The 72,089-nt window shown below is 38.5% G+C and overlaps 3 protein-coding genes and 1 non-coding gene across 8 annotated transcripts; 3 read left to right on the plus strand and 1 right to left on the minus strand.

The window, feature by feature from the left end:
• Positions 1-33,235: 33,235 nt before the first annotated feature.
• LOC18026056 (c-Myc-binding protein homolog) lies at positions 33,236-36,256 on the minus strand. Of its 5 annotated transcripts, XM_024160830.1 has the most exons (7): positions 36,077-36,223; positions 35,931-35,992; positions 34,953-35,074; positions 34,681-34,753; positions 34,484-34,532; positions 33,720-33,843; positions 33,236-33,526 (listed from the first exon to the last, which is right to left on the minus strand). In XM_024160830.1, exons 3-7 carry the CDS (start codon positions 34,968-34,970, stop codon positions 33,419-33,421), a joined length of 372 nt encoding a protein of 123 aa, XP_024016598.1. In that variant the 5' UTR covers positions 34,971-35,074; positions 35,931-35,992; positions 36,077-36,223; the 3' UTR covers positions 33,236-33,418. The 5 variants fall into 5 exon arrangements, with proteins under 5 accessions (XP_024016598.1, XP_024016600.1, XP_024016601.1 ...); XM_024160832.1 differs by lacking the exon at positions 35,931-35,992 and having other exon boundaries at positions 36,077-36,256; XM_024160833.1 differs by lacking the exon at positions 35,931-35,992 and having other exon boundaries at positions 34,953-35,044; positions 36,077-36,228.
• Positions 36,257-36,328: 72 nt separating this feature from the next.
• On the plus strand, positions 36,329-38,931 carry LOC18026057 (3',5'-nucleoside bisphosphate phosphatase). The gene is made up of 5 exons (XM_006409610.2): positions 36,329-36,723; positions 37,166-37,290; positions 37,433-37,744; positions 38,102-38,271; positions 38,362-38,931. Exons 1-5 carry the CDS (start codon positions 36,433-36,435, stop codon positions 38,772-38,774), a joined length of 1,311 nt encoding a protein of 436 aa, XP_006409673.1. The 5' UTR covers positions 36,329-36,432; the 3' UTR covers positions 38,775-38,931.
• An 11,340-nt stretch (positions 38,932-50,271) lies between these two features.
• Positions 50,272-51,736, plus strand: LOC18026058 (non-specific lipid-transfer protein-like protein At2g13820). Its single transcript, XM_006409611.2, has 3 exons — positions 50,272-50,637; positions 50,738-50,773; positions 51,509-51,736. The coding sequence occupies exons 1-3, from the start codon at positions 50,310-50,312 to the stop codon at positions 51,673-51,675; spliced, it is 531 nt and encodes a 176-aa protein (XP_006409674.1). The 5' UTR covers positions 50,272-50,309; the 3' UTR covers positions 51,676-51,736.
• Positions 51,737-71,482: 19,746 nt separating this feature from the next.
• On the plus strand, positions 71,483-71,589 carry LOC112090057. The gene has a single exon (XR_002901416.1). It is a non-coding gene; the product is annotated as a small nucleolar RNA R71 (small nucleolar RNA).
• Positions 71,590-72,089: the final 500 nt, after the last annotated feature.

Here is a 72,089-nt window from a genome sequence, read left to right on the forward strand (position 1 = left end):
AATCTGACAAGAGTATTGAGTTATAAGCTTAGTCTTCTAAGTTTTTCTCCCCTTGAATTTATCACGATGTTCCTCTATTTATACTAGAGGAGATCGTGCCACATTCTTTGACTTGATAACTAAAGATGATAGTAAATCCATAAGCACAAAACTAAGTTATGTTGGAACTCATAATATTAAAGTTGTTCGGCTCTGTTTTTTTATTGGGTCGGAATTTCGGCTCTGTTTTGTTGCAACTTTTGATCATTTAACCATTTACATGTGAAAACGGATGTAAATGTGTAACGGCAAATGAAAGCATCGAGGTATTGTACTAGAAATATTGTATATTGTTTATGTGTTTCATCTGATTTTGATTGAAAATGACTCCAAAAAGCAAACTCTTACAAACCTCTATTAGAGGAAGCAGAAACAGAGCAGAACAGAGATGAAGAAAAGATCAATCACTTCTGACCAATTACATAGAGGTATTTGGTGGATCCGTGATATATCATTGTTTTTATGGTTTTTAACCATGGTATAAATCTTATTTATAGAGTTTTTTAGTGTTTTCCGAGTCTTTTGGAGTCTTTTAGGTCATAGGTACGTTTGGAGCTTAACTGGAGATTTTGGAGCACTTTGGAGCTAAATCAGGATCAAATTCGCGAAGGACAAATCAGGTGCTTTAGTGTCGCTCGACACCATGGAGAGTGACGCTCGACACCGATCGCAGAAATAAGGAAAACGTGATTTTGTTTCCTGTATGGAGAAGGAGTTGGGCCCAGAAGTTTCCAGAGAAGCCTAAGACGTGTTTTAGAGATATAAATAGGATTTTTAGTCTCTTTTGAACTTTACCTTAGATTTTCAAGAGAACACAACTTTTATTTTTCGGCTTTTGCGATCTTGAGAGCTTGGGGAGACAAGTCTGAACTCTGTTCGTTTAGAGAGAAGATTTCGAACCACTTTGTTTATTTTATTCATCTTCTTATTGCAATCTATTCAATCATGTATATTGTTTCAATATCCATGTCTGAGTAGTTAGCTTGTTAGGTTTAGGGTTCTCATTAAGGTTTTCCCCGGATGCTTGATTAATTGATTTAGTTAGGGTTCATAATCTGATTAGTTCTTCACCATAGGTTGTTCTTAAAGCTAATTCTGGACTGATCACCTAGAACTTAGATCTTAGATTGCTTAATTGACACGGAAGTGTAATTGAATGACTGGAAAGAATCTTGGGTGAGCAAAGTAGCTATTCGGAAAGGAATTTGGTTTCGATGCTTTGTGAACATATCAAACTTGTGCATTAAAGCTGGTTTAAATCTGTAGGATTTGCAAAGGAATTTAGAATTCTAGGATTTTAACTTAGATAATTCTCACAACGGAAGTTGGTTAATTATAATTCTGCGTTTCGAGTTCAAGAACCGTGCTTAAACATGAACCGTGACTAATCGATTGATCTGCATTCATTGATTTCCTGAGAAACGCCCTAAGCCTAATCTTCATCCATCTGAACTTTACAAACGTTTTTATTGCATTCGTTTATCTTTATTTGCATTGCTATTCGTTTTTCATTATTCTGCTTAGCGTAATTCGAATTCTATCAGGTTTATTGAGTGATTTCTTGTCTCTGTGGTTCGACCCCTGCAATACTACAACTGCACATTTGTGCTCTTGCATAGTAGATTAGGGATTAAACTTTGAGCATATCAAGTTTTGGCGCCGTTGCCGGGGACTTGATTTCGCCATTAAACCTAGTTTTTGAGTTTCTACTAAGTTTTTCTTAGTGTCAAGCGACACCACTACTGGTGTCGCGCGACACCTTTTGTTTTTATAACCTAATTTACTTATTTCGTTTTATCTCTTTGTCTTTTGTGCTTCAGGTTTATGCATACTCGTGGAACCAGAAGCAACAAAGACATCCCGCTAGTGATTTTGAGCAACGAGGAGCTAGCAGAGTTAGAGCGAACGAACAGAAAGGCAAAGCAACCGGCAGAGATGGAGAACGCAAACGGACTTGTGCGTGATGATGCCGGTATCTGGAGAGACCAAGATGGTCATGTGTGCAATGAGAGAGGCCAAAGACTTTATGGAGATGGTAACATCATTCCACCGGCACCTTTACCAGTGAATGTTGTTAACCAGAATCCACCACCTGCACCGCGTGGTAATGCTGTGATCGTTCCTAACCAGAGGAATGTTCCAGAAGAACAGAACGTGAGGGAACCTGCACCTGCAGCTGCTCGAAGACGAACTCTTGGAGATTACAACAGGCCTGAGAAGTTCTATGCAAATCGATCTGCGATTCGCGCCCCTGCGTTTCAAAGGAACGATTTCGAGCTGAAACCTGTGTACTACACTCTTGTGGGTCAGCATCCCTTTCATGGTCACTCTCATGAGCATCCTATGGATCACATCGAGAGGTTTGAGGACTTGGTCACCAGCATCAAATACAATGGAGTGTCCAATGATTTCCTCTTCTGCAAGATGTTTTCTTACTCTCTTGCTGGAGAAACAGCTAATTGGTTGAAGCAATTGGAGCCTGGTTCGTTGACCACCTGGGAAGAGACCAGGAACGCCTTCCTGCACAATTTCTACGACGATGCCAGGTCTGAGGAGCTGAGACTCAAAATCTCGACATTATCTCAAGGACCTACTGAGGCATTCAAAGCTTCTTGGGTGAGATTCAAATCGTACCAGCGAGACTGCCCACATCATGGCTTTAGCGATGTGCAACTGTTGGGTATTTTCTTCAGAGGTGTTGATTGGAGGTATCAGATGGCTCATGATGCAGCAAGCAATGGAAACTTTAACATCAGATACCCAGACGAAGCTGTTACGCTCATCGAAAACTTGGCATCTAGCAATAGTACCAAGAATGCTGATTATGAGCGGAAGAAGCAAGCTGGGAACATGGATGGATCGTAGATTGCTGAGGTGAAGGCTAAGCTTGACTCTGTGCATAGCCTTCTAGTGGGTAAAAAGTCTGTCAGATTCGCACAGGAAGTGGAGAGTTTCGAACCTGAGGATGAAGCTGAGGAGGAAGATGTCAACTTTGTCAGTGGATCAGGGTTTCAGGGTAAGAGGTTTGGTAATCAGCAAGGTAACCGAAGTTACAGTGGAAACAATCAGAGGAGCACCTTCAACAGTAATCAGAACTTTTCTGGTTACACACCTAAGCCTCAATACCAGAAGCCTTACTCTAACAACAATTTTTCCAGAAACTACAGCACTCCTTCAGCTCAACCTCAAACTCCTGACAATGAGATGAAGTCTATGCTGGAACAAATTCTGGAAGGTAAGCAGAAGCTCACCGTGGACTTCAATGGAAAGATAGATGCTCTCTACCTTGATCTGAATGGGAAAATGGAGGCTTTGAACACCCATGTCAAGCAGCTCGATACGCAGGTTGCTCAAACAGCAGGGTCTGTGAAACGACAAGAAAGTTTTCTTCCTGGAAGGACTGACACCAATCCGAGGCATCACTGCAGTGCCATCACGTTGAGGAGTGGTAAAAATTTGATTTCTGAGCCCAAGAAGACGCCTCCTGCTGCTGATATCGTGGATTTTGAAGATCCTGAAGAAGTTCCTCAAGTTGCAGATCCGGTGTCGAGCGACACCACAACCAGTGTCGCGCGTCACCAATCGCAGAGCGAAGCTGATATTTCTCCAAGTCCGAAATCTGCTGAGGAGAAGATCTACAAACCTAAGGTTCCTTACCCAAGGAGCCCTAGGAAGTCCAAGCAAGAGCTAGATGATGTAAGGTGCAAAGCATTGATGGAAAAGCTTGTGATTGAGATACCTTTGGTTGATGCTGTGAAAATCACTCCTGTTATCAGGCGTTATGTGAAGCGAATGGTGACCAATAATATCAGCCATGAACAGGGAGTGATGATGATTTCTGAGCAAGCCAGTGCTGTGATTCAGAACCGAATTCTTGAGAAGTTGTCTGATCCAGGAAGCTTTGTCTTGGATTGCTCCATCATCACGGAGAGATTCAAGAGATTGCTGTGTGATCTGGGTTCTAGTGTCAATCTCATGCCGTATTCAGTCGCTGTCAATCTCGGTATGACTGACTTCAAGCCGACGAGGATCTCTCTTATCCTAGCTGACCGATCGACAATGACACCTGAAGGAGTGCTGGAAGATGTTCCAATCAAGGTTGGAGATTGCATGATACCAACCGATTTTGTTGTCTTAGAGTATGGAGAGGAACCTAAGGACCCTCTTATCCTTGAGAGACCTTTTCTAGCGACTGCAGGTGCTATCATCGATGTGAGGAAGGGCAGAATTGCTTTGAATGTTGGAGACTTGGTTATGAACTTTGACATGGACAAGCTGATGAAGAAGCTCACCATCGATGGTCAGACCTTCTACGTCGACACTCTCACAGGCTTCGCAGAGGAGATGTTCCAGGAGATGCACCCTGCGGACCCTTTGGAGAGAGCTCTGATCTCGTCTGCATCTGAAGCAGAGCACCTGGACGAAATCACAGCATCATATGTCAAGATGCTTGACGCAAGCGAGCAGGTGATGCAGCTGGTGGCTCAAGAGGAACCGATCGAAGTTCCTGCAAAAGCCAAAAAGATCAGCGATTGGAGTGAAGAGAAAGCCCCTAAGCTTGAACTCAAACAGCTTCCTGCAGGGCTAAGGTACGCATTCTTGGAACCTAATTCCACTTACCCTGTTATTGTCAATGCTTCCTTAAACAATGCATAGCTCACTTTACTGCTAAGCAAGTTGCACAAGTTTTGCAAAGCTCTTGGCTATTCTCTTGATGATATTTCAGGTATCTCTCCGGACCTGAGCATGCATCGGATTCACCTGGAGGATGAGACGAAGTCGTCGATTGAACACCAGAGGAGGCTTAATCCGAACCTGCAGGAAGTGGTGAAGAAGGAGATCATGAAGCTGCTGCAAGCTGGGATCATCTATCCGATTTCAGACAGTGCTTGGGTCAGTCGAGTGCACGTGGTTCCTAAGAAAGGAGGAGTCACAGTTGTGAAGAATGAGAGGAATAAGCTGATTCCGACGCGAACAGTGATTGGACACAGGATGTGTATCGATTACCGGAAACTAAATGCAGCAACCAGGAAAGATCACTTCCTTCTGCGAACAGTGACTGGACATAGGATGTGTATCGATTACCGGATGTGTCCTGTACGCCCTAAGCCTAATCACTTCTGACCACTTACACAGAGGTATTTGGTGGATCCGCTTCAAAAATCTCTAGCAACCACCAAAGAAAGCCAGCCGCAACATAAGATAGACGTCTATCCGCCGACACACTCTATCTCTAGGGGTCTAATTTATAATGACTGTATCTATTATTAGTCTTATATATATATATATATATATATATATATATATATATATATGAATGATGACGCACTCTACCTTGGATTTTCTTTTAATGTTTTCATAAAAATTTATTGGAATTCATTTGAAATGGCTCAATATACAAACATTTTAAAAGTCATTTGGTTTTGAACAACACTGGATTTGAATGAGGTATTTGAAATCTTGCTTGAATGACACCAAACTTTAAGATATATTAAGCATGATTTAGAAATAAAAGATCCGAAATTGGAAAAAGTCAAAGAAGAGGACGAAGATCAAAAGTCGGAAAAAAGAAGATAGAGAACCTGGATAAGATGAATATTATGAAAAAGAAGAAGCCCCCTTTGATGAAAAAATAAGAAAATTAGGAGTAACAAGAAAACTGAACAATAAAGAAAAAGAAGATGAGGAAGAAGAAGAAGAATAAGATAAAGCAGAAGAAGTAAAAGACAAAGAAAACCTGAATAATAGGATGTCGAGAAGACAAAGATAATGAAGAAGGATAAGATAGAAGAAAACAAAGAAAAACTGAAAGAAAAAAAAATGTCGGAGAAGATGGAAACAATGAAAAACAAGTAGGAGAATATGAAGAGGATGAAAAAAGGACGAAGAAGATGAAGATGTTGAAGAAGAACAAGAAAAAGAGAAACGAAGAACATATTATAGGATGTTTTTTATAAATATTTTTAATTGGAGGAGGTATTACAGATAGGATAACATTTTATTTACATATGATAATTATTTTGCTTTTAAAATTAGATATACGATTTAAATAAGTGGTTTCGCGCATGGAAGACAAAAGGAAATAGTAATTGAAACGATGAAGTTGTTTTGACTGCGAAAGTATGTGTGGTTGATATGAAGAAGGAGAAGGAAGAGATGGCCAAGATGCTTGAACGTAAATTAAGAGAACAAAAGAGGAGATGAGAATTTGAAGGATATAAGAAAAGATCGGTACAAGAAGAGGACGAAGAAAAACTGACACTAGAAAATGAAAACAGACCTGAAGAAAAAGAGACACTTACGACAAAAGAGAGTTCTAGCAATGGATAGAAAAAAATACAATGTATGAGTGAATGAAACATTATTCAATATAATCTTGAAAACAATATTATTATTTTGTTTGGATTGGTCAAAAATTTAACATTGCTGTTATATTTGTGTTTGGTTTTTCTATCTGTAACAAAGTTAATAAATTAATGATAGGCTTAGTTTATGAAAAACCAGAAGAGAAAGAAGAAGAAAAAATTGTTGGAGAAGAGAAAGATGATAAAGAAATAAAAAACGATTAAGAAGAAGAAGAAAAAAACAAGGTATAACCGATTAGAAGGAGAGACATTTATGAAAAAATAGAGAGAGAGTTCTAGCAATGGAGAGGTAAACAAAAATTACAATGTATGTGTGAATGAAACAGTAGTATTATTTTCTTTTGATTGGTCCAAAATCTAACATTGCTGTTATATTTGTGTGTGGTTTTTATCCCTAACAAAGTTAATAACTTAATGATAGAATTGGTTTGTGAAACCTTTGTGCCTGCGCAAGGCACAAGCCAAATATCTAGTACTAAATAAAATGGAAAATATCCAAAGTAGAACTATTAGGAACTTTCGTACAATTACTATATTCTGTATAATTATGTTTAATTTTTTGGCACCAAACTCTAAATTTTTCCAAATATTTGGCGCCAAACTCTAAATCTCTTAAAATTTTAGGGGTACAAAACTAATTTTCTACTGTTGTTTCTTTTTATTCCAAACTCATTCTCTCTTTCATTGCGCCAAACTCATTCTTTGTTTTCACTGCGACCACCTCCTTTCACTTTTCTTATTAGAATCTCCTATTTTACCTCTCATTCTCGATTTCTTTCTTCTGAAACACTTCCCTGATTATGGACCCCAGCAACAACGACGATAAGAGGACCAAGAAGCTAATAGACATGCATGAGTTTATGAGCAGTGCAAGAAGATTCGAAGCATGGCACACCATAAGTTTCAGATCAAGCAAATGTGTATGGAACTGAACAACAATGCTGAAGAGATTACAAAGCTGAAGGATTTATTGGCATGTGTTGTGTGTCGAGCAAATATTTAGCTTATCTTTTTTTTTTTTGTAAGACTTTCCCCTTTCCAACGAAGGATTGCAATTCTAATGTTTTACCTCTCTGACTTTGTTTTAATTGCACTGTTCTATGTATTTGTTTCGTAAGCTTTTTCAATCAATGTTCTTCTAATGTTATACCTAAACAAACTTAGTTTTACATAGTAATACCACTTAGTTTTACATAGTAATAATACTAGTAGTACGAATTGATAGACCTAAACAAACTTAGTTTTACATAGTAATACCACTTAGTTTTACATAATAATACCAGTAATACGAATTGATCTACCTAAATAAACTTAGTTTTACATAGTAATACCTGTTAGTTTTACATAATAATACCAGTAGTACAAATTGAAATACAAAACAAACTTAGTTTTACATAGTAATACCAGTAGTACTAATTTAAACAACCATCATAAGAAAAAGATTAACTTTTTTCAATAACCAAAATACTGATGATGTCTCCTACTCTTCATTTCTCCTTGCCTTCTCACCTCCGCTTTCCTTTGTTGGGTAGGTTTTCAATAATCTGCAATCGAATACAGTTTATTAACACAATATGGTTAATAACACAAAACGCATAGTTTAATAACACAATATGGTTACCTTTGACGTCTCTACTTGCTCATTCACATAAGATTCCAACCGTTCAACTCTTACCACCAACTCATCAACCTTATCCTTAATAACATTTAACCGTTCTCCCATATTTGTTTTCATAGTGTTTACGAGCTCTACCAAATTCAGTTACATGCGTGTTTATCGGTCTTTCATTGGCGACATTCTCGATTGAAGGTGTGGCTACGAGTCATACTCGGGAAGCCCCATCTTGGTTGTACATCTCTTCAAATCATATGGTATATCCTTCCTCAAGACGCTACATCCAACTGCAAAACAAAGACATCATGTTTATTACCATCGTCATCTTTTTGGGTGAGTCGAGCCAGAAGATGATTTTCTTCATCTCTAGCTACCAGCATACTTTCAATGTCCTAGGATGGCCGAAATTATTTAAAGCAAATGCTACAAGTATTCGTTTGTGAGCATTGGTTTTAAAAATTGGACCAAAATCTAAGTCGAGGGGAGTCATGGTTGCTGAAATTTTTGAGTTCCCTCTCATTTTTGTTGAATGATATTTTTTAAGATTTGATCTTGTTTTGTTTGACGACAAACAAAGTCTAAGTATGGGGGAGTTGATGACACCGTATTTGTACCTATTTTCACCATTGATTTCAAATGCTTTTTTAAAGGTTTTAGTCAGTTTTAAGAACTTTTATTATGATTTCTATGTATTTGTAGGCTCAAAGCTCTTTTCAGGAAACTTAGGGAAAATTATGACAAAATGGAAGAAATCCATATTTTCAGCTCAGAGTCAGAAGTTCAGCCTTAAATGAAGACTTTCTCACCGTCTGATCCAGCTCAAACATGGAGATAATCAAGAGGAGATAACCAGCTTTCCATAGCACTTTACATCACGAAGATCCAACGGTGCAATCAAAAGATACACAGAGAACAAGTTGACCAAATTCACAAGTCCCAGAAGACTCTCACCCACGGCAAAGTAGCATTTTACCTGTCCTGGAAGACTTTCACCCCCGGTGGATCCATGACGACGAGCCACAAGGCCCAACATTAAAGCCCACTTCGCCATTTCTCTTCAGAGAAGCCCTAAATGAGACCTGAAAGACTTTATGACCTATAAACACATTTCTTAGCAGCCTTAAACGGGTGTGTGCTCCTGTAATGAGATTTAGAGCCACCAAACTTTGTTTTTCTAGGGTTAGGCGATGGAGATGGGGTTTTTTCCTCTGATCCATTGTTCTTTCTCCTTTCTATCTAATTAACTTTTCTGTTTCATCTTTTGCATTCTTTCATGTCTTTTATCATCCATTGCATCATGTAGATCTATCCCAGAGAGTCAAGTTGTTTGCAGAGTTTTCAATAGGCATACATGTCGATTAGGATTTCTAAGTTTCTAGACATATTCAGGATCTCATCTCTTCTAAGTTGTTCATATTGCATGAGAGTAGATTCATGACCTATTCTCTGAGCCTAGGATCAATTAGAGCTAGTGGGCTTGTTAAAAAAACGCAACCCGCGGTCCTAAACACGATATCAATGGGCCAATGGGCTTGTTAAAAAAACGCAACCCTAGGCCCGCACCGCATCAACGTAGTCATACCGCCGAACTATAGCTGTAGAACCCTTAAATTTCGATATTCGTCAATCCCAATCTAAAATCCCTAGTGTTGAACCGATTATGATCCTTGTAGAGTCCCCGAAAGCCCAGCGTTTTTAGTCATAGTTTACAAACCAATCGATATTTACTTGCTTTCTTACATCTGCATTTTATTTTCTTTAGTTCGAATTTCACTTGTTTCATTTGCTTCATTCGATTTTCTACTTGCTTTTTAGGATAGATTCATTTGCTTTCTTTAGTTTTAGTTTAATCCGTGACAAACAACACCCCCTTTAAAATCAATTTAGTCTAGACATAAAATTAGAAACCGTAGAAAAATACTAGGCACACAAATCCCTGTGGATTCAATCCCTAAGTACTACAACTGATTAGCTGTGCACTTGCGGCTTTCATTTGATTTTATTAAGGGTAAAACTTGTTACCTCACCTCGCAGCACATCAATAGACAGAGGCTCAAGTCAATCTACGAGCAAGAACTCATGGCTATCGTGTTTCCAATACAAAAATTGCGCCATTATCTGTTGGGAAGGAGAACTGATCAAAATATCTCACGTTTCAGCTGGAGGAAAAGGAGATTAACTTGGAGTACCTGATGGTGATTTGATGAGTGCTGTCGTGAGGGTTGTCAAGTTTTACCCTAATTGAAATCAATAGCCGCAAGTGCACAACTGATCAATTGTAGTACTTAGGGATCGAATCCACAGGGAAGGAGGATCTTTTCCTGCAAAAAGCCTTTGAAATAAGTTAAAGTAAGGAAGTCTAGAACAAAAACGGTTTAGTGGGGGTTTGGTTGTGTGTTTAAAATGTAAAAACGAAATATTAAAAGAGAATACGGGAATTAAATGACGTAATAACTAAACTTAACGAAAAGGACTAAAAATGATAAAAACGGATATTCTAATTGCTTAAATGAAAATGAACTAAAAAGGAAAGACAGTATTGAACTAGAGCTTAAAGAAAATCGGTGTAAATCAATAAGGAAGAAACCGTTGGGGTTCAGGGAAGTTTTCTCAGGGGTACGAACGATTCAAAACATTGCTAGAGAGGAAATTTTGTAAGATCTTAGCTTAAACTTTTCAAACTGGAGTCATGGACGTATGAATACGCCACTGTCGTGATCATAGATAACTATCTCTCTCAACCCTGACCAGTAGGTTTCCACTCTGGCCCTAGAAGAGAAGAGATGCATTATGGTTAAGACTCGTCCTAATTCACAAATCGCCCATAGGTAGGTTTCCACTCCTATGTTTGTTTTGCTCTCCCAAACTAGATCTGATACCTGATGAACACTTTCGTGTCACCAAGCATCTGGATCAGATTGTAGTTCATGACGCTACCCTCATGCAGTAAAAACGAATTCAGAAGAAAAAGTTCTAAGATTCGGCTCAAAAGCTCATGGAATCCTCATCGAACATATAAATCCCCATCGAAAATCCCTTAATCCCAACAATAAAACTACTCAGACATAATGAACGAAATCAAATACATAATATTAAGAAGTAGAATAGAAACCGAAATTGAAAAAGAAAGAACAAGGGTTCAAGAGAACAAATCTCTCTCTCCCTAAAAGCTAAAGCAAAACAAGTATTCTAAAACAATAAGAAAGATAGAGGATGATCGATTAGGGTTCCTAAGACATGTATTTATAGTGCTCAACACCTCTCTGGATGTCACTTAGGGTTTCTCCAAATGAGGGAATCATTGTGGGCTTCAGAAATGGGCTTCTGGGCTCGGAGTTTGATGGCCGCGGTCGGGAGTGCTGTGACCGCGGGGAATGTATGGTTTGCCGCGGTCGGGATGCTCCTGACCGCGGGGAATGAGTGTTTGGCCGCAGGTGGAAGTGCTTGCCGGCTGGTTTACGGGACATCTTGCTCTTCGCGTATCTTTTGATTGAACCGTTGGATTGCCAAGCTGTAAAGTGCACTGGAAAGCTGATACTTCCATCTTTAAGGTCTCCAAATTTGAGCTGGATCAGACGGTGAGAAGGCCTTCAATCAGGGGTGAACTTCTGACGGTTTGACTCTGAGCTGAAATCTGGTTTTCTATCCATTTTGTTAAGCTTTTCCCTAAGTTACCTGAAAAGAGTCATGGAACTACAAATACTAGAAAAACGTAATAAAAGTACTTAAAAGCAATTAAAAACATAGAAAAAGTATTTCAAAACGATCCATAAAAATGGTCAAAATACGGTGTTATCAACTCCCCCAGACTTAAACATTTGTTTGTCCTCAAACAAAGCAAAAGCCTAAACTGGTTAAGTGAAAACAAAAATAGGGAATGCACAAATCTCATAGACATGAACTCCTAAACTAGGACCAAAGATAGTGCATCAATCCACAACTTAGTCGAGAAAATTCTCACCAAAGCACAAGAGATACTAGTCCACTTTTTCCGCCATGCAAAACTTAAACAAATTAAATCTTGATTTCAGTCAACTATCTCTCTACATTCATTAAGTTCAATAGTGAGTTCTCATTAAAGACATCATCCAGGGTAGACGGCATTTGGCATTAAAGGGCTATTTAAGTGGTGGAGTTAAAGTGTTTCGGGTTACCTGAAGATCTGGAGGATGCAAGATAATATGCAAAACCGCAAGAGAGATACGGACATGTTGATGACCACAGTTTTCAGTTACTTCTTCTTGCCAAATGTTGTTGCATGATCCTTCCTCATTTGTTGTAAACAGCTGTTCCCCCAGACTTAGATTCTTTCCGGGAATCAGAAAACAATCTTCTAAACTCCATAAAATCGAACTCCAGTTGCCTTGGGACTTAAAATTCGACCTCTCTAGACTCTCTAAGGCTTTTATTTCCTTTCTTTTCTTATTTTCGGATTTTTATTTTTATTTTATTTTTTTTGGAAAAGAAATGCCTTTTAAAGAGAGAGAGACTAGAGGACGAGATTGTACCAAAATTTGAGATTTTTCTAAGGCAAACTGAGCTTCCTCTTGTGTTGAATCCTTCCGGGAACTTTTCCGGCAAATCGCAGGTCTCTGTCCTTGGTGGCTGAAAACTGCGTCGTTCCTCTTTCTCTCCAACGTTTTTGCACTTATCTGCATATAAGACAATAGAAAACAAGAGTGCATGTGGTTTGAAAGAGGATTGGTTAAGGTGGGGAACTAGCTAAAGATGAACTAGCCATTCAGGATCAACAGAGAGTGGTAAAAGGATAAAGAAGTCCTGAATGTATGATTCGTTTCCCTGGTCTAATGCTTCAATGAGAAAATTAAGTCCATATTAAGTCAAAATAAAACAGAGCTAGTGTATCCCTTCATCTAAATCGAAATCATTCAAATTCCTCTAGGGTACTTCGTTTCAAATGTGCTTAGCTACCGCCTAGTCTAGTCCTAAATCATGAATGAGCAAGTCACTAGGAACAGACTAAAGCACACAGTCAACTATCATTGATTCATGTTCACCATTCCCTTTAAAACGTATTTTGTTTTGAAAACCGATTTTGAAAAACTTTAAGGAAAATGAAAAAAATGTAGATAATGCAAGACTCATGAAAGAAAGGTGGTTAGAAAGGGATGAAATCCTCCCCCAGACTTAAATCACACTGTCCTCAGTGTGAAACAAGTCGAGATTAGATGAGAAAAATGCATAGATAATCGAATTGGTAAGGACAAAGAGAACTTACCTGGATCCGGGATGCTGGTGGAGATGAACCGGATTCATTCGAAGGGGTTTTGGGAAGGTGATGGGTGGTGATGAAGGTGGTGGAGGGTGATAAATGAGGTGGAGGGTGATTGGTGAGGTGAAATGGGGTGAAGTGGGTGGTTTGGGGTTGGGTTTGATGTCAACGACCAAGTGCCGCGGTCAGGGGCCATACGACCGCGGCGAACCAAGCGCTTGGCCGCGGTCAGGACTACGCGACCGCTGTCGAAGGGGTGTTTCCCGCGGTCCGAACACCTGCGACCGCGGGGGCTTATTTCGCGGCCTCTTCCTGCTTCTCCTTGGTTCCTTATGGGCCGAGCAGTCAGGTACCATCCTTCTTTTTGGTCTTTTCGGGTTTTTTGATTTTTTTTGGCTTTTTTGTTTTATAAGAAACACTTGAAACTAAGAAAAATAAAAAGATCAAAAGAAAAAGAAAGAAAAATCCTAACGAAAACAATACCTAAATGGGTTGCCTCCCATTAAGCGCTTCTGTTTTAAGTCGTTTAGCTCGACTTTTGGTGTTGGACGTGACTTATTCCAATGAAGAAGACCTTGTCCTGAGACAAGTCTTTTTCGACATCTCCTTGCTTTGCTTAGCAGGTTCTTCGTCACTCCAAAGTTCTTCTTCAAACTCTTCTGCTGCAGAACGTTTTCCTGCTTTGCTGTTGTATGGGACAGCTTCTGTGAAGACATCTTTGTCGATATTAGCAAATGAAATCCTCCGGTTTGGCCAGTCCATTATAGCTCCGGAAGTTGCTAGAAAAGACCATCCCAGAATCACTGGATATGTTGCATCTCTCGTCTCGACAATGTAGAAGTCGACGGGCACTATGCAATCTCCTATTCTCAAAGGAATTTCATGAGCTATTCCTTGAGGTGTTGCATTTGAATCATCAGCTAGGCTAATCTTTGCTCTAGTCCTGCGCAGGTGTCTAATACCAAGTCTCAAAGCAATTGCCTTGGGCATCATGTTAAGACAAGCTCCAGAATCACATAGCACGTTTTTAAACATTTCTCCTCTAATAGAACAAGAGATAAGAAACTGACCTGCAGTCTTGACCTTATGGAGAATTCGAACTTGCCTTTCTCTGTAGGTGTTGGCTGGTGTCTCAAACGCAGAATAGGATTCACAAAAGAAAGCTGCAGCATCATATTCAATGATTGAATCAAAGTATGGCATATTTATCTCGCTGCACGTCTGGTCTTCTTGGATTGAAGAGTCAGCTGAATCTTCAACACATTCCTTTGCCATCATACAAGGTAATGATTCCTGCAAATCTGTTTCTTCATCTGAAACTTGGTTTTCTTCTTCTTGAGTTGCTTTTTAAGGTGCTGGAGGCTGAAGTTGAAACAGAAGGTGTATTATTTCCTCTCAAAACCCGGAGGAACATCTGAACGACCAACTCCCGCGGTCAGAGGAGTCGCGACCGCGGGAAAAGTGCTCTTGGCCGCAGTCAGGACGCTTGGACCCGCGGCTCCAGATATGACTTGCTCAAAGTCCGTTTCTTCCTTCTTGTACTTCACACGAACTTCTCCTGCATCTTTATTTGGTAGAATATCATCATATGAACTCATACCAGGGCGTTGTTGTGCATCTTCATCAGGATTTTTGGGAGATTTCTTAGAAAACCTCTCAATTTGCTCAATGTTGGGCATCTGCTCCATTCTTGCATCAATCTCCCGTGCTTTGAGCTCGAGTTTGTTCAGCCTGTGCTCGATCTCTTGCAACTCTTCATCTGTCTTCTCTATACCAGGAGGCGGATTCTCTGACTTCTTTAATCTCCTGTTTTGATTCGACAATATCACTCGAGTTTTGTATGATGTCATACCCTTGTCTTGTCTGCTCTGTTGCGACTTGGTGGATCATCCCAGCTAGTGTTTGTGAGTCCTTGTGGGTTTGCTCTTCCAAAACTCAAACATGATTGGCCATCTCATCGAATTTTTTGTTGAACTCTTCAGAGATTGAATCAATTTTCTTGAGCATGGTGTTTTCTGTGAGAATCTGCTGATCAAAGAATTGGTTTATCATCCCTTCGAGGCGTGCCAAACGTCTGCTGATCCTCAAGTTATCCTCTTGCTGACTAGGGTTCTGAAGTGGAGGATTATAATCGTGTGGCTCGAAGTAGGTTGGAGGAGGGCCATAAGGATCTTCCCGGCGTCGAACAGTCTCTCTGCGCCGGTGGTAAGGATGGTTTGGCTGGCTGTATCGATCCATGTAGCTAAGATTTCGGGCTTGGTGTTCTTCTCTGCGTCTTGTGGCTTGAGGAGTGTTATAGAAACCTTCCTCATAGTGTATATTTCGATTTATAGGATCCATATCTTTTGAAATGGAAACAAAATAACCGAAAAATGGAAAGTTGCAGAAAAGGGGGTTCTAGAGTCGATTTACTAACCTTTCTCGGGGTTTTGCAGAAAAGAAAATGCGTGCCTTCCCCGGCAACGGCGCCAAAAACTTGATGGTGACTTGATGAGTGCTGTCGTGAGGGTTGTCAAGTTTTACCCTAATTGAAATCAATAGCCGCAAGTGCACAGCTGATCAATTGTAGTACTTAGGGATCGAATCTACAGGGAAAGAGGATCTTTTCCTGCAAAAAGCCTTTGAAATAAGTTAAAGTAAGGAAGTCTAGAACAAAAACGGTTTAGTGGGGGTTTGGTAGTGTGTTAAAAATGTAAAAACGAAATATTAAAAGAGAATACGGGAATTAAATGACGTAATAACTAAACTTAACGAAAATGACTAAAAATGATAAAAACGGATATTCTAATTGCTTAAATGAAAATGAACTAAAAAGGAAAGACAATATTGAACTAGAGCTTAAAGAAAATTGGTGTAAATCAATAAGGAAGAAAGCGTTGGGGTTCAGGAAAGTTTTCTCAAGGGTACGAACGATTCAAAACATTGCTAGAGAGGAAATTTTGTAAGATCTTAGCTTAAACTTTTCGAACTGGAGTCACGGACATATGAATACGCCACTGTCGTGATCATAGATAACTATCTCTCTCAACCCTGACCAGTAGGTTTCCACTCTGGCCCTAGAAGAGAAGAGATGCATTATGTTTAAGACTCGTCATAATTCACAAATCGCACATAGGTAGGTTTCCACTCCTATGTTTGTTTTGCTCTCCCAAACTAGATCTGATACCTGATGAACACTTTCGTGTCACCAAGCATCTGGATCAGATTGTAGTTCATGACGCTACCCTCATGCAGTAAAAACGAATTCAGAAGAAAAAGTTCTAAGATTCGGCTCAAAAGCTCATGGAATCCTCATCGAACATATAAATCCCCATCGAAAATCCCTTAATCCCAACAATAAAACTACTCAGACATAATGAACGAAATCAAAGACATAATATTAAGAAGTAGAATAGAAACCGAAATTGAAAAAGAAAGAACAAGGGTTCAAGAGAACAAATCTCTCTCTCCCTAAAAGCTAAAGCAAAAAAAGTATTCTAAAACAATAAGAAAGATAGAGGATGATCGATTAGGGTTCCTAAGACATGTATTTATAGTGCTCAAGACCTCTCTAGATGTCACTTAGGGTTTCTCCAAATGAGGGAATCATTGTGGGCTTCAGAAATGGGCTTTTGGGCTCAGAGTTTGATGGTCGCGGTCGAGAGTGCTGTGACCGCGGGGAATGTATGGTTTGCCGCGGTCGGGATGCTCCTGACCGCGGGGAATGAGTGTTTGGCCGTGGGTGGAAGTGCTTGCCGGCTGGTTTACGGGACATCTTGCTCTTCACGTATCTTTTGATTGAACCGTTGGATTGCCAAGCTGTAAAGTGCACTGGAAAGCTGATACTTCCATCTTTAAGGTCTCCAAATTTGAGCTGGATCAGACGGTGAGAAGGCCTTCAATCAGGGGTGAACTTCAGACGGTTTGACTCTGAGCTGAAATCTGATTTTCTATCCATTTTGTTAAGCTTTTCCCTAAGTTACACCTGAAAAGAGTCTTGGAACTACGAATACTAGAAAAACGTAATAAAAGTACTTAAAAGCAATTAAAAACATAGAAAAAGTATTTCAAAACGATCAATAAAAGTGGTCAAAATACAGTGTTATCAGTACCAAAGGTGGTTTACTAAGTTAATCGAAATTGACTTTGAGATTCAGTACAAGCTGGGACTAGAGAATAAGTTGGCGGATGTTTTAACAAGGAAAGGGGTTACCCCGGAGCTGTGTGTGCTTTGCAGGGCATTATTAGGGATCTCCAAAGTGACCCTCAGTCACGACCCAAGTATTCTCTGGTGCAGGGTAGACTTCTGAGGCAAGGTAAACTTGTGTTGCCAAGGCAATCGCATGTTATGGGGCTGGTCATGAAGGATTTTCATGATGGTAAGATGGGAGGCCATGGAGGTTTGTTGAAGACGCAGAAGAGGATTGGAGAATTGTTTTACTGGGCAGGTGATATATCATTGCAAGTTTAGGATGCATTTTTAGTCAAGAATAGAATCTCATGCATGCACTTCAGATATATTCATTGTGTTTTATCTTTGTTCTAGAGTTTTAGGACTATACATTAGGTCCAAGAGAGTCTTGCATGTTTGGAGTGTAATTCAGGTGCTTTGGAGCTTATTTGGAGTGGAAAAGATGGACCAGTGGAAAAAATGGTGAAAAAAGGTGAAGAAAAGATGAAAATAGGCATTTGGACCTTATCGGCCAAACCATGTACCGCAGGCCAAGCCAAAAACGTTACCACGGGTAGCAGAACTCGGCTAAAACCTGAACCGCAGTACATGATCGTCGGCCAAAATTCCCATGTGCCGATACGCGTCAAAGGTCGCCTTACCGGAACGCTTTCCCCGTCCGCTTCAGCCTCTGGTGTCTTAATCAAAGTTCAAAAGGATCGAATCAGGGTTCCAAAACAATTAGAATCAATGAATTTAGAGCAGAGAGCTGATATATATATATGGCTGACAGAAGATGAACCTGTCTCGCATCCATTCTGGACCGATCTGATATGTTTCACAGATCACCCAGGAAAAACCCCTTTCCTTCCGATCCAGTTTCCGAGGGCTTTATAAAGATTTTATAGAATTGAGTCTAGTTTCCAGAAAACTTTATATTAGTCGATTTGGAGTTATGAACTGGGAGATATTGCAGACGGAAGAAGCACATATCTTGAAGCCGATCAGGACCTATGCAATGCTCCTCAAAGAACCGGTGAGACGGAAGCTTTTCTCTCTCCGGATGCATATGGTCCATTCACCAAAGTTAAAGCTACTTGAGCTAGATTTCTCTTGGAGCTGGAAAATTGAATTCCGGATCATGAGAAGAAGGTTATGGAGGTTTAAGTGTGAAGAGGTCCTTGTCTACACCAAGATGAGCACCGGAAAGATTGTGGTCGGAGTAAGCTATATTCGGAGGGTTTCTTTCTTTGGATATGAAACCGAGATCTACACCGGGGTGTTTCTGCCCGGAGTAAGCCAAACCTTACACAAATCCACTTCAGATCAACACTGACTAAGTTTATCCCGATGCTATGCTCGGTGTAACTCTCAACGATTTTTACACCAGGATGAACATCGCCCAAAAGCACTCTGATGCAATTTCCCTCGGTTCAAGACTCTTCTCCACACCGAGAAACCTCATAGAGATGTGTTCTCTGGTGCAAACTTCAACGCTTTTTACACCGGTGATACGATCCTAGGTGATCAACTCCAAAGAAAAGGCTGCAGAGGCTGTGAGATTATGGACAGAGGGCAACGATGATGCGACGGGGAGGAGATGGTGGCTAAGCGTCGCTGCGATGGAACGATAGTGGTGGTGTTGGATCGGATCGATGGATGGTGATGAAGATATGATCGAGTCGATGGTGATGAGGGCTAGATATCGAGTTTGTGAGATAGAAGAATCTCTTGTAAACAGATTAGTTTTTAAGAGATTCGAATTTCAGAGTTTTCTTGTTCTCAGAAATCAAAAGAGCGAAGAACACAATAAGGTTTTGATAAAATTCTTCACTGATCATGACTTAGGCGATTTTCTCTATTATATAGACTTAGAGAGAAATCGCAGCCCTAAGAAACAAACTACATGAAGTTTGAAATAAAAACAACAAGAAGTTTGATTTAAAAATAAAACAGCGAGGCGTCCCTTCTAAATCCTAAGTGGTGCGCCTAAAATACTAGTGCATAAGTCATTGTGACTTTGCACATTATTACCCATTAGTAACAACTTCTAAGTAACTCGACGTAGCAATGATTTCTGTCTCGTTAAAAACCTTGGAGAAGAATCTCCTTCCTTCCAAAATCCTCACCAAGGAAAAGAGTACAGAATCATCACCTAAGTTATCTAGTCATTGTTACTGGGTTCTTCATTCTTCAAGATAGAGATGTTGAAGATGTGAGCTCCAGCCTCCAGTTGATCGCTGTCCTCTGCGGAAATGAGTGCGTGAGCCTCCTTAGCCATCTCTCTAGCTCTGGAACGAGTGATCCTGCCAGCTACCTCTGGTTCCTCCTCCTCTGAGCTGGTCACGATCATATCATCCTCTCCCTCTTGAAAAGGATTTGTCCTCAAATCTGAATCTGCAACATAAAGAAGCAAGTCAGAAACATTGAAAGCATCAGAAACGTCATACTTACCTTGAAGATCAATCTGATAGGCGTTGTTGTTGATTCTTTTGACGACTGCGAATGGTCCATCAACTCTGGACATTAGCTTGTTCTTTCGTTCAGCTGGAAATCGCTCCTTCCTCAGATGGATCCACACCAGATCTCCTTCTTTGAAAATCAGCTCCCTTCGTCCTTTGTTGGCATGCGTCTCATACTGCTTTGACTTCTTCTCGATGTTCTCCTTAGCCTTAACATGTATTCTTCGGACCTGTTCAGCTTTCTCCTTGCCATTCAAACTGCATTTTCCACTTAAAGGCAAAGGGATCAAGTCTAGAGGTGATTGTGGATTAAACCCATATACAATTTCAAAAGGAGAAAAGAGAGTAGCGGAATGCTTAGCGTGATTGTAAGCAAACTCGACATGAGGCAGGCACTCTTCCCATGTCTTGAGGTTACTTTTCACCAAAGTCCTTAGAAGTGTGGACAACGTTCTATTCACCACCTCGGTCTGTCCATCGGTCTGAGGATGACACGTAGTTGAGAATGAGAGCTTTGTTCCCAGCTTAGCCCAAAGCGTCCGCCAAAAATGTCCTAAGAACTTTGTGTCTCGATCTGAAACGATAACCTGTGGCATTCCATGCAGCCTTACTACTTCCCTGAAAAACAAGTTAGCTACATTCACAGCATCATCTGTCTTGTGGCTAGCGATGAAGTGAGCCATCTTGCTAAACCTGTCAACAACTACAAAAATAGAATCTCTACCATTTCTGGTTCGAGGTAAGCCAACTACGTCCAAGGTTGAGAAGGAATAGGCAAAGGAGTATACAAACCGTGAGGTTGAACTTTTCTCTTAGCCATCTTACATACGACACATCTAGAGCAGATTTTCTCGACGTCTTTCTTCATGTTCGGGCAATAGAAGTGCTCTTGTAGTCCAAGAAGTGTCTTTGTGACACCGAAATGTCCAGCTAATCCACCTCCATGAGCTTCTCGTACCAGTAGCTCTCGGATGGATCTTCGTGGCATGCACAATCGGTTACTGAAGAACAAGTATCCATCCTGTCTATAAAATTTCTCACAGGCAAACTTATGACATTTGGCATAGCTCTCAGAAAATAAAGATCTATAATATGCTCAAATCCAATCAACTTTGACGTTAAGGTAGAAATAAGAGTGTACCTCCGGGATAATGCGTCTGCGACTACATTATCTTTACCTTTATTGTACTTAACAATGTAGGGGAATGTCTCAATGAACTCCATCCATCGCCCATGTCTTTTGTTAAGCTTCTGCTGACCCTTGAGGTGCTTTAAGGACTCGTGATCGGTATGAATGACGAATTTTTTAGGCCATAAGTAATGCTGCCACGTCTGGAGAGCTCGAACCAATGCATATAACTCCTTGTCATACGTGGGATAATTCAGCGTTGATCCTCCTAACTTTTCGCTGAAGTAAGCGACGGGCTTCTTATCCAGCATAAGAACTGCTCCAATACCTACACCAGAAGCATCGCATTCAATCTCAAAAGTCTTAGTAAAGTCAGGAAGTACTAGTAAGGGCGAATTGATAAGCTTCTCTTTAAGGGCTGTAAAAGCCTGTTCTTGCGCCTCTCCCCACTTGAACCTCACGTCTTTCTTGATTACTTCTGTTAAGGGCGCGGCTATGGTGCTGAAATCACGAACAAAACGCCTGTAGAATCCTGCTAAACCATGGAAACTTCGAACTTCCCCAATATTCTTAGGGGTTGGCCACTCCTTGATAGCTTTTATCTTCTCTTCATCTACTTTAACTCCTCCTGCACTTACTACAAAGCCTAAGAAAACAATTTCGTTAGTGCAGAATGAACATTTAGATAAATTAGCAAAGAGAGATTGAGAGCGAAGAACATCAAGAACCAATCTGATGTGATCTAGATGTTCTTCCAAACCTTTACTGTTGATGAGGATATCGTCGAAATAAACCACTACGAACACGCCAATGAATGGTCTCAGGGCATGGTTCATTAGTCTCATGAAGGTGCTGGGAGCATTGATGAGGCCAAACGGCATAACTAGCCACTCGTAGATTACTTGCTTTGTCTTGAATGCCGTCTTCCACTCATCCCCTTCCTTCATTCTGATCTGATGATACCCACTCTTCAAATCTATCTTAGAGAAGATTGTCGATCCACAGAGCTCATCCAGCATATCATCTAGCCTTGGAATCGGATGCCTATACTTCACAGTGATGTTGTTGATAGCTCGGCAGTCTACACACATCCTCCAGGACCCATCTTTCTTTGGCACTAACAGAACTGGAACCGCACATGGACTCAAGCTTTCTCGGATATGTCCTTTGCTCATCATCTCTTCCACTTGCTTCTGCAGCTGCTTAGTCTCTACAGGATTGGTTCGGTAAGCTGGCCTATTAGGTAATGCTGATCCTGGTACCAAGTCTATCTGATGCTCTATCCCGCGAATTGGAGGTAGCCCTGGTGGAATTTCTTCCGGAAAAATGTCCTTATATTCCTGCAAAATCTCAAACATAGCACTAGGAAGCTCCTGTGAAGGGTTAGTACTAACAAGGGATTCCTTGTACACAAACATAAAAGTAGTCATTTCAGGATCAAAGAGTTTAGAAAATTCACTGTGGTTTATGTAGAGGCTGTTGGCGACTTTCTCCTACTCCTTGAGCTTCATCTGAATCTGATCTTGGTAAATCTCGGTAGACGTGAGAGGTAGGAGGGTAATTTTGCGACCTTTGAACTCGAATGAATGCTTGTTGGTATAACCGTCGTGTATCACCCTACGATCTGATTGCCACGGTCTGCCTAGCAACACATGACTCGAACTATGGGAATAAAATCACATAGAATCTCATCTTCATACTTCTTAATAGATAAAGAAACCATAACTTGCTGAGATACGGTCAAGGCTCCACTGTCATTCAACCACTGAAGCTTATATGGTCTTGGATGAGGGATAGTCTTGAGTTGGAGCTTCTTAACCATCTCTTCGCTTGCAGCATTAGTACAACTTCCTCCATCTATGATCAGGCTACAAACTTTCTCTTTAATGAAGCATCTCGTATAAAACGGTTCTCTCGCTGACAAGTCTCTTCAGGTTGACTCTAAACACTCAAAGTCCTTCTGGCAACCAGCATCTCGCCCACGGCAGCAGCTTCTTCCTCTTCCTCTAGTTCATATTCAGCCTCTGATTCCTCTTGAGGAACTATCTCTCCTCCCTTTTGTAACAAGAATACCTTTTTGTCTGGGCAATCTCGAGAGTAATGTCTCATTCCTTGACATTTGAAACACCTCACATTGCTAATAGAAGTACCACTTCTAGGTTTGAACTCAGCTTTAGCTTCTTCTTTAATTCCAGTAGAGGGTGGTTTGATGTCTCTGGAGTAAGCTGGTTTGCTGATCTCCTTAGGCTTAGGCACACTAGGCGTGAATGTGGACTTGATGATTCGCCTCTTGACTTGAGATTCCACCAGTTCAGCCTTATGCACCATCTCTTGTATATCTGCGAAATCCTGAAGTTCCACCTTGTCTTGAATTTCTCGGTTAAGTCCTCCAAGAAATCTCGACATTACCATCTCTTCTCCTTCTCGTAAATCTGCACGAATGAGCAAAGTTTCCAATTCCTGATAGTAATCTCGAACAGATTTTTTACCTTGGACGAGGCGCCTGAGCTTGTTGAGTATCTCGCGCTGATGATGGGCTGGAACGAACCTCTTCCTCGTCTGTATAACAAGCTGATCCCAAGTAGTAATCGGAAGTTCTCTAAGGCGATTTCTGGTGACTCCCAACTACTCCCACCATAGAAGTGCATACCCATGAAATTCTGAAACTGCAATCTTCACCTTGTTGAGCTCGTAAGTTCCTTGGACCAGAAAATTAGACTCCATCTTCCTTTCCCAATCTAGATAAGCTTCGGGATCATTTTTTCCATGGAAAGGAGGATACTGGATTTTGATATGGCGAAGCTGCTGGCGTAGAGGATCATATTCTCGACCATGTCCTCGGCCTCGATCTCTTCTCACAGTTTCTCTACTATGATCAGAAGCTTCGTCCTCCTCATAGTATTCTGGTTCTGATTCCAGGGTAACTCGATGCCCAGCAATATATTCCTCTCTGCGGTGTCGACGATCTACCCTTGGGCCATCTCGATCTGCACCAGTAGGATTCCTTCTCGGATTAAACGTAGTCTCTCTGCCTCCAATTTGGCTTCGGCTAGACTTAGCTTTAGTCCTGGCTTCGGAAGGTGTTGGGTGGCGTGGGAGTTTCCGAGAAGACCCTATGTGCCCTTTACCCTTAGCTAAGTGCATTGCTTCCGACGGAGTTGGAGTTTGTGACGACTCTTCCCCACTTGCACTAAGATCTTTGAGCAGATCGTTCATCTTTGTCTCGAACTTGTCATTAGGTTGTTCGATTTGTTGTGTGATCTGAGTTGCTATGGCTTGATTCGCTTCTTTAATCTGTTGAGACATTGCTCGGTTCAAAGCCTCAGCTGACAGCTCCATGGTACCTAAAAAAATTTAAAAGAACTTGCAGTAACTTGTTCTAGACGAAATCACAAAGACAAAAACATGATTTAACTAAACTCAACATAAAACAAAAAAAAAACAAAAATTATAGAAGTTAGACGCGTACGGAAACTAACACGCCAACAAACCCTAACAATTAAACCCACGAAAAAAATTTCCTAACAAGCCTAAACGAGAAAATCAAAAATACAAAGACCCTTAACAAACCTAAATGCAAACGACAACTCAAAGACTCTTGACGACCTAAACGAAAACGAAAACAATGGATAAACAGACTCGAATTCAGACTCGCGATTTATCAAACAACGAGTTATTAACCCTAACAAAATCGGACACCTAGAAACGACTATCAGACTCGAAACTAAACAACTAACAACGATCGATACTAAGGAATGCGCGATGAAAGAGCAGACGTGATGGTAAAGACTCGAATCCACGAAAACTAATATCAGACCTAACGAAAACGAGATCGACTAAACCCTAGTCGCAAGACAATAAAAACTCGATCTAACAACAAATTCAGGACGAATGAAAGCGGCGATCGACACCAGCTAATCTGGGTATTAGAAAACAAAAATTCAAAGAACAGAGATTAGGGTTAGAGTTTCGCTCAGCCTTTGGTTCAGAGTTGGCTCTGATACCACGTGATACGATCCTAGGTGATCAACTCCAAAGAAAAGGCTGCAGAGGCTGTGAGATTATGGAAAGAGGGCAACGATGATGCGACGGGGAGGAGATGGTGGCTAAGCGTCGCTGCGATGGAACGATAGTGGTGGTGTTGGATCGGAGCGATGGATGGTGATGAAGATATGATCGAGTCGATGGTGATAAGGGCTAGATATCGAGTTTGTGAGATAGAAGAATTTCTTGTAAACAGATTAGTTTTTAAGAGATTCGAATTTCAGAGTTTTCTTGTTCTCAGAAATCAAAAGAGCAAAGAACACAATAATGTTTTGATAAAAATTCTTCAGTGATCATGACTTAGGCGATTTTCTCTATTATATAGACTTAGAGAGAAATCGCAGCCCCAAGAAACAAACTACATGAAGTTTGAAATAAAAACAACAAGAAGTTTGATTTAAAAATAAAACAGTGAGGCGTCCCTTCTAAATCCTAAGTGGTGCGCCTAAAATACTAGTGCACAAGTCATTGTGACTTTGCACATTATTACCCATTAGTAACAACTTCTAAGTAACTCGACGTAGCAATGATTTCTGCCTCGTTAAAAACCTTGGAGAAGAACTTCATTCCTTCCAAAATTCTCACCAAGGAAAAGAGTACAGAATCATCACCTAAGTTACCTAGTCATTGTTACTGGGTTCTTCATTCTTCAAGATAGAGATGTTGAAGATGTGAGCTCCAGCCTCCAGTTGATCGCTGTCCTCTGCGGCAATGAGTGCGTGAGCCTCCTTAGCCATCTCTCTAGCTCTGGAACGAGTGATCCTGCCAGCTACCTCTGGTTCCTCCTCCTCTGAGCTGGTCACGATCATATCAACCGGGCAAACATCAGCCAAATGATGCACAATGCATTCTTTATCGCTAAAACTTGTTTCTTCACTCCAGCTTGGACATCGGCCATATGAACCCTGGTGTCAGCTTACACTTTCAGGACAGCTTCAGGAAATATTCACACTGGGCACAACATCGGCCACAACATCGGCCAAATGATGCTCGATGTAAATGTTTCAGCGTTTTTTTTTAGTGTTTTGTTTCCGGGTCAAACAGCCTCTTTTATGAGAACACTACTGCTGTTCAGGAAATTGAATATCTTCTTTATGGAAAATTCTCTAAAGAGTTAAACTCCAACAATGAGGATGAGGACGCCATTATAGAAGACTCTGAGAACCTGTTCTATGATCTCAATGAGGACATTGAGACGGAAGGTGGGGAGGCAGCCTGTTTTGATCAAAGTTGGAATGATTTTGTTTAGAAATGGAATAATTCTGTGTTTGTTGAAGCAAAAGGACAGCAAGTTGATCAAGCAAAGCCCAAAGATAGAGTCTCTAGCCTTGATTCAACAATGGTGAAGCCCACATCCCTCCCAAAGCTATGTAACCCTGGAAAATTCACTATCTCTTGCTCTCTTGGAGAATTCAAGGTTGAGAATGCTTTGTGTGACTCTGGATCAAGTTTTAGTGTGATGTCTTTAGACATGGTAGAGACATTGGGCATCAATACTCTCAAGCATCACCCTACTTCAATTACCTTTGGAGATTCACACTCAAAGAACCATATGGGATCCTAGAAGACTGTCCACTAAAGGTTGGTGAATGCATAATCCCCATTGATTTTGTAGTCAGGAAGATGAAGAAGACCAAAGAGCTTCTTCTATTGCTTGGAACTTTATTTCTCAACACCACAGGAGCAAGAATTGACGTTGATACTCAAAGAGTGGTGCTCACAAAGGTAGATAAAGAAGTCTCTTCCCCTGTTAAGCCCCCATCAGCTGATTTTTGTGGTACTGTTGTTGAAGAGATTGATGAGTCCAAGAACTATGAGATGAAATATGTGGGAAGCATCGCATTGGTATCATAGGAGAAGCTCAACCCCTTCCAGCTATGGAGAAGAAGAAAGGCCCCCACATCAACCCCATCTATAAGTATGAAGATATTCCAACTACTTAAACATATAGAACAGAGCCGCAAAAACACATAGGAAACAGAGCAACAAGTAGCTTTCACCTTGATTACGATTGGCCTGCTTCAATCTGGACACTTCTCCATGCAACACTAGGAGCTCAGCCTTAACTTCTGCAACTTCGGGATTGGTAAATCTGTTGTCAACCCTTAATGCCAAGTCTGTCAAACGCGTAACCCTCACTACAAGAAAAACATCATTTTACGACGGCCAAAATGGTCGTTATTTCGTCGTAATAAGGCTATTACGACGAACTACCGACGATTACGAAATCGTCGTAAAGTCATCGTCGTAATAGACAAATCGTCGTATAATATACGACGGTTTTGTTTCGTCGTAACATCGAGGGAAACAAAATCGTCGTAAATGCGTCGTACAGTTTACGACTATTTTACATCGAATTGCATCGACTTGGTCTTCGCCTGGACCGTCATTAAGTGGTCGTTAACGGTCGACGTAAGATCGTCGTAAAATGTACGACGCAAAAATCGTCGTAAATCAACCGTAAAGTATTTAATCATTTCGTCGTAAAATCGTCATAAAGCACGGACGTATAATCGTCGTATTTGTGGTCGTACATTTTGGTCGTAAATTCGTCGTAATAGTACGACGAATTTACGATGGTTTAAATAAAGATATTACGACGATTATACGACGTTTAATATAATTGAAAATTAAAAAAAAAATTAATTCGAATTAAAATTTAAATTAAAAAAATAATTTACAATTTAAAATTTATTAAAATTTCAAATTAAAATTTCAAATTAAAATTTTAAATTAAAATTAATTGTAATTTACAAAAAAACCCTACAGCTCTAAATCTAAATCTAAATCTATATCGTCGATCCCGTCACCGGCCTGTTCCCCATCGTCCTGGACGTGTTCCTTGCCGGGTCTTCGGTTTGATGCTTCCGCCGGCGCCTGATCTCCGGCTCTAGGAGGCTCAACCCCGAGAGATCGGAACATCTCCTCGTCCGCAGCTTGTCCAACTGCGCCATGAGCACCGGATTGTCGGCTCCCATGATCTCCAAGAGACCGTAGAGCTGGTCGATCCTCGTCTCGTAACGGGTCCGCTTCTGATCGATCTTCTGGCGGATAACCGGATCCGGGACCCGGACGTGACCAGTCGCCGTAGCTCTCGGGGTATCACGGATGGACCCCATCCTTAATACCCGCCCCTTTTTCTTTGGGGCAACCTACAAATATTTAAAAACATTATGGTTAGAAATTCAATTTAAAACTAAAGTTACATTAATTAAATATAGTAATTAAATTTACCTCTTCGAACATCTGGTCCATCTCCGCCACCGTCAGCGCCGGGGTCGATTGGACCGAGCTACCTCCGGGAGACGTTTGACGCGCCTGCTGAGTCAGCTGCGTCTGTCGCTCCTCGATCGCCGCACAGGCGGCGTTGTAGATCTCCTCCGCCCGAAGATCCGTGAATTCGCCGTTCCGCTTCTTATGCGTCTCGGCAAAAACCTTTGTCATCGGAGGAAGTTCTCCTCCATTATCTTCGACCTACAAAATCAAAATGAAAAAATTAATATCGACAAATAAGGATTAATTATTTGAAAACAAAAAATCAGTAATTTTAATTTACTTACCATCATAAGCCGTCTTCCGGCAAAAGGAATCTGGCTGGAAGTGTGCAGAACGTTTTTCCGATTTCCCGCATCGTCAGTAGCGTTCCTGAAAAATATTTTCATTAGAATATATTATAAGAATTAATGAAAACAAATAATGTAAATATTAATGGAATTAACTACTTACCTAGATCCGGAACACTTGGCGGCCGTAGTCTGGTTGTGCGGATCCAACCAGTACTGGACAAGGCCCCGCCAGACGGAATTGGCCATAGGCGCCGGCTTGGCCTTGTCGCCGTCAACCTCCCACTTCCGTTTTCAGTCGGAAACGGTGTTGTTGAGGCGGAATTTGACCTTCTCCTTGAAGGCCGTCTCCACACGTCCGTGTGCGGATGTTTCCCAATGCCAGTTTTGCTAAGAACAAAAAAAAAGTTAGTAATTATTGTAAAAAGTTAAAATTAAAAATTAAAATTAAACAAAATTGTAAATTACTTACCGCAAAACACTTGAACCAAGTGTCAAGTGTGGCCTGATCCAGCTTCTTCCAGCTAGTATGGGGTTATACGAAAAAACCCTTGATGATATCCGCAACGTTACGACCGACTGCATTGTAATCGTAAACCTAGTCAAATAGAAATATAAAAGTAAATTAATTTCAAATATATAAGAATAAATATTAATTAATTTAAAAATATTGTAGGAAAAAAATTACGTACCTAAATGTTCGCGGGGCTCGATCCGGGTCGAGTTTGTTCATGGTCTCACGACCCGGCTGTGCCAGAAGATCCTGTACCGTAAACTGGGCATACGGTACAGGCAGGATCGGATCAGCTTCAGGATCGGCCGGTGCGGGAGCCGCTGGTTCGGCTGGTGGTGGTGGAGGCGGTGCTGGCTGCGGTACAACGACCGGTTGGGAAACCGTCCGTTGTGTTCCCGAGGACTCCGGGATGGCTGATCCGGTCGCCGAGGTAGACGGGGCCGTACCGTCAGAATCGACCAGCTGTCGGTAGTGAAATCTCTTAGCCCGAGGAGCCATATCAACATAATCTACAAAATTTAAAAAAATTTGTTACTAATTTTTCAAATATTTATTTAAATTTACAAAATCCGGGCCTATCTAAATTCCGAAACCTAAATCTAAATTCCGAACCTAAATCTAAAAGAATATGTAGTGAAATTAATTTTTTTTTAAAAAACTTACAAGTATTGGCTGGGAGAGTAGGGAGAGAGGGAGAGGTTTAGGGTTTAGAGAGAAAGTTTTGTAGAGAGAGAGGGGAGAAGAGAGGAATGAGCGACGAAAGGGGGAAAACTCGCGTCCCTTATATAGATTTTGTGATCGTCGTAAAATCGTCGTAAATTTGCGACGATTTTACGTCGATTCGGTTGTATAACAGTCGGTCCACTGCATGACATGACACGTGTCGTGAGGGTAGCGTTTGACCGTTACGACGGTTTTACGACGATTTTACCCAAAACCGTCGTAAAATCCTCGTAACGTCTAACCATTTATAACCTCGTACCTCGGATCAAGAGCCTATCCGGTGCAAACGTTACGACGGTTCAACGACGGTTTTAGAAAACTTAGACGTAAAACCGTCGTAAAGTTACGATTATATTACGACGGTTTTACGAAGTTTTTTAAAAAAGTGATTAAACCCTAAATCTTATAAATGGGATATTGCATAAAGAACAATGCAAAGGTTATTGTATCCTAACATATAACAAAATGTTTACAACTTTGCATGTATGATGGATTTATGACATGAGATGAGATAGTAAATATTTAGACAAGCCTTCTCTACATCCTTCGTAGAATTGCTGATTAGCATTGTCTAACAAATCATAAAATCGTTTGGTATCTACATTAGGTTCCTCAACAGCATTACCAGTATGCGTTTCATGAAATGCATCAGTCACCATTTCGTGCATCCTATCATGATCTACACTTTGATCATATTGATACTGATTAGGCTGATGACCATAATTCGATTCATCAAAATCAACATGACTTTGATAATTACTACTACTACCAGCATTCCCATGAGTATTACTGCCATATCCTTCTCCATGTAGATACCAAACAAAATACTGCGGCATAAACCCTCTATTTAATAAATGCGTCCACACGGTTTTGGTTAGTGTATACCTCGTATTCTTGCATTTCAAACAAGGACAAAACATCTTCCCACTATCTTTCGTTCTCTCCATATTTGTAGCCTGAAACATAAATATTTCTAACCCGTTATTGAACTCTTCTGTCAACGCCCCATCTGAATCTTTACGCATATACATCCAACTTCTTAGCTCGTATATAGACATCTTGAAAATAAACTCAAAATACTATCTCTTTTTATTGATTAGACAATTGTGTCACGTCTAGCCACGTGAATGGAGTAAATTAACCTTATAATATTATTACTTTTTTTCAAAGTAATATAACTCTTAGTTCGGGTTTCCAGCAATGGACAACCCAATATATAAGGATTTACAACACTATACTAAAATTTAAGAGACCTACAATGGGTCTCAAAGATGAAGATGCTCTTATGTTTGAATGATGATATGTTGTGATTGAAAGAAGGAATGAAGATCTATTTATAGGAAAATTTCTGACTTTACAACGCTTTTACGACAACATTTTACGACGAATTTACATTCAAAAATAATATTACGACGAGTTTACGACGATTATGCGATAAAATATTTCCCCTGCAATTGTTAGGTAAACATGTTTTAAATGTTTTCCACCTAACTTCTTTTCGACGTAAAATCGTCGTAATATGTACATCGAAATGCAGTCCTCGTATATTCGTCGTAATTTTACATCGAATTTACGACGATTTTACATTTACTAGCAAATCTCTCGTTATCGATGTATAATCGTCGTAATTCGTTGTAAATTGTACGTCGAGTTTACGACGATTTTTTTATACGACGGTGTTACGACGGTTTTAAAATTAGACGTAAGATCGTCATAAAATCGTTGTAAGCTTGCGACGATTTGAAAACCGTCGTAATGGACCATTGGAAAACGATTGTTTTCTTGTAGTGCCTATCCATTTGCTCTTGAATCCTTAACGCAATTCTCTCGAACTTCTCTGTCACAGCCTCATCCCACCATTTGAAAATATGTTCTTCACTCCCTTATAACAAAACTCATTGTTAGATAAAAAAAAAAATTGCTAACAAACAAAACAAAACAAACTCCATTTTAAATTGTTTAACTCACCTCGTCTAACCAGGCGGGACAGAAGTAGTACTTGCGTCCATGATTCAATTCACCTGTACAAGCTTCAAGGTTCATCTCTAAACCGCAGAAGCATCTCGCCGGAATGCCGTAATTAGCATTCGCATATATAAGTATCTCGCCGGAATGCTCATGTCGGACATTGCTTCATCCTCAGATGAGGGCTCGCTGTAGCTGATGGGCATGGCTAACCTCGCAACCACAACAGAAGAGAAGACATTTAAACAAAAATCAACGAACATGAGTCTTCAACCAAAAGTCACACATATGGGTTCAGGTAAGTTCAACGAGAAAGACATAGATCATTATACAAACATATATAGTACGGTTGAATCAAAGAAAGAACCTAATCGACATGAAACCCCTCATTAAAATCAACCCGAAAAACAAAAACAATTTTCAGAGCAATACATGAATTGATTAAATAAACAGCCACTGAGTCGCAGACAGATCATAGCCGACACAAAAATCCCTAACTAAAATCAACCGGAAGAACCCTAATTTTTCATAAAATTGCATAACCCTAATTTCAGAGAAATACATGAATCGACTATATCAACAGCCATTCAATCGTAGATAGATCATAATCGACAGAAATACCCCTAATTAAAATCAATCCGATGAACCCTAATTTTTCCGCAATTGATATAACCCTAATTTCGATCCAAATAACCGAACAAATGAAAAAATAAACATATAAACGGGTCAGAGATTACGTACCTTGCTAATCGATCAGAGAGGGAAGTGTCAATTCCGGCGGCAGGAGTTTCCGATTTGGTCTTTCGCAAATCGTCGAGAGAGAAAAAACTTTTCGGTGAAAGAATAGAGAAATGAAAAATGGAAACCCAAAATCGATTCCCAACCCAAAAAAAAATTCTCAAACAAGGACCAATACGAGCACGAGACGTGGCCGATGAACCCTTAACAATATGGGCTCGTCGGGCTCATCCCAAAAGACAGTATCATCCGAAAATTCGACTTCAATTAAAAAAAAATTCAAAAAATTGATTTGGGTCCGACTAACGAACCCGACGAGCCCGCCTTGGAGGTGCTCTAAGAGATTTCGGCCTTTTGATGTTTTTAATACTAGTCTCTGTAACTGCTCGTCACTTGTCCATTTCGGGAAGTCTCTGGTGGTTTAATTATCTTATATCTCTTGCTAGATCGAAATTTAAACAAAAAGTGGTAACTGGTACTCCCTTGCTTAGTGGCTCAGCATTTACACAAACTCACTTTAGAGATTTTCGGGAAATCGCCCCCCGGACCTTTTAGCGAGGAATGCCCTTCTGAATGTCACTTCTGCCCATTACCGGGGGTGATATTATACGTGGTTCTTCCCACATTTCTTCACGTGGTACGCGACTTTAAACATAAAACCGTTGGTGTAGTAGATAGAAAAGAGCAAACGAATATTGAAAATACTTTATTGTAGCCAGATCTTTGAACTGATAAACTCTATGCATAGTTTTATTTTGTTTTTGATTGTTCTTCTTTTGCTGCCTTAAATGCGTATAGGAAACCAAAATGACACCCCAGAATAACACTAATGGAGATAGAAAATGTGGCAGTGGGAATTACATATACATAACGACAATTTATTGGTGCGGATGAGTCACAAGGTTCGTGTGTTCGTCTTCAGTGGCCTCTCTTTCTGCATCATCTTTTGAAGAGCTTCTTGAACGCAGGCTCTTTACTCCATCTAACTGCGACATTAACCATGTATACAATATGCCAAACACATTAAAACACTTCAGTATATGAAGGAAGAGTCCAAAATGTTTAAGATTATGGATGGTGAAGAAAGCTAGTACAAAGCCAACACTGAAAGAAAATACAGAAGCCTGAACTCATGAGCGATTAGATGGTTCAAGAACCTGATTTTCAATTCAAGTTTACCTCTCTCAGGGTTTCCTGATGTTTAGCCAAAAGCTCATTGTACTTTATTTGAAGATCAGACTTCTCAGCTTGAAGCTTCTCATACTCAGAGATTGAAGGACCACCTAGCTTTTGTTGAATGAATCTAAAGAACACAGGTCAAAGAGAATGTTTTTAAAGAAAACCTGCCTAGCTGAGGTTTTCGGAAAAAAAAAAAAAAAACAAAACAAAGGATCATATAGTAGGAATGCAAGGTTTTCAAGATCCAACTTGATATATATAACCTATGGCCTTATTGTAAATCTGCACCCATGACCTTGAACTTGGATAACCGTTAATTGACACTGACATAAGAGACTGGCAAGGAATAAAACATATCCATCAATCTTCTCAGTAAAATTTGGTATATTGAGCCTATGAGAAAACTTATACTCTTTGATCTGATGCTTGTTAGGATTTAGTTCACAAAACTCAAAAGCCCAAAATTAAAAATGGTTTATTTCCCTAATTCCCCCATTCCCTAGCTAGTTCAGCAGGATCTGGATTCAAGATTATAAGTCAATACACAGGTTGGCCTATATACGTTATGGTATGGAAAAAGATCTGACTTCACTAGAATAAGATGAGCTGCCTAGATCTTTAATGCACAGGTCTCGGTAACTGAAGTAAGATGTCCAGGTGACTAATCCCGGTAAGACCCCATAATACGACATATTTATATAGATTAATCTGATAGAAACTAATGATTAACAAGTTAAGATCTAAATATGTGTCCAGATACTTACTCTAGAGCAGAGGAAGGCTTATCATTCTTCTCATACAAAGCAACCAGAACTACACTCAAAACCCCGCCATCGTTTTCGAGAACATACAAAAGAGTATGATGCGACTTGTTTGTCAGAACATATCAAATTATTCGATGAAAAAAAAAACTGTTGCAATAGGTTAAGTAGTACTGGAATATGGAAAAAAAAGACTACACCTTTAGTGAGAGAATCAAGAACGCCACTGGACTCTAAATACTTCCTGAAAGCTTCTTTCTTGGCTTCTTTCTCCTGATTCATGCAGACACAAAATGTTCAAAAACTAAAATAAAGTTGCAGATAAAAAGAACTTGACCGGAGTGGAGAAGCAAACTTGAAGTCAGTGAAAAGAGATAGAAAAACAGATTGGAAATTAGGTGAAAACTACATTTAGAGTTTTGACTGGTTGCATTATTATTTCTTTCTTTCCGACAGGTTGGAAAAGTAATACCTCTTTGAACCGCATCATCTCCTTGTTCGAAAATACACAGAAGAGACTGTGAGTTTTGTAATCACTGTATATTAAGCCTCTCCTTTTTCCTGCTGCATGACAAGCATGGACCTAGTTAAATCCTGCAAAGATTAAAACATACTTAACCAACGGGAATATCCACATAAATAGAGAAAAAAATACATACGCTTTGTTAAGATATTAAATAAATTTAAGCTTAATTTAGACATAACAGAAACTATATCAGACCAAATCAGAGCCAATCTTGAACTGAACAAAGCTTCGCTAACTGTAATTATCCAATGGAATGAGAACACAACCTTTGTCTTCTTTATCCTAACTATATCACATCTCATAAGTTCACTATAACCACTCAAATTAAACATCTTCCTTTTCCGGCTGCATGACAATAATGGACCTATAAATCCGGTAAAGATTAAAAGTATACTTAACCAACGAAAACTACAGTCAGAATCAAATTGATAGATACTATATATAGAGGGTAAGGAAAACAGATTAAGGGTCTTAAGCGATCCCTAGACTGTTCTTGTTCTTAGTTCTTGAGTAATAAGGAGAGATACGATCTTTGGATCTTATCAAAATCATAAACCATATCCACATAAATAGAGAAAAAAAAAAGTCAGCTTTGTTAAGACCAAATCAGAGCCAATCTTGAACTGAACAAAGCTCCCCCAACTGTAATTATCAAATTGACTGAGAACACAAGCTTTGTCTTCTTCATCCTAACTCCTAACTATATCAAATTTCATAAGTTCACTAAAAACCTCTCAAAACATCACACCGTATCAATTCACGAACAATTGTAAGAACTTTTCTTTTCCAATTTTCATTTTATTTGCATCTATTTAGCTGAATACATAATCAAAATACCAAGAGAGTAAAAGAAACAAAACGGACATATCATTTACAAATTACTGGAAAATATTTTCAGAGGTGAACCACAATAATAAGTCTTACAATGGCACGAGATAGGAAAGGATCTGTATACTCTCTACCTCTCCAAATCCAGAACGGCGAAACTGGAAGAAGGGATTTCAACACACGCCTAAAATGAAAAAAAAAAAAAATTCAATCAAATCAGAAACTGAACAAATGGGATTTACCTTCTTCAAAGTGCTTTGAGATCCAATAATTATGTCGGGGGCTGATTCAGCTTTGTTCTTTTTCTAAAGCCAATGTCGTTTTCGGAATCGGCTAAGCTTTCTGGAAAATGGGCTCACTGGATCGAAGCCTCTCGTCGACCAAATGTTTTTTTATTTGTGTGTAAATAAATATATCGTAGTATAAAAATGGGGTTACTTTGCAAATGCAAACTAAACTAACGAAGATAAAAATTCCTGAGGACAAGTGCAAAAAAAAAAAGAAAAAAAAAGGCTTTACAAAAAACAATTATATTCTTAGAACGAAAGATGTTTTCCGAAGTGTTTTGTAACTTTTTTTAGAACGACAAATCCAAACCATGGCTGACGAAAAGAAGAAAAGGAATAAGAAGAAGAAGCGTGGCGATGGCAAGAAGAAGATGACCACTGAGCAAGCAGAGGCAACTAGGTCGGTTAGGGATTGGTTCTTCGTAGGTTCTTCATCTTCACCCCTCTCCTCTTCCTCTTCTCGTGATGACTTCGCCGTCAAGATTAATAGTGGCTCTTTGAGATGCGGAGAGAAATTGGTCTTCGAGCTTCACTCTCATTCAAATCGAAGCGATGGGTTTCTATCGCCTACAAAGCTCGTTGAGAAGGCTCATAACAATGGGGTTAGTTTGAGATTTGATGGGGTTTGTTGTGTTTCTGAAATCGGTGATAATTTTCTGATGTGCGAGTGAGTTAGGCGAAGATCTGAACTGGGTTTTTATTTGCTTGTGGCTACATTAAGATTAGCTGTTTTCTGATTTGATTGTTGCATCACCATGACTTCGCCACAAAACACAAACTTCACTATTAAAGATTATAGCTTGATGCTATTAATTTTCGTGGGTCAATGTCTAATGGTGTTTTTTTATTTGGATTTGGTTGTGGCGGTGATACTTTCGACTATGCCATTTTCTTTAAGGAGTATTTCATAGGAATGTGATAAGGTTTTATCATTTGGTAGCAATTTCACTGTTAGTTTCACATTTTCCACATCACAATCTACAGTTGAATCACTGCTTGCATGATATCAAGGACTTGATTTGCTTGTAAATGTGATCAAAGCAGGTGAAAGTTCTTTCTCTAACGGATCATGATACGATGGCTGGTATCCCGGAAGCAGTAGAAGTAGGACGTAGATTCGGTATCAAGATCATTCCAGGTGTTGAGATCAGCACATTATTCTGTTCCAGGTATCATATTTATGATTTGTGATCGCATGATTCAAATTATTCTCACTTCGTTGTTGAACTTCCGAATAATTTAGTCCATATAAGATAATCTCTGTTGGAGTATCTGAATTGCACTGACAACGATTTAATTGCCAAAATATAGAGAGTCTGGTTCTGAAGAACCAGTGCATATACTTGCATACTATGGCACTTCCGGTCCTGCAATGTATGATGAATTCGAAGATTTCCTGGCGAAGATAAGGGATGGGCGTTTTGTTCGTGGGAGAGAAATGGTATCGAAACTGAATAAGCTGAAGATACCTCTTAAATGGGAACATGTTACCAGGATTGCAGGCAAGGATGTTGCTCCAGGTAGGATGCACATAGCCCGAGCGCTTCTTGAAGCAGGATACGTGGAGAATTTGAGACAAGCTTTCACTAAATATCTTTATGATGGTGGACCTGCTTATTCCACGTAGGTTCTGCTTCTTCCCTGGTTTGGCTGATTTTATTAAATCTTATGGATTTGTGTGTCTATGATAAACCTTGTGTTAGTCTAGTTCAGGAGCATTGTACTTGACCCTAGATAGTAGTTGATCAACTATATTTGAGCCGGTTACTCGATTAGCTAGAGATCTAACATGTTTAAAGGGAGTTTAGGAATGATGAGATGTGGCATGCTAGGTTGGTATAGGATCTTGCTTTTGGCGTTGTCTCTTCAATAGTGTGGTTATTTGGTGTACTGTATAAAGTTGTTTACTGGTTCGACACCTATAACTTTCGCACTGACAATTTTTTTTCTGTTTGGGTGGTTGCACTATTCTTATTGTAGAGGGAGTGAGCCTATGTCCGAGGAAGCAGTAAAACTTATATGCAAAACCGGCGGTGTAGCTGTTCTTGCACATCCGTGGGCGTTGAAGGATCATGTCAGTGTTATTAGGAGGTTGAAAGATGCTGGCCTTCATGGGGTCGAAGTTTATAGGAGCGACGGCAAGCTAGAAGGTCCTTCTTCTCTCTCACTCTCCCCTCTCTCTTTCTCTCTTTGTCTATCTCTCTATATGGGTTCACTGAGCGTTTTTGGTGATTGAACAGTGTTTAGTGTGTTGGCCGATACGTACAGTCTACTGAAACTAGGAGGATCAGATTATCATGGAAAAGGCGGACGCAACGAATCGGAATTAGGGAGTGTAAACCTTCCTGTGACAGCATTGCATGATTTCCTGAAGGTTGGGCGTCCTATATGGTGCGAGGCCGTTAAAGCAACTATGAGAGCTTTACTTGACCAACCATCTGATTCAAACCTCTATAATATCGTAAGGTTCGATAGGACAAGGATTTTGAAATGTAGCTTGGCTTGGTCCTGCGGTAAAGAGTTGATGGACAGATGTTTAGAGATTTGGTTGACACATGATGAGAGAGAAAGCGATGAGTTTGAGGCTCTCAGATTGAAACTTTCAGGTGTATCGATCACCTCAAAGGGATCATGTGTCACAGTTGGTCCTTGATATTTTGCGAGGTCTCTTTGTACCACTCATTTCCTAGCACCTTCTGCTATTACTCACAAGTGTGTATATGTCGTCGATGCTATTCTTACGCGAATATTAGAAATTAATCAATTATAGAACCCCATGGAATCCCACCTGGAGAAGTCCATTTAAGAAAGAATATAAAGCCAGGCGGTCTTAAATATAATATGTAGGTTGTAGTAAATATGCCATTAAGCTTTCTGTTTTGGATATAAAATTTCAAGGACTAAATACAACAAATAAATGGAAACGAGTGGCAGGGAATCATAAACCATATATGGCTATGGATCCGAAGAAGAAGACGAGGGAAACCTGCCTTTGATCGGGTTTGGTACGATGAATCGGATCCTGGGGAAGGCTTGTCTCTCAAAAAACAAAGGAAAAGTTCCAAGGCCTTCTTGTGTAACAAATATCTATCAGAAGGAGGTGTGTGCATCTAAAAGCGGAAATATCAATTCGAAGACTTTTAACCCAAAGACGTCTGGTTCCGCAGTAAACCAGAAGCCACACATAATACCAAAATGAATGTCATTGCTTGGAATTGTCAGGGGACGGGAGCTCAACTGATAAAGGAACACTTGGAATAGAAGAGCTTTACAGGTGTTTACTGTTTAGGGGATTTTTCGTTTTCCTGGGGCAAATCTCTTATAAAATGAGTAAAGTATCAAAGATCATGTTTTTCGAAAGCTCTCTAATACCCAAGTCAGAAAACGATAAAAATTACAGAGTGGTTCGTCGAAAGAGTGTTTGGAAAAAGTGTCGATTGGGTCCAAAGGAAAAGATGGATCCACAATATGCTTTCAGTGGTTGGTTTTTTGTGGTAAAAGAGAGGAAAATAAGAGTTTGGATAAGAGAATTTCACGATTATGGTTGGAAAAGAGACTTAGGATCTCAAAAAAAGAAGTGAAAGTTGAGTGTTACAAGCACAAAATATCTCTTGAAGTTGTAAGAGTATGATATATTCGTGAACTCCACTCTCGTTGGAGAAAGAGAAATGTTTCTAGAGTTTTACTTGACACTAGATTTTAACCCCGTGTGTGTGCACGGGAATGTTTGATTTTTTATTTCTAATATAAGTTGTATTTATCTTTTTTTATTTAGATATAATTTATTTTTGTTATTTATTTTTTTAAATCAAAAAATTGTTATTATTTTTGAATTTTAAACAGTAAAATTTGTATATTAGTAGAATAAGAGTATACGTTAATTAAGTATACATTGATCTAATGTTAATTATAAACTTTGTTATTATGTGAATTTAGATTTACACATAAACAATCTATATATCTATGAATTTGCTAATCCATCCGTTTAGTTGTCTTAAATCATTTTTAATATCTTACATGTTTTGACAAACTAATCCGTATAAGACTATAATTATAATTGTATAACCCTATAAATATTTACTAATATAGAATATTTGGACCAATTAATTATGAAAAAATATAATAAGATATTTATTTACTATTTGTGCTATTAAATATATATATATATATATATATAAACGGGCTAACCTGTTAGTTTAATTGTCTCAAATCATCTTAATATCTTACATGTTTTAATAAATTAAACTATGGACCTTAAATATATATATATATATATATATAACTCTAATCAGCTCGATCATATTATTGTATAATATAAATATTTATTAATCGCAAATATTTAATATTTTAGACCGATTGTTTAGGATAAAATACGATAAAATATTTATTTACTATGCATTTTTATAAAAATATTATTTAAATTTTAAATTTTAAATTAAATCTTTCCTGTATTTAAGAAATTTTAAAGTATTAAAATTATTATCTAAATTTTCGTAATAAAATTTCATTATATTTTTTTTGAATTTTTTGAATTTAAATTAAATTGAATGCAAATTTTTGTAAATAAATTTAATTAAATTTCTAATAATTTGAAATTTAAATTAAAGGTGACCTAGATTTTAGGAAATCTAAAAATATCTAAATTAATAACTAATTTTTGGAAATTAAATATAAAAATAAAAAAAATATTATAAAAAAAAAATTTGGGAGTGTTTGGATGCAAGCACTAAATGTGTTTCTGTTTTAATAGAATAGATGGATTGATATATATCAGGTAAGATCTTTAGTCGTCGAGTTGTTGGGTCGGGTTTGGATTCATTAAATGGATCTCATACCCACTTATCATCTATTTTCATTGGTCGCATTTGTCTGCTGCTCAATAGAGGCTTCATTTGTCGAGAGTGTCAGATTTTAAATTTATAAATTTCTAAGACTGCAAGTGCACAGATGTGTATTATAGTATTTAAAGTGTTAATCCATAGAAAATCTATGACTGCTTGCAAAAATTATATATATGAAAAAGGTGAATTTTCTCTATCTTCCTGCCACATTAGCAATATCAATGAATTTGGAGACAATATGTATCTACACTAATTAAATTAATGGTTTTAAATATTTTAAAATATATAAAATCCATTTATTTATATATAAATATAGCAAAACCAAATTATTTTATATACTTCTTACAAAATTATATTTGGCTCAGATATATCGTAAGATACAACCTGAAAAATGATGGATTCATTTTAGCGAAAGAGAGAAATATAATTTGACAATGATGATTGCAAAGGAGTAGAGCGCAACTTCCCCGATTTTAAAGAGGATGAGCTGAGAATATATGTTTGGGATAAGGGAGAGAAATATAATTATTAGTGGTGATAACATAGAAAAATATAAAAAATATAAATAAACAATCATGTGTGATATGTTGCAGTGTTCTCTTTGATATAATTATAGGTCAAAGAAAAAAAATAGAAATAAATATAAGAAAATTAGAGAAATGATCGATTAGTGACTTTTTTTTTAGTTTCTCATAATCAAATATCAATATCTATAAGGTGACATGATCTTTTCCAAATCAACGCAGAATTATAAATTTTGTAATAAAAAAATACATAATTGTTATAAGAATAATACATTATATAGAAAGTATTTTATATTTATAAATTTATATAAGAATGAATTGTTTTTCATAATGAAAACCCTGTGCGTATGCGCGGGTATTAGTCTAGTCTATAATGAGTTAGAGCTGAGTTGAAGACAAAGAGGTTTTGAGAGTTGATGTCACAAATAAAAAGAAACGGTTGTAAGCAATAAAAACTAGACGTTGGGTTTTCCAGTGATATAACAATGGTTTAGGTTGATCAAACAAGATAACAAATGTCCTAATCGATTCTAGCTCAAAGTTCCACAAACTCGAGCGCAGAACTGTATTTAACCTTCTCTTGCAGAGCTATAACAATTTAACTGCTCAGTTTTCATTGGTAAACGTTCACAAAGCCGTATAAATATGCTTTCATATCTTATAACACACTTACTCCCCTAAGCTAGTTGCGGTCAATTAACTCATTATGTCAGTCGTTTTATCAGTCCTAAGATAAGAAGATAGTTCATGACGCCTACTCCATGCAAGATGAACAAACTGAAAGAAAGAATTTCCAGAAATCTAGCTATGATCAATCATGAAATACTATTTGATTAAACCTTTTAAACCCAACTATTGAAACTATTCTGAAATTAATAAAATAAAAGAAGCAAAAACGAGATAGAGGAATGCATAATCAATAAATCAGGGAGAAACAAAATGATTCAAGAGAAATTCATATCTCGGCAACCTAAGAACTCTGAAATAAAAAAAGAGTTTGGTGCTATGAAATTCGTAACTAAAGAAGGCACGATCGAATGAGAGTTTACAAAAATAAGAGACTAAATAGCATATTTATAGGTACTCATGATATAAGATTGGAATCCACCTGTCTTATAGATCATGTGATTTCAAGGCTGTCGGCCTAAAATGAAAAATGGGACAATGGTGATGATGGAGATGGAGTTGTTGATTGAATTACACAAATCAACACAAGAAAGAACAAATTGAATCGCACACCTTATATTTTTACACGAACAAGAGAGTAAAAGAATCACACACAATACGCTCATGATCAAACACAAAGGCCACTCTTATTTGTAAACAACAAACTTAAAGTTTATTGAAATAAATTCGTAGAAGGGTGAATATTACAACGCGACTATAAGGGGATTGTATAGGCTCAGCTATAACAGCGTAAATCTAGAAAGAACGAAACAAATCGCGCAGAATATAAAAGCTAGCCGTTGGTGGCTTTATGAGTCAAATCGGACAAATAAGGTAAGTTGTGATGTTGCTTGAGTCTTGATAGCCTGGGCTGGAATCCATGATGCATTTGGACGTATATATTCATTGATGAAGGATCCAGAACGCAGCAGCAGCGATAAGGAAGGAGCCGTTGAAGTGTGAACGCGCTTGACTCCAACTAGGTAACTTTGGTCTCTTTGATATCAAATAATGAGGTGTATTTTAGTGCACCTTAGGAAGTAGTGTAAAAATTCTAGCTGATATAATGTGTTCCAAATAAAGTGATGAGGTACACCCTATGAGAGAAATGAAGACTTTCTATATTTGCTCCATGTTAATCGTCGGTAAGATCTAAAGGATATCTTTGGGTCGGATCTGCCCCAAGATGCATCTTCATGGGTCAGGACTCCTTAATTGGACAAGAAAGTGTTTTGGCTTATTCCTGAGCTGGCATGTATTTTGGTGAAGTTTAGAACCTTTGTTTTGAGCCAATACTGCTTTTCGGGCGGAGGCTGGCGAGCGGTAAAATCATAGTCAAAAAAGCTGAACTTCAGATAACTTTGGTTTTGGCTCAAACCGGTGGAAATATGGCTGTACCAAAAGATTCTCCAGACTCACTTGGTCGTTGAATGTGTGATTCTGCAGTGCCTTCCTTGCATGGTTTCACCAGTACAAATTCTACAAGGCGTTGTTCGGCTTCAGATGGGTTAGATGAGTCTTTTCTGAGATTGAACTCACCTTGGGCTGGCTAGCTGGATCGATGACCACATCACTTAAGCTCTTGAAAAGTCCTCTAGGTCTTTTCCTTGCGTAAAACGTCCTAGCTAACTTCTGACAGTCTGTAAGTGTTCCAAAAATGAGATTTTACTCCAATTTGCATTACTTTTGTGTTGATAACCTGAAAAGAGTCTTGACACTACAAATATGCTAAAATCATAATAAAATGCTTGAAAACCAAATGGAACACTTATTAATGTGCTCAAAACCATACGTAAAATGGATAATAATGCAGTTATTTCACTCTCTCAGGCGTAGTCTTTGGTTATCCTCTAACAAAACTGAAATCAAGACTTGGAAAGATGATATGAAAATCAGTGGGAACTCAAAATTTCAGAGACCGTCATTTTAAACCAGAATCATCAAACAACATTTATCAGAAGTTAGTCTAATAAATTCTCACCAAAGCATCTATGACACTAGTCCACAGCTTCTGTCATGCAAAATCTAAAGCATGCAGATCTGAATTCTGGTCAACTAGTTCTTTACATTCATCTGAGACATTGCTTGGATTTCTTATTAAGCTTGTTTTTCATGGTAGATGTTACTAGGTATTAAAGGCTATTTGAGTGGTGAGGTTAAAGTATTTAGGGTTACCGTTTTTGTTGGAAGATAGTAGATATTATGCAAAAGCAACAAGAGATAACAGATCTGTTAATAGCCACAGTTTTCAGTCACTTCTTGCATAATGGTTGTTACACATTCCTCTATTTCAGTAACATAACCTTTCAGCCATTCCCCAAAACTTAGACTTTTCTGCAGGATTCAAAATGAATAGCGTATAAACTTCTCACGAACGAACCATGGCTTGCCTTACCAAGTGTTTCGGCCAAATAAGACTCTGTAGGCTTCTTTATTTCCTTTTCTTCTAGTTTTTCTGTTTTTTTTTTGTTTTGAAAAGGAAAATGCCTTTTGGGACAGAGTCTTAGAAATCACAAATTTTTACCATTATTTGAGATTTCTAAGGAAAAAATGAGCTCTTTTTGTCATTGATATTTTCTCTATCAAATCCATCTAGTTTTCCGTCTTGAGTGACTAAATATTGTATCGTTCCTAACTCTTCAATGTTTTTGCACATATCTACATGCAATATAACAAGAGAAAATGCAAGACGTCTGAAAAATAACTTAGGTAAGGTGGGGAACCAACTAAAAGTGACCTGGTCATTCAAGAACAATAGAGAGTTGTGAAAATGATAAGAAGTTTTGAATGTATATTTGTTTTCATGATCTAACATCTTTTATGCGTAAAATAAGTCAAATTAAGTACAAGTAAAGATAGATAAATAGTATATTCCATCATCTAGAATCTTCATAATTCAAATCCTCTAGGGATTTTAGCGTCACAACCCTAGCTACCACATAGTCTATAACTAGAATAATTCACGAAAGAGTTGATATTTGGTACTGATGTGGTGAGTTTTCCACCCTAAAGCAATGTGGTTGCAAGTGCAAAACAACAGAGTAGTACTACTACTAGGGATCAAATCCACTAGAGACTGAAGAGATGCTACACAAGAGTTTTTATGATTATGTATGAAGCTAAGACAACAAAATAAAAAAAAATGGTGAGGTTGATGATAAGCAGTATGTAAAAGAAACTAAAAAAAGAAAAGAAAAACGTTAGGATATGGATAATTCGCAAAGATACAAAATAAGAAAGATATTGATTAAATTAGAGTTTTAATAAAATACATTCTTGAACTCAAAACACAAAGGTATAATCTCTCCACTGTCGTGTCTCCAATCACTATGCTTTAACAACCTAATAGACTCAACTTTTGGAAGGTTATTACAAGAAGAAAACATGCATTAGTTCGAGCAAGTAATGATTGTTCACTAGACTCCTTAACTCAGACTTTTGGAAGATTAAGACACCTAGCTCACCAAATATTAGATCAATCAACATAACAAACTTTTGGAGATTATGTTTACCTAGGATCAGATCACTAGATGGCCAACCAAGCAATCAGCAATTAGCACAAATAAAGGTGATCCATATAATGAACCCTTTAGAATATTTGATATTAAATTAACATGATATGCACTTAAAATCTCTAAGAACAAAGTGAGAATGAAAAGAAAACAAAGATGAGGTTTCTGTGTATAGGCATGGCTACTAGGGCTCTCTCTGCGGCTCTCTCTCGTGCAAAAGGCTAAAAACAAGTATATATAGGGTTAAGAGAAAGACCTAGTTGGCTAGTTCCATTAGGATCAGGGTTAGGTCAAAAAAGGAATTTTCCTTTTCACTAAGGTACAAGGTCGGCCAAGGCTTTGGGTCGAGCACCTTACCCAATTTCTGTTGTCGGTTTACGAGAAAGTCTCCAGGCCGATCTTCCGGGCCAGTCTTGGGACTTGTTCTTGCACCTGCTTCTTTTGCGAGCTAGATAGACATGTCTTCAGCAGAATCGTCATAACTTTATAACCTCAACTCCAAATAACTTGATTCTAATTCCGGATGAGAGTTAACTAAAAAATCTATCATGTATCCAAGTTTCGTCTCAATCCATGCATGGGAAGGTACTCTACGAGCATGAAACTCTGATGTATCTGTACTGGCCAATTTAGAGAAACTTGCTTCCTTTGAGTTTAGGTTCTTGGCTCTTCTTTTTGACTTGGGGAAATGTCATGAACACGATCTAGTGCTCTTTTGCTCCATTATCCATCTTTTTGATGTTTTGACCTGTAAAATCTCTAATCACTATAAATACAATAAAACTACCACTAGATCTATAAAACCTCATAAAAAACACTTAGATAATTGTATATTGAAAACCATATAAAAATCATGTAAAATATAGGTATATCAGATACTAAGAATGTCATAGTGGCACACTGGTCAAGATTCATTAAAGATTTATGTTATCATTCTCAAAACTGCGTTTTTTTTTTTTTTAAAAAGTGATAATAAAAAAGCTAAAAATGCCAAAAAAAACTCTCAACTCACAACATTCAGCCAAAAAAACCACCAACTGGATAAAATAAATCTTCAACTTTTATTGACTAATTCATTTAATTCCCAATTTGTTTAGACTAAACCATTTTAGACTCAACGTTAGTCAACAATTAAAGTTGACTAACAATAGGACTATAACGGTTCGTTTAATAAAAGTTGAAATTTTATTTTGAAGTGAATGTTGAAATCTTTTTTTTTCGAAAAAGTTAATTTTTTTACAATTTTGTATTTAAAATAGTGAAAATGATACATCAAAGTTTAGAAAATTACATGATTTATATTTTCATGATAAATTATATATCCCAACAATATTTAACCCAAAATGTTTTTTTCAATGAATTTCTTAAATTAATACAATTTTTTAAACTTGTAAATATTTAATAATAACATAAAAAACTACGATAGATTACATGATTATAATTAATTATGTATTGGTAAAATTTTGAAAATAATTATAAACTTTAATAACATTTTCATTATATTATAAAGTAGGTAAATAATACAAAATTTAGTAGTTATTTTCAAAATAATTATGAATAAAAATAATATTTTGATGACTTTTATTAGAAATTGATTTTTAAAAATGCTAATTTCATTTTTATACTATGTTCAAATTATTTTTAGGTGATAAATAAAATAGAGATAAATAAAAAGAAAATTTCATTTTTCATATCAGTATTTTTTTTTCAACTAACAAAATAGATTTTTTAATTGTTAATATTTTATTATTCATATTATTTTTTATTACTTTAATTAAAAAATTTAGAAAAAAATATTAAAAAAACCAAAAAAATCCCCAAATTTTTATTTACCAAAATAATCCTAAACTTTTTATTCACCAAAAACCTCAAGTTTTTATTTATAAATTTACCATTTTAGTCCTATCATTAGCCAACTATAAATGTTGACTAACGTTGGGTCTAAAATGGCTTGGTCAAAAAAAGTTAAAGATTAAACAGATTATTTAACAAAAGTTAAATATTTTTTTTGTCCACCGAATAGTTGGTGGTTTTTTGGACTGAATGTTGTGAGTTGATAGTTTTTTAGGCATTTTTTCCTAATAAAAAGACTAAAAAAGAAAAGATAGTGAGTTAAATATGATCTGGCTGGTCTGGACAAAGAGATAACCTCTACACAGCAGCACTCTCAGCAACAATACTCCTTAACTCAGTGGTAAAATCTTTTCCTTGTTTAAATGTAATTAATTAAACAAAAGAAATATTTACATATATAAGCAGTGAATCTTTTCAAAACATTAGCTGGTCACTGAGACAAGAAAGCTGAGCATTAAGAAGAAACTAAGATATTAGCCGGTCACTAGTATTAGAGTGATGAGAGAAGAACACATTGAGTGTTTGGGAAGAATTGTATATTGCTCTCATGAGAATAGCTACTAGGACTACATACATATTTATACTAAAGATATTTCCTAAACTAAATAGATACAAATCTCTATAATATCTGAATAAGAACTATACAATATTTACTAATAATATTATGGATCTTCTAGATCCTTCTATACGCCCCCTCAAACTCAAGGGGGAATGGAGAAATGCGGAATTAGCGGCTTGAGGTTGACCATGAATTGATAGAATTAAGGTGAGGAGTCTTGAGATCAACTTGCTTTGGACTCTTTATGGGCTTGACTTTGACGGTAGATGAAAAATATGTAAGGAACAATAGAACATTTGGAGCCATGAAAAGATGATAAAGTGACAGACGTGGCGGTGAGAGGACCTTGCGGGAGAGAGTCACCTAGGCTGATAGTAAGGGAAACGGTTGTTGTTGTTTTTGTCAGTTGGACAATGGCATATGGTGACGACGTAGAGGATACAAATCTGATGTGGTGATGTCAAAGACACCATGGGAATCAAACGGTGGATGCGGTGGGAGACCATTGAAGGAGACGCTTCAACTATGCGTTGCAAGGAAGCACTTTGGCTTCTTGATGGAAGCACTTAGGCAGTGAGCCATGGTGGAGATCATAGATCTCGTGTTGGTGACATAGTTAAAAGGCTCGGCTTGGACCAATGTTTTGGCGGTGCAGTGGAAGCACAAAAGGTGTGATGAACCTTGTCTTTGAGGAAAGAAAAAGAAGTCGATGGCTGATTGATTTTTTTTTCTGGATTAAGAAGCCCATTGGCTTGAAAGAGTAACTAACACAAAAATCCCATAGCTTATGAAAACATGAAGTCCAATGGCTTGAAAGAGTAAGAAAAAGAAGCACGATGGCTTGAAAGTTGAAGCTAAAAGATAATTATTATTTTTTTTTTAACAATTAAGATTGGAAAAGTATTGTAGTTTTGAAAACAATTAAGAAGCTCAAAAATGAAAGGCATGTGGCTTAGATTCAGAGGTCCATGATAGACTTGAATAAGAAGAAGCTCTATGGCTTAGATTCAGAGGCACTTAGGCTTGAATTAGAGAAGCACTATGCTTAGATTTAGAGGTACTTATGCTTGAATAAGAAGCTCGATGGCTTGGATTCAGAGATTCATGGTGAACTTTAATTTTAGAAGCACTTGGCTTAGAAAAGAAAAAAAAATATGAAAAAGAAGTTTGATCGCTAGATTAAAAATTTAGAGCAAACCTGCTCTGATACCATATTAGAGTGATGAGAGAAGAACACATTTAGTGTTTGGGAAGAATTGTATATTACTCTCATGAGAATAACTATTAGGACTACATACATATTTATACTAAAGATATTTCCTAAACTAAATAGATACAAATCTCTATAATATCTAAATAATAACTATACAATATTTACTAATGGATCTTCTAGATCCTTCTATAACTAGTTCAGATTATGCCAAGCAACTAAGACTCTCCAACGATCAAGCTTCAAAGGATTCAACATTTCATCTAAATACTTCTAGCTATATGTATGTTTTACTAGTATCCAGAGGCTCAGTACATAAAGGTTGGTTGGTTTAGTGAATATAATTTAACCTTCAAACAAAAATAATTAAAATGAAATCTTTGCCACCTTTGCATTCATTTCGTGGCACCTTGTCCACTATAGCCCATCATTACGCTCGTTTGTTTACAGTTCATCGTTTCCTACAATTTATTCTTGTTTTCTGACAATACACTCTTAGATTTACAGCTTTTCGTCAGCGTTCAATTTGCTACAAAACTCTGTGTTATATAAATGAATAGTGTGTACCAAAGTAGACATAACATAATCAACCAATTTTATTTTAAAAGATTGTGTACACTTTACAGTCTGTTATAATATACCTTCGCTATAAAAAAAATGCTAGCGCTAGTTGATTACTCTCAAATCATATTAGTATTGTAAATAGTTGTCTATTAAGATTTCAGTTTATTCTGCTTAACAATCCTAATAGACAACTCACTATATAATTCTGTTTCGTAAGTACCTTACTATCATACAGAAATTTTACCGAATTTTATCCCAGTTTTAAATATCTGTGATCTAAATTCCATAAAGCAATTACACTGAGAAAGTAATGATTCATGTCTTCTCTTTCGGCGAAAAATATTCAAAATAAACAATAATATACACCAAAAAGGCAATTCCATTTATTTAGCAGGCTATAGAGACTCCCCAAAAGAACACACATCATAAATCATAATCATATTCTTCTCCCAATCACAATGGCGTCAAGAACAATGGAAACATCTATTTTCATGATCTTCACGGCCGTGGCACTAATGTCCGGTGAGAGAGTAATTGCAGTGGACTGTTCGTCGCTGATACTAAACATGGCAGATTGTCTATCGTTCGTGACAAGTGGTAGTACGGTGGAGAAACCGGAAGGCACATGTTGCTCAGGACTCAAGACTGTGGTTAGGTCAGGACCTGAATGTCTTTGTGAGGCTTTCAAGAATAGTGCTTCACTTGGTGTTACTCTTGATCTTACCAAAGCTGCTGCTCTACCTTCTGTCTGTAAAGTTGCTGCTCCTCCATCTGCTCGTTGTGGCCGTTAGTTTCATCTTTCAATTCTCCTTTCGATATGTGTTTTCCTTATATATACATTTGTGTATGGATTTGTTCATTAAATTTTGAAAATGTTGTGTTGCAGTGTCTGTATCTGCATCTCCTCCTTCTGCTGCCCCCGGTATGTTTTCTCATGCTTTTTCAGGTTCCTTTTTTTTGTTGATATTGTTGTAAATAATAGATCTGAACTGAAGCAGAGTACAGTAAAACCTCTATAAATTAATAATGTCGGGACTACAATATTCTATTAATTTATCGATATAAAAATCAGTTAAAAAAATAGTTTGGGACTTAAGAAATGTATTAATTTATCGAGGTATTAATTTATCGAGGTATTAATTTATCGAGTATTAATTTATAGAATACTTTCTAGTGTTTGTTTAATAATTTTGATTGGAACTGGTTTGTGGTTTGGTTTTGAATTTTTAATAGAATAAAAAATATAAATGAATAATTAGTTCAATCCTTATTTCAGTTTGTTTTTTTATTCTGGTTTTTAGATGAATAATAATGATTTGTTTCGGTTATAGATTCGATTTATAGTCAGGGGGTAATCAAATGTATCCTTAATTTTCAAGAAATATGGTTCTCCTTACTTCGGTTTAGTTCAAATCGGATCGGTTTGTATGGATGAAACACCCCAAATTTAAATCCAGTGATAAAATCTCCTCAAAATTATCTTCAAAATAAATTATATTATTTCTAAATCAGAATAAATTTTATATTTTTAGAAAATCTAAATGTCTTCTTTCTACACACTTTTCTTCTCATTCAAATTAGATATTTATTTTATGTCTACTCAACTAAAATAATCAGAGTTTGAGGATTAAGCATTTTTTCGTATGAATGTGAACAGGTTTATCTCCCATGGCTGGAGCAGGTGCACCGGCGTCGTCCGGTGGAGCAAGTGCTGCAACTCCAGTTCCAGTCCCTGGAAGCTCGAATACATCCTTAATCTCTATCTCTTTGGCATTTTCCCTCTTTATCGCTCTCATATCTTTATCTTTTCTATTGAAGATTTAGGACTTTTTTTTCTGCAATTAATATCATTTTGTTTGCTATGAAGATAAAGAATTTGATGTACTGTTACCAATTACTTTTTCCCTTCATGTTAATTTTTTAATGAGAATTTTATTATGAGTAATACCACTATATACCAAAGAAATAAAGTGATATTAACTCATTCCATCTGGCACTATTCAAGAGCAACTGTTCAAAAGGAAAGTACTTTACAACTCTTGTATTAACAAATCCTCAAGCAACTCTTTCCACGTGGGACCAGAAAGCATCAAAAGTGTCTGTTGATATTATTTTCTCTCTCATATGCAACAAAAAAAATACTTAAAACAAAACGACAAAAATTGGAAAGAGAAATAGTCCATTTTTCTCTTTATTGAAATTGTTCTTCGGGAAAGTCGCTTTATTTTCCATTTCTTGTTTGTTTCTTCTCTATTTCTTGTTTGTTTATTCTCCACGCCTTCTAGTTCTTCCCAGCGATATTCTAGTTAATTTTGGCAGTGATAATACTGTTTCCGGCGTGCTGGTTCTATTTTAAAAATTGACAATTCGGCGGTGGTGTAAGTTTTTTTTAAGCGGCACTTTGTTTAATGAGTTTGATATTTTGAATATCCATGGGGTTTAGGAGATATTGCTCCAGATCTTCCTTACCAATTTTTAAACTTTTTTTTTCACTATTGCCGATCATTCTTGCAGGAAAAATAGAAGATCTGGAGTTACCTCAGAGAATCCTCGCCGCCAACTATGTTCCAACTGGCGAGAGGGTCAATATATAACAGAAACCAGCGAAAACGACCATTACAGATTTGGAGCAGGAGTCAGCGTATCTGAAGTGGAACTTTCTGTTAATTGCATGTATGGCTAGCTTCATTTTTCACTCCTCTTGTGATTTAAAGATGTGTCCAACGAAAATATTGTCTCCCTCATAGTCCACATCGCGGACAGCTCGAGCAAGTTCATCTACTGAGATTTAATGTATGGCATTGTTAACGACTCATTGGTATCGACATTGTTAACAACTCAATAGTCATAACAATAAAGTTGTTAACGTTATACGGTTATCGACAATTTATTTAAACTATGTTCGTTGTTGAAGGTTGTGTTTACTGTTTTGGTGAATGTTTTTATATTGAAATTTTTGGGTATCGAAGCAGTCTGGTTTTAGGGCTTAGTGCTTATGTGTGGGTTTTAATAAAAATCTATAGGGTTCACTTAAGTAGATTAGGTTTTATTATTATCCATTTTTGGAAGTGTTTTTAGGGTACCTATGTGTACGTTATATAGTACAATTGTTAACAAAATCTACATGGTGTTTGGTGTAAGGTGCAATTGTTAACGATATCTAATGATAACTACGTTAACGAGAATCTGTTATCGACAATTATATTAACTTAGGTTCCATACTTGAACCTTGTCTTCAGTGAATTGGCTATAGAGTTTATATTGATTACGGTGAACCTTTATAATGCTATAGTTTTTAGGATTTAGGGTTTAGGGTTTATGGTTTAGTGTTTCGAGTATATGTTTTTTCTATTTATCATTCATGACCATCTGATAACATTAACGCAATCAAAGTTTAAATTATAAAATTACTCTATATAAAATTTTTGGTTTATATGTGTCAACTTTTATATATAGATTTTTTTTTTTTAAATGTTAACAGAGTTAACAGTGTTAGTTGCAAACTTGCATCCTTGGCGACATCTATGTTGGACTGTCCATTGTTATCAGTAATCCATTTACACACTTCTTCAACGCCAATGTTGGTGGGTGTTCTAGCAAATGGTGAAGGAACATCATGGAAAAATTTCCACAACTCGCTGAAAGATATGACCACCGGAAGACAGACCTGTCTCAAAGCCATTTTGGAGCAATCCAATACGTCTGAAAGACTGCCTGTCCAGGGAGCTTTTCCGTCCGATTCAGCTGTTGGAGTCTTCATGAAAGTTAGAGAAGATTGAGTCGTGGATCCATAACAGTTTGAATAAGAAGATTCGGATCAGTGAGCTGAGAGTTATAGCCATCGGGAGACGAACAGGTCTGCACTCATTTCGGAGAAACCAGATACGCCTCAAAGACGTCGTTACTGGGAGGCCTTACCTTCCGATCTGGTTTACGGGATCTTCATGGAAGTTTTAGAGAACTGAGTCAAGTTTCCAGATCGCTTAGAATCGTGAGATTTGGAGTCGTGAGCTAGGATATAATGCAACCGGAAGAAAGACATGTCTAGAAGCCGATTTGAACCCGTGCAACGCACTTCAAGATCAGCCGTCCGGGGAGCCTTCCAGTTCCCAAGTGCCGATAATTTTTTCATAAAAGTTTGACCTGGTTGAGTCACCTTGCCTGTGGACTTGATTTTGTGTCATTTGGAGTTGGGAGCTGAAAGTTACACAGAACAGAAGAGAAGCTGGTCAATTCGGGTTTCAAGGGATGCGACTGTGTGCTAAGTGTTGTGCCATACCTCGACGTGAACACCTCGACTTGTCATGAAGAGGAGGCCTGTTTACGAAGCTTTTAGCCTAAACCTCGGGCTAACACCTCGGTCATTCAACACCGAGGCTTCCTTGCTCACCAAAATAATCTCAAAACGACTAAGTATCAGCTTAAGCACCTGTGGGGATCGATCTGGGATTTGTCTAATTATGGGAGCTGACCTCGGTGTGAACCCCTTGGCTTTCACATGTCGGGCCCCTATGTAACACACCCCTTGACCTCTAGACCCCTCGGTGTAACCACACAGAGGTGCTTCTCACACAAAACAAAGCCCCAAAACCTCACCTTAGCCCCACGGTGTCTTCTAGGCCGAGGTGCAATGTTTCACCGAAAGAAAAGCTCCAGACCTCGACCAAACACCTTGGTGTGAGCTACACCGAGGCCCTCATGTCACCAACCCAGATCACAAACAAGTTCTCTTCACGTTCCAAGGCTTTAACCGGATCAAAGGCAAGTTTCATGCATGTTTTTCAAGTGTTCATCAAAGTTTCAACCCAGCACATGGCCCCCTGGTGTATGACCCTCGGTGTGGGACTTCTTCATATGTCGAGGGGTGGCTCCAGCAACCCAGAAAGGGCGGGTCAGCACCCAGTTTGTCCTGGGCTGACCCGGCCCAATGCCTTTTATATAAATAGTGTTTAGGGACTAAAACCCTACTCATCCTTTATCTTAGCTCTTGTCTTGTTTTCTCTTTACTTTTCTTTGCCTCTTTGGTGTAAAAACGAGTTTGATCAAGAGATATCTTGCAGATTTAATCATCTAAAAGCCGTTTCTTGTCATCTCATGATCTCATCTTGCTTCTAATCATGATTGACATCACCTCTTGCAAAGGATGGTGTGTTTTTCATGATTAGTGAATAGTCATCTCTTAAGCTTCTAGGTGTGTAGTTTAGGGTGCTTAGATGCTTGATTTATGATGTTTAGGTTTTAGATTCTCATTTCCATTCCTTAGTTAGCTGATCTTAATTTTAGATCTTTGCACATCACTCTGATCTAGAGCTTAGGCATCTCCACCCACAAGGTGTTTGATGAAATACCTGAATGAGCTAAGCTAATGGTTTATGCCTTTTTCATCATGAAAGTGATAGTTAAATGCATGAATGACATATTAGAACTGTTTCTTATTGCTCATTGATTCATATTTCACAAATGAGAATTTGGTTTGAAAGTGGATTAGTGTAGGGATTAATGCCTTCATGAGAGGATTAGTCTAGTTTAGAGTTCTAAGTTAATTGGATTTGAGATCATGTGATTGCTTGTTGCATCTTTCTGTATAAGATTCGGTCTCTCTTAAGTGGAAATTGTTTGGTCATTATTAGACTTGATACTATATGCTTGTTGATTGCTTGATCTTGCTTAAAGTGAATTAATCTTGATTAAGTGATTTACAAAGGGATTATTGTCATGGGAATGAATTAATCTGCTTTTGAAGTCTAGACTAAAGAGTAACTTGCATTGCATTATTGTTCTTAGCATCATGAATCAATATCTAAAGCACCCTAATCAATGATCACATCTAGAGGTTTAGCTTTCATCATTTACTTTATAATCATCATCTTTGTTAATTACTTTGTTTAGTTCATTAATCATTGCTTGTTTGTTTCTTGTTTATGCTTACTTTGTTACGTGTTACCAAACTCATCTTTGATCACTTGACTTAAGAGCTTATCTTAAAAACTAGTGCCTAACTACCACACATATGGATTGACACCCCTTATACTACTTTGACAAGGGGATTGATAACCCTTCTAAGAGCCCAAAAACTCTTAGTTATCAAAGTGGTACCAGAGCGCTCAGGTTGGGAGAGGTCAAACAAGGGATCCAGAAGAAATTACGGTGACAACAAGAAGGGACTTACAAGGCTTTGAGGAGGAGGATATTGCTTAATCGATTCACGGACCTTGGTGAAATCAGGCGCGATCTCAGCAGTTTGTTCACGACCGAGTTCAAGCCACGAGCTCAGGGAGTCTTTCTGATCCTTATTCAATTTTTTTACTCATACATAGCTTATCCTCGGAATCATCTTTATCTCATCACATATCCTGTATCTTGTGATTTTTCGGAGTTCACTTTTTCTGCCTAAGTTGGGGTTATATCTTTCGTGTGCCTGCAGGTGACTGAAAAAAAGCCAGATTAACCAACAAAGATGGATCCAACACCAGGAAAGTTTGAGATGGATAAATTTGATGGAAAAAGGGACTTTGGTATGTGGAAATTTCAAGTTGCTGGGACAGTTAGAGATTCAAGGGTTTCTATCAGTTCTACAAGAAAGCACGGCATCCGCTTCAGAAAAGGGTACATAAGGCACATACGCAAAGGCAGATCCTAAAAGGGCCGATAAGGATCTTTGGGTAAGGAGCCTCCTGAGTACATGCTTGAGTGACACCATTTTGTGAAAGATCATGAATGAAAAGACCTCTCTTGGCATGTGGAAAGTATTGGAAAGGGACTATTAAACAAAGTCACTTCCAAACATGATCTATCCCAAGCAGATGTTTGCGAGTTACAAGATGGAGGAAAGCAAGACTATCGAAGAAAACCTAGACTCATTTCTGAAATTCATAGCTGATCTTGAGAGTCTCGACATAAAGATCTCTGACAAGGATCAGTCATTACAAGTTCTGTCAGGTCTACCACCACAATATGAACCATTAGTACACACACTCAAGTACGGAATGGGAAATGATACCTTGACTCTACGAGAGGTAACTACTTCAGCTTACGCAAAGGAGGTGGAGCTGAGACAAAAAGGACTGTTGGGAAAAGGAAGATCAAATTCAGAAGGCTTATATGTTGAAACCAGGGGAAGATCAGAAAAGAAAAGTGATCAGGGTAATAGAGGAAATGGCAAGGGAAGCAACATGAGTATATCAAAGTCCAAGGACACAAAATCCAAGGCCTGCTGGTTTTGCGGTGATGAAAATCACTGGAAAAAAGATTGTCCATAGAAGAAGAAGAATGGTAAACATGCTACACCAAGTAACTCGGCTAACGTAGCAACAACACTACCAGATTCAATTGCATTGACAGTAAGCCTCATTGCTTCTGAAGATCAATGGGTATTGGACTCAGGGTGTACTTTTCATATTACACCTAGAAAGGATCTGCTGTCAGATTTAGTGGAATTTGAAGGTAACAAGGTTCTAATGGGTAATGACATGCATTGTATGGTCAAAGGAATGGGAAAGATTACCATCGACAATCCAGATGGTTATGTTCTGACATTAAAGGACGTGAGATACATTCCTGAAATGGGGAGGAATCTCATTTCTTTCGGCCAACTAGAGAGCTTAGGATGCACAAACATCGGTGAGAATTACAAGGTTTAATTCTACAAAGGAGATAAGAAAGTTCTGTCAGGAAATTATCAGCATGGAGTTTACTATCTTCAGGAAAAGTTGAGGTCAGCACAAGCAAACAGTGCAAAGGGGTTTGAGAACACCGTAATTGTACACATTTTCACTATTGATTTCAAATATTTTTTCAAAGGTTTTAATTAGTTTTAGGAGTTTTTATTACTGTTAACCTATATTTGTAGTTTCAAGACTCTTTTCAGGAAACTTAGAGAAAAACATGACAAAATGGAGGAAATCCACATTTTTAACTCAGAGTCAAAACGTCAGAAGTTCAGTCCTAGATGAAGATCTTCTTACCGTCTGATCCAGCTCAAATTTGGATACATTTAAGAGGATCCGGCTGACTTTCCAAAGCACTTTACTTCAGGACAATCCAACGGTGAAATCAACAGATACATGAAGATCAAGTTGTCATGTCAACAAGTCCAGACTTCAGCTGACCTGCGGCAAAGTACAAATACATTTGAGGGAATGATGACAAAAATCTGTGATGATAACCAACCTGTTTTCTTCTACATTATCCTTTTATGATAGCTCTTCTAAGGTTTAGTATTAGACTAGGCGGTAGCTAGATTACTTGCACTACGAACTCCCACCAGAGAAATTCTATTTATGGAGATTCTTTCTGATAGGACATATTAGCTCTGTTTTATTTGGAATTAATCTTGACTTAATTTCTCTTTCAAATGTATTAGACCAGAGAAACGAATTATATATTTAGGACTTCTTATTTTTTTACCACTCTCTGCTGATCTTGAATGGCTAGTTTATCTTTACCTAGTTTTCCACCTTACCCTATCTCTTTTACACCACATGCACTCTTGTTTCTTTATTGTCTTATATGCAGATATCTGCAAAAACGTCGGAGAGAAAAAGTACAACACAGTTTTAAGTCATTGAAGATGAAGACTGTACTTTATTGGTGGAGAAGTTTTACCAAGAGCATCACTAAATCCTGGAGACTCGGAAATATGGTATACATTTGCAACCTTAGACTTTTTCTCTATCAAAAATATTTCCCCCACTTTAAAAAATAAAGAAATCGAAAAAGAGAAAAGAAAAAAAGGGAAAGGAAGTTGCCTAAGAGAAGTTTAATGGTATGAAATGAGCTCCAATGATCCTACAGATCAATATTTCAGAGAGTTGAATTTCTCTAAATGAGTCCCAGAAAAGGCTAAGTCTAGGGGAGTTACAAAGAAGATCAAAGAAGGAGAGATGTACAACACTTAGATAGCAAGGAGATGTGACTGGAAGCTGTGAAATCAACAGATCCATTCTCTCTTTCGATTTTGCATAATATCTTGCATCCTCCGGAAGCTGAATGGTAACCATAAACACTCTAACTCACCACTTAAATAGCCTTTTCCATTAGCAAATGCCGTCTACCCTGGATGATATGTTTCTTGAGAACTCACGCCTATACTTAATGAATATAGAGAACTAGTTGACTGGAAGTTAAGTCTAAGTGTGTAGATTTTTGCATGACGGATTAACAGACTAGTTAAGCTTGTATTTTGGTGAGAATTTTCTAGGCTACATCTGATGGATGCATTGCGCTTAATTATGGTATAGGAGTATGGTTTCTAGTGATTTTGAGTTCCCTATGATTTCTATCTAGAGCTTTTTCCAAGCTTAGATCTTATTTCGTTTGAGGACAAACAAAGTTTTAAGTCTGGGGGAGTTGATAACGCCGTATTTGTACCTATATTCACTATTAATTTCAAATGATTTTTCAAAGGTTTTAATTAGTGTTAAGAGTTTTTGTTACTGTTTACCTATATTTGTAGTTTTAAGACTCTTTTCAAGAAACTTAGAGAAAAACATGACAAAATAGAGGAAATCCACATTTTTAGCTCAGAGTCAAACCGTCAGAAGTTCAGTCTCAAATGAAGACTTTCTCACCGTCAGATCCAGCTCAAATTTGGAGATATTCAAGAGGTTCCAGCTGACTTTCCAAAGCACTTTACTTCAGGACAATCCAACTTGAAATCAAAAGATACATGAAGATCAAGTTGTCATGTCGACCAGTCCAAACTTCAGCTGACCCGCAGCAATACCTTCAATTGGATTTTTCTAAATGAGTCCTGGAAAAGTCTGAGTCTAGGGGAGTTACAAAGAAGATCAAAGAAGAAGAGATGTGAAACTCATAGATAGCAAGGAGAATCAACTAGAAGCTGTGGACATCAACAGATCCATTCTCTCTTGTGATTTTGCATAATATCTTGCATCCTTCAGAAGCTGAAAGGTAACCGTAAACACTTTAACTCCACCACTTAAATAGCTTTTTCCATTACCAAATGCCGTATACTCTGGATGATATGTTTCTTGAGAATTCACACCTATACTTAATGAATGTAGAAAGCTAGTAGACTGGAAGTTAATTCTAAGTGTGTAGATTTTCGCATGACGGATTGGAAATGTGTACTGCAGGAAGCAAAGTCTCGGCTAAAATGCAAATGGGGATGAAGGCTTTCTTGCCTTTTTATCAAAATGGTGCACCATTTATTGGAGATGAGCAAAAGCCTTCTATTGTAACACTTTTAATGAAGCATCTTCTACATCTCAAGGAATGGGCTCTCACCACCAAGAGTAGGAAGCCACACCTGAGCTGTGGAGGTGTGATCACTCCTCTCTTGATTGCTAAAGGAGCACCTCTGCTTGGTGAGAAGAAGCACTTTATGTTGATGGATGCAGCACATTTGGTGAAAACAACTTTCATTAAGGGATCTTTGGAAGGAGGCTTGTTTGCTTACAATCTCACTTTCTATGACAGATATGTGAGGATGTTGCTGCCAAATCCCTCCATAACCCCACTTTCTGACCAGAGGAACATTGGTTTTCACATCATCAAGGACCTCCACTACAAGCCAGCTATTCATCCTCCAATCCTCAGCATCAAGAGAAAAGGGAACAAGGGAAAGCAGGCAATAAGCGATGATGAAGAAGCTCAAGAGGATGAGCCAGTGATCCCTGATTCAAAGTATGGTAGTGAGAGGTATTTCTTCACTCCATATAATGGAAGAATGCCTGAACCCATTGCCCAAGCTCATCGTCACACTAACCAGCTTCAAGGGTGGAACAAGTAGCAAGACAAGACAGTCAGGAAGCTGGTGAATTCGGTTAAGAGCTTGAAAAGGAATGTTAAGGGGATGAAACGCAAGATCAAGAAGCTTAGCAGCAAAGGAGAGAAAGGAGAAAGCTCCCAGCCCATCAATGCTGAACCGCTGCAAGATAAAGAATCAGTAGGAAAGAGTTCTGAGCAAGGAGGACAACTGGTGGTGTTCAGCGATCATGAGTCACCTGATGAGGAGCTGAGGGCAAGGCGAGCAGCAATGAGATCACCGCTCACTATGTTTGTTCTTGATCTTATTTTCCTTTTCATGTTGAGTCTGCATCTAAGTGCATATAAAAAACTAAAAAAATCGAAAAACCTGAAAATTTTCACAAAAAATGATCATGTATTTGCATTCTCATTTTTAGGATTGAGTCTAGTTTCATAATCATATAGGTTGCATCAATGCATGGAAGTGATGATAGGTTTTTCCTTGAGAGAAGATCAATTTAAGAATTCAGTTCATTGCCCTAGTTTCTAGTTCTTTGATGCATGCAAACAAGAAAGAAATCAAGATTGATCCATGCTTGGAACTTGTCATTCATTGAATTTGTGTTGAGTGAATCAAGCTTTGAATAGTTCCAGCCTTGTCTAAGTGAGAGCCATGATTTGACAATCTAATTATCATGTTTGTTCATGTCATTGTGAACTCATGGGTACCTTAAAATATTTGAGCTTTCTTATCCCTTTTTACTACTCTTTGCTAGCTCAAATATATGTTCTCTCATGTTCAGACAGTTCCCTGCCTTGAACCAAACCTTTCTTTGAAGAAAATAACCCTTAGTGTGTGCATTTGTGTGAGGCCTTGTTCTAGCAGACTCGGTAAATTGTGTTGGGTTTAGAGCGACAGCAAAAGAGCCGCATGTAGATACTGGTCCAACATCAAGGACTAGTCCATGTTTAGGCGAGTGTGTGAGAGTTTGTTTGAGCTTGTGAGATGAAAGAAAAATCCTGAGTGGTGAAAATGATGCTGTGTAGGGGAATGCGTTCTCAAGTGGTCTAAAAAGAAATGGAGAGTGAGAAATGAAAAAAAAATCTCAGTGTTGAAGTGTAAAGTCTCTGAAAAAGAAAAGAAAAGAATGAAAAAGAGAGAGACTAGAATAAGAAAAGAGCTAAGTGTTTGAAAGAATAAAATATCTCCAAGTGTTTAAAAAGAAAAGAGAGCATTCCCCTTGAGTTAAAATGAAAGAGAGTGATGAGAGCTGGTGAAGAGAAGAGAGGCTTTATGGGTTTAGACTAAAAATGAAAGCATCTTTTGGGTATGGGTAGATGTGGTTCTGACTCTGTATGCATCCATTGCTTTTTACCTTTAGCCTTTTATTGAGTCTGCTATTCCTTGAGAGATCCTTTAGCTTGGAGTAACCAGTGACTTGTTGAGACTATTTTAGTCTCAAAACCCAGTCCCAAGACAAATGAGTTCACATGATTTGCATGAGCAAGATCCAAATTGAGCTTTAATGAATGTCAAAAGGTTGGAACTATGGCTGTTTGTGAAAGCTTAAGCTTAGGTTTAATTCACTTTGTGATGATTATGGCAAAAGTTTTGTGAGTAATCTTGTTTGCACTGCGTTTCAGAATTATCAACTAGGACAATGAGCTTTGAATTCTTTTAGTGATCCACTCTCTCATTATGGAATATGAACTCCCAAGCATTCAACCTCTTTCTCTCATTTGTTATTTTTGCTTGAGGACAAGCAAATGACAAGTGTGGGGGAGTTGATATGTTCATAAAATACATCATTTAGCTTGCATGTTTTAGTCCAAATCATGTCTTATTTCATGCATTTTAGGTCTTTAGATATTGTTTTAGGACTTAGGGGTTTGCATTAGGTCCAAGTGAGTCATTGCCTGGTTTGGAGTCTTAAATAGGTACTTTGGAGCTTATTTGGTACAGCTGAGATGAGACCAGGTGTTGAGATGGAGTTTGGAGGATCAAAAATGGTGAAAGTGAAGATTTGGAGTCCATCGGCAAAAATGGGTACTGCAGGAAGCAAAGTCTCGGCTAAAATGCAAATGGGGATGAAGGCTTTCTGCTTTTTTATCAAAGTGTTGCACCATTTATTGGAGATGAGACAAAACTTCTATGGCAGCACTTTTAAATAAGCATCTTCTACATCTCAAGGAATGGGCTCTCACCACCAAGAGTAGGAAGCCACGCTTGAGCTGTGGAGGTCTGATCACTCCTCTCTTGATTGCTAAAGGAGCACCTCTGCTTGGTGAAAAGAAGCACTTTAAGTTGATGGATGCAGCACATTTGGTGGAAACAACTTTCATTGAGGGATCTTTTGAAGGAGGCTTGTTTGCTTATAATCTCACTTTCTATGACAGTTAGCAAAGTCTCGGCTAAAATTCTTATCGGGTGGAGGTTGCATCGGCTAAAAGCTGTATCGGATCAAGATTGCATTGGCTGAATTTTATGCCGAGACAGGTTGGATTTCATCAGCTAAAAAGCTTACAGCGAGATCAGTTTATCGGCCAAAACCCGCGCATCAGTACATGAGCCCTCGACTAAAATCTCTTGCTCCCGATATTCGCCAAGATCACTCGTCCGGGGAGCTTTAACGTCCGATTTGGCTTCCAGGATCTTTATAAAAGTTGGAAAGGATTGAGTCGTGGTTCGAGAAAAGTTGGAATTAGTGAATTAGGACTAGTGAGCTGATAGTTATGGCCAACAGAAGACATACCTGTCTTGTTTGCATTCCAGACCAACCTGATGTGCTTGAAAGATTATGCAGGACGAAGCCCTTCTTCACCGATTCAGTTTCCGGAGCCTTCATCAAGATTCAAGAAATTCGAGTCCTCTTTTCATAACGTTTGAGATCACATAATTTGGAGTTCTGAGCTGGGAGATAATATTTACGGAGTGAACATGGGTTCGGAGGCCCTTTTCCGGAGCATTCCGGTGCACTCCAAAGATTGACCGTTTGGGAGACCTTCCTTTCCCCGGATGCAGATAGTCCCTTCATCATAGTTGAAGCTGAGTGAGCTGGCTTTCACCTGGATCTAGAAGATTGAGACTCTGAGTATTGAGCAGAAAGTTACAATGGTTTAAGTGTTGAGAAGTCATTGGCACTGAGATGAACACTGGGAATATTGACCTCGGTGTTGAACACACTTTGAGGATCTTGTTACATTGAACCAAAAACCAAGGTCCACACCGAGATGCTCCAGCCCGGAGTAGTCTGAACCTTGCACCAATCCTCTTCACTGTCCACACCGATCAACCCCATTCTGATGCTTTACCCAGTGTAACCTTCACTCGTTTTCTACACCTGGGGCAACACCGGCCATAAACATCCAGATGCAATCTTCTGCAGAAAGAACAAGTCCTCACAGCGAGTAGCTTCATCCAGATGTGCTCTCCGGTGTGAATCCCACAGAAGTTCTACACATTTTACACCGGCTTCTACACCGGCTAGACACATCCCGGTGCTAGACCCATTGTTCAAGTTTTCTCCACAACACAGAATCAACACCGGCCATTTGCATCCTGGCGTCAGCTCAAACACCCAAGACAAGCTTCAGGATATCTTACACCGGCCAGAACATCGGAAAAATGCATCTCGGTGTAGGTGCTTCAGCGTTTTTAAGAGTTATTAACTCGGAAATTAGGAGACTATTATAAATACTTTTACGGATTTTACCCTTAGGATGATCTCATTTTTGCTTAAGCTTTTTGTCTCTTTTGTGAAAGAACATACTTTGAGAGAGATATCTCCATTTTCTTCTTGAATCAAAAGAGTTAAAGAGTTTTAATCACCATTTCATCATCATCTATCCACCTTCTATAATTTCTCATCAACTAATCATGCTTGTCTATCCATCTTGCAAATGATCAAGGGAGATAATCATGATTAGTGAGTAGTCACCTCATTATGATTCAGATATGTAGGTTAGGGTCCTCCAGGGGTTTGATTAAGTTAGCTTAGGCTAGATTCATGCATCTTTATTCTTGTCTAGCTAATCTTAATGCTGGGTTTCTGAGTGATAAGTAAGATTTTTAGGTCTTAGATGGGTTATCAATCCCTTATGTCACTTGCAGTACAAAGGGTATCAATCCATAAGTGTGATTGCCATACACTAGTTTATGTGATAAGCTCTTAAGTCAAGTGATCAAAGATGAGTTTTGGTGTGAACAAAGTAACAAGAAAGCATAAAATAAGAAACAAGCAAGCAAGATGATTAACTACTAAACAAAGCAAGCAACCAAACAAGATGATGATAAAGCAAATGATGAAAGATAAACCTATAGATGTGATCATTGATTAGGGTGCTTTAGATACTGATTCATGATGCTAATAACATAATGCAACACTTGCTACTCTTTAGTCTAGGCTTCTTAATCAGATTAATCCACTCTCATGACAGAAATCCCTTTGCAAATCACTTAATCAAGTCTAACAACCATTAGAGATAACCAAGCAATCAGCAAGCATAATATTCCAAGCCTAATAAGTGACCAAACAATCTCTAACAAAGAAAGACTGAATCTTTTACAGAAAGACATAACAAGCAATCACATGTTCTCAAAACATTTTAACTTAGAACTCTAATCTAGATTAATCCTCTCATGAAGGCATTAACCTCTACACTAATCCATTTTCAAACCAAATTCTCATTTGTGAAATATGAATCAATGAGCATTAAGAAACAGTTCTAATATGTCATTTATGCTTCAAACAAACATTCCCATGACATTTAAAACATAAACCCTTAAGTTAGCTCTTTCAGGCATTTCATCAAAACACTTTTGGTGCATGAAATGCCTATGAATCCAAATTTCATTTCCCCAAGGAAATCTGGCATTAGGAGCAGCTAACTAAGGAAATGAAATGAGAATCTAGAACCTAAACATCACAAATCAACCATCTAAGCACCCTAATCTACACACCTAGAAGTTTAAAAGAAAACTACTCACTAATCATGATGAACACACCATTTCCTTTGCAAGAGGTGATGTTAATCATGATTAGAAGTAAAAATGAGATGAAGAAATGATAAGAAGCAGCTTTAAGATGATTAAATCTGCTAGATATCTCTTGATCAAACTCGTTTTTACACTAAAGAGGAAAAGAAAACAAAGAGAAAAAGACTTAGTCTGCTGATAATGACTAACACATATATATAGGTAGGGTTTCTTGCTGGGCCAACCTAGGACGAACTAGGTTTTGGCCCCAAAAAGGCCCACAAAAACGTCATGAAGCAAGAATGTATCGACCAGATTTCAGTCGGTGCAAGAGGTCGATATTTCTTCGGCAATTTGAGAGTGGTTACACCGAGGCGCTACACCGGCTGAACTCACCTCGGTACGGCGTTAAGGATAGCTTCAGGGGATCAATACCGAGCAGGATTCAGTCGGTGCAGGACGTCGATATTTCTTCGGCATTTTGGCTTCCAAAAGCCAGCCAAAATCGTCAAGGTTCCAAGGTAATACCGACCAGATTTTGGTCCGTACTCCTTCTCCATATGAATGTAGACTGCTTGCACCATATCCTTCATAACTCCTTGCTCACTGGTCCAAACCTTGATCGGTCACCTCCATGAGCCAGATGGCTCCCTAAGATCCAACGTTGGTGAAGGGTTCGGGTTCAGATGACGTCGGCAAGGGCTCCGTTCCACCGGTTCTTTGATGCGCGTTGCTTTGGTCCTTTATCCGCTCCGAGACATGTACTGCTTCTTATCGCTGTAACGTTCAGCTCACAACTCCAAATAGGACGATCTCAAGTTTTCTGGAAACTAGACTCGACCCTCTTGATTCAGTATGAAGACTACAGAGGCTGAATCCTGGTGCAAGTGCTCCTTCTCAGGTGATATATTTGAGGGATTGTCGGCTCCATAACACTTGTCTGAGTCTGATGCACATAAGGTGATGGTCTCTCCATGGCTTTTGTCCCAATTGCTCCCAATTAGCCCCAAATGACCTGTAAACACTCCAAAAGTGCAAAAATCTCTAGGACCTAATGCAATTCCTAACTAAAGCCAAAAGCAAAGACAAATATATGTAAAACTACCTAAATGTATGCATGAGACTCAATATTTGGACAAAAATGCAATCCAAAACATGACAAATATGAGTATATCAACTCCCCCACACTTGTCCTTTGCTTGTCCTCAAGCAAACAAGAACAAATGAGAGAGAGAGGTTGAATGCATGGGAGTTCATATTTCCTTTGAGAGAAGTGACCACTAAGAGAATTCAAGTTCATGCTCAATATGCAATGCAAAACCATACTTTGATGTATCAAATCAACAGTAATCTCCACAGGTTCTCCTATTCCTCAACTCTTTAACATTCATTAAGCTTTTTACCAAGTGGATCAAATGATGCTTTGTTTAAACAAACAGAGTTTGGCTAGGGTGAGGTTATGAGTCTAAAATGATCTCATCAATGCCTGAGTGGGTTCAATGCAGCAAAAGGATCTCTCTATGAATGACCAAACTTTGGCAGAATGCTAAAGGTAAAAGGCAACCTATGCATACAAGGGCAAGGACTCATCCCTCCCACACTCTACTCAAAGTTTCCTCAATTGCTTACTTTTCACACTCATTCTTCTCTAGGGGATTCTCTTTTCCTTTTCATACACAAGTCTTAGAGTTCAAACTTTACACAGCTCTTTTTCACTTTCTTTTGTAACCTCTAGCCTCTTTTTCTTTCCTTTTTTTAGAACATTTGTGCTTTTTGGTTTCTTTTCTTTTTCTTTCACTTAGAGGCTAGACTCTCTCTTTCCAAAACACTAGAGTTCACTTTCTTTGACTCAAAACTTGCAAGACTGAGTTCTTTTCTTTTTCTATCCCCTAGTTCTCACCACTCTCCTTTTGTTTCCACTCATCTCTCCTTTTTACAATCACCAACAATTATTCCCCCACACTTAGTTCTCGCCAAATCTCTCAGTTCCTTGATGATGGAACTTACCACTCAATGAGACTTGCCTTGTCGCCCTAAACCTAACACTTTCTGCTAAGTTTGGTCCAAGGTGGCCTTTCAATCACACACAAACAATTGGCTTGAAAGAAGGATGGGTTCAGGGTGAGGTAAAACTGATCCAAATGTGGATTCAGCTATTTGAGCTAGGGAAGAGGGTGGTAAAAACAGGATTCTAGCTCAAATATGTATATAGGAATCCACAAGCTTATTCAAACAATGCATCACAAGATAATTTCAAGTCAAGTTCAAGGTTTTCACTTATTAGATTTGTTTTCAATTCAAACTTACTTCTCAGATTCAGATCATTTCAAGCTTTGCAAGCACATAAATCATTTCACAAGCATATTTGGTCCAAATTCTCAAAGTGATGTACTCTCAAGGAAAAACTATCATTACTCCCAGCAAGATGCAACCTATATGATGCAAACTAGACTCAATCCTAAAAAAATGTGAATGCAACTACATGATCATTTTTTGTGTTAAAATTTTCAGATTTTTTTTTTTCAATTTGTTTTTGGTTTTTATATGCACATAGATGAATGCAAGATGAGACTCAAAATGGAATGGAAAAATAAGAAAAGAACAAACATGATTAGTAGACACAAAACCCCTCCCCCACACTTAGATAACACAGTCTCTTGTGTTATAAAAGCATAAGAGAGAAGTGCAAAGAAAAAATTCAAAATGCAAAAGAGAAAAGAAGCTATTCTAAATGCTATGTACAAGTTGGAGTGTTACCTCTTTAAAGGCTTGGAGATTGGGCTGGAGATTTTGGGCCTATTTGGTTGAAGATGAGACTCCTTAATTGTCAGTGTGAGACACCTGGATGTAGCTGAAACTTTGAAATTGCCTGGACAGTCCTATGGATAAATTGAGACAAGGGGGGCGCCAAGGTAGTATCGACATATGCTCAGCGAGAATCGACTTATCTTCCGAACCACTTATCAGAATGATTCTAGATTAGCTTCACTGGATCACTGACTCAATCTTCTACAACTTTTCTGAAGAGCTCCGAGACTGTTTCTGAGTGTAATGCCCCCTTCGGACTGGTTCTTTGAGTCACAATGGTTCAGTCTGTATTTCGGCTGAGAGGCAAGCGCGCGTTCGAACGGGTGTAACTTTCTAACCACTGATCCGAATGGCCTGATTCAAACTTCATTGGAAATTTAGATCAATTTTCTACAATACTGCTGAAGACGTCAAAGGCCAAATCGGTCTGTAAACCATCCGTTGAGTTCAATATTTGAAGCGCTCTTGCAGTCATATCGACGTGAATCAACTCGGTGTGGAGGTCGGTGTGCTTCTAAGTTTTCTCCTTTCTTGCACCGAGGTCTTGTACCGAGGTGAATCTCCTCGGTGTGGAGCAAGACTTGGATTCTTCATGCACCACCGACCTCATTTTACTCGGTGTGGTGGTCGATATTCTCTCGGCTTTTCCTTCCTGTTTACACCGAGCAAGTGCACCAAATGAAATCATGTCGGTGTGGAACAAGGCTTGGCTCCTTCTGCACTGTACCGACCTCATTTTGCTTGGTGTGGTGGTCGATATTTTCTCGGCATCTCCTTCTTGTTTACACCGAGCAAACACAGCAAGAGAAATCATGTCGATATGAATGCATTCCTCAGCCGATTTTTCATCTTTTCTCTTCTCCAATCCTTTCAAAACTGCACCTGGACCTCTCTAAAACCTGAACACACTTGAACAAAAGATTAAAACATCCTAAAAACAACCAAAGAAAGCAAGAAAAGAAACTATATACAAGGATAGGCTTAGGGTGTCTCCCAAGAGCACTTTGTTTAAAGTCACTAAGTTTGACTTTGGAAAACCTGTTCTTAGTTGGGGTGAGGTTGAGTACTGATCCTTTTCAGCACTTCAATGGTCCTTAGCAAGGAGGCTGAGTTATGTTGCTGCCTTTTGGAACCATTAGACCCTTGACCTTGAGATCTCATCTGGAGGCCTTTGCCCACCAGCTCTTGAATACCATCTGGGTCTTTATCAAATATTGCCTTTGTGAGACATGCCCTGACCTCAGCAAACAGTCCTGATTTCCCATTGCAATCCAGCTTATACTTCAGAGATCCATCATCATCAGTCCAAAGAGTGAGAGTGAAGTCTTGAACAGAAGGGTCAGGTTCAATGCTCTTGTCTTTTGATGCTGAGCCATCAGTCATGGTGTTCATCATCTTTAGATCAGCAAGTGTAGGAGACCATGAGAGCAAGATATCTTCTTCTCTGATCAATGGCCCTCCATTCTCATACTTGTAACCACAGTTGATGTGGGGTTCTTTCTCATTTTCCACAGCTGAAAGAGATTGGGATCCACCTAAAATCCCAGCACTTCCCACATAGTTCATCTCAAGTACCTTAGGCGGTTCTATCTCTTGGACAACTGATCCACAAAATTCAGCTAAAGGTGGTTGAACAGGGTAAAAGACATCCTTATCCACCTTTGTAAGCACCACTCTTTGAGTATCAAAGTCAATCATTGCACCAGTGGTGTTGAGAAATGCAGTTCCAAGCAATAGGGGGAGCTCTTTGGTCTTCTTCATCTTCATGATGACAAACTCAGTGGGGATTACACATTCATCAACTTGAAGTGGATAGTCTTCTAAAAATCCATATGGTTTCTTGGAGTAGGAATCACCAAAGGTGATAGAAGAAGGGTAGGACGTTATAAACTTGACCTTTAGCTTCTCCATCATATCTTTAGACATTATACTCACACTTAAGCCTGAATCACACAAAGCATTCTCAACTCTAAAGTTGCCAAGAGTGCAAGAGATGGTGAACTTCCTTGGGTTGCTTAGCTTTGGGAGGGAGGTGGGCTTCATCTGAGTTCATTCAGAGGTGGAGGCACTATCTGTTGGCTTTGCTTGACCAGTTGGCAGCTCTGTTGTTGCAATAGACCTTGAAGCATTCCCTTGCTGAACAGAAAAAAACTGAACCAGCTGCCCCCACACTTTCATTCTCAATGTCCTCATTGAGTTCATGTAAGAAGCCCATGAAATCCTCTATAATGGCATTCTCATCCACATGAGTTTGTAAAGGTTCACTAGAGAATTGACAATAGAGAAGGTCTTCTATTTCTTGCATAGCAGCTGAATGGTCATCATTGCAGTAGATGGCATTGCAGTAATCTTTTGAGGTTTGAACAGCTTTACCAGAAGGAGAGACTTGTGGTTCAGAAGTGCAGATGCCCTTGTTCTTTTAATAGCCTTCAGTTCAGCGCCTAGTGTCTCGAGGTTGGATACCATCTTTTGTTGTCCTAGTAAGAGCTGTTTTGCAGAACAAAATTGAAATCAGGACTTTGTTGAACAGGTGGTGGGCCAAAACAAGGAGGAGGAGCTTTTGGCTGTAGGCTGACTTGATTTATGAAGCTATTCCCTTGATTCTGAACCACTGGTTGCTGAAAACCCTGTTGACCTTGGGTGTTACCTTGGTACTGATTCTGTTGAACAAAGCTTTGAGGAGGGTATATTTGGTCTTGGGGGTCGGCCACATTGTTGCTCCTATAGGACAAGTTCTGGTGTTTATTGAAGTTGTTGTAACCATTGAACTTGTTTTGATTCCCAATGAAGTGCAACTCCTCTTGAGTGAGACCCTCTTCATTGGTATTTGTGAAGCATCTCTTCTCCTCACTCACATAGTTTATAGGCTTTTGAGTGGCAGCTAGGGCTTTGTCAAGCTTGATATTCAGCATTTTGATCTTCTCTTCCAGGCCTTGGTGTCTACCAGAATATTCTCCTCTATAGCTTCTATCATAATCTTCCCCATAGGTGTCTTGGCTCATGGCTAAGTTCTCAATAAGTTCCATAGCTGCATTGATTTCTTTTGCCACGAAGTTCCCATTTGATGCTGTGTCCAACTGATTTCTGATCTTGGGGACAGCTCCTCTATATAAAGTGCTAAGGAGAGAGGCTTCTGAAAAGCCATGATGTGGACACTGATTGGTGTAGCTTCTAATCCTGTCCAAAGCTTCTCCAAAGGTCTCATTAGAATGTTGAGTGAAGCTGGAAATCTGGTTCCTTAGCTTTGCAGTCCTTGAGCTTGAGAAGAACTTGGAAAGAAAGGCAAGCTTGCACTGCTCCCATGTGTGGATGGATCCTCTTGGGAGGTTCTTTTCCCACTGATGTGCCTTATCTCCAAGGCTGAATGGGAACAATCTCAGTTTGAAGCTGTCTTCAGATACCCCATTGATCTTAGGTGAGATCACAAACTCTGTCAAACTGATCTAGATGCTCCAAGGGATCCTCCATAGGTAAGCCATGGAACTTCTGATTTTGAACCATATTGATCAAAGAGGCCTTCACCTCAAAGTTGTTGTTTTGGACAGGAGGTGGCCTGATTCCTGCTCCATACTGGTGTGCATAAGCTCGGTCATTCTCACCAACAAAGACTGTGGAGGCTGATGACGTATGGGTGGGTTGGGGAAGGGTTAAGGCTGGTTAACTTGAGGTTGGTCTTGGTTCTGGTTATCCTGAGCGTGTCTCTGATGGACCTGAGCCTGTTGAACTTGAATTCCAATCCCATTAC

Source organism: Eutrema salsugineum, unplaced genomic scaffold, assembly GCF_000478725.1.
Source record: "Eutrema salsugineum unplaced genomic scaffold, Eutsalg1_0 scaffold_11, whole genome shotgun sequence".
In the NCBI taxonomy this organism is placed as follows: domain Eukaryota; kingdom Viridiplantae; phylum Streptophyta; class Magnoliopsida; order Brassicales; family Brassicaceae; genus Eutrema; species Eutrema salsugineum.

What these genes read in the sequence shown, in the direction of transcription:
- LOC18026056 (XM_024160832.1), bottom strand. An exon ending in AAGCCTTCCTCTGCTCTAGA is followed by an intron (nt 33,844 to 34,483) that starts GTAAGTATCTGG and finishes TGTGTTCTTTAG; the next exon opens with ATTCATTCAACAAAAGCTAG. An exon ending in ATCAGGAAACCCTGAGAGAG is followed by an intron (nt 33,527 to 33,719) that starts GTAAACTTGAAT and finishes TTAATGTCGCAG; the next exon opens with TTAGATGGAGTAAAGAGCCT.
- LOC18026057 (XM_006409610.2), top strand. Translation starts at nt 36,433, where the DNA reads ATGGCTGACGAAAAGAAGAAAAGGAATAAGAAGAAGAAGCGTGGCGAT. An exon ending in GGTGGACCTGCTTATTCCAC is followed by an intron (nt 37,745 to 38,101) that starts GTAGGTTCTGCT and finishes TTCTTATTGTAG; the next exon opens with AGGGAGTGAGCCTATGTCCG. An exon ending in GAGCGACGGCAAGCTAGAAG is followed by an intron (nt 38,272 to 38,361) that starts GTCCTTCTTCTC and finishes GTGATTGAACAG; the next exon opens with TGTTTAGTGTGTTGGCCGAT.
- LOC18026058 (XM_006409611.2), top strand. Translation starts at nt 50,310, where the DNA reads ATGGCGTCAAGAACAATGGAAACATCTATTTTCATGATCTTCACGGCC. An exon ending in TCCATCTGCTCGTTGTGGCC is followed by an intron (nt 50,638 to 50,737) that starts GTTAGTTTCATC and finishes GTTGTGTTGCAG; the next exon opens with TGTCTGTATCTGCATCTCCT. An exon ending in TCCTCCTTCTGCTGCCCCCG is followed by an intron (nt 50,774 to 51,508) that starts GTATGTTTTCTC and finishes GAATGTGAACAG; the next exon opens with GTTTATCTCCCATGGCTGGA.